Raw genomic sequence first — 72089 nt, 5'->3', positions numbered from 1 at the left:
CTCCAACGCCGATGAGTCTACGACTTCTGTGGCGGGGTTAAGCTTCCCGTCTTCGGATGGCACAAGCTGCTCTGGATCTAGGGCCAGAGCGCTTATAGGCGCAGTCTCCTGGGTATGGTCTGATGATAGATTTAGGTCATGTTCATCGTGGTGGCAGGGAGTGGCTGCCATGGGCTCAAATCCGTCGAAGATCAAGTCTCCACGGATAGCAGTGACATAGTTCAAGCTTCCAATCCTGACCTGACAGCCAGGGGCATAGCTGTTGATCTTCTCTAGATGGCCAAGCGAGTTGGCCCGCAGTGCGAAGCCGCCGAGTATGAAGATCTGGCCAGGGGGAAAGACATCTCCTGGGCAGCGTTGTTGATGATGGATGGAGCCATCGAACCTTCTGATGATGGCACAACGGAACTCTCTATGAAAGCACCAATGTCGGTGTCAAAACCGGCGGATCTCGGGTAGGGGGTCCCGAACTATGCGTCTAAGGTTGATGGTAACAGGAGACAGGGGACACGATGTTTACCCAGGTTCGGGCCCTCTCTATGGAGGTAATACCCTACTTCCTGCTTGATTGATCTTGAGGAATATGAGTATTACAAGAGGTGATCTACCTCGAGATCGTAATGGCTAAAACCCTAAAAGTCTAGCCTATATGATTATGATTATCTCCACAGACTAAACCCTCCGGTTTATATTGACACCAGAGGGGACTAGGGTTATACAAGGTCGGTTATAGAGAAAGGAATCTTCATATCCGAACACCAAACTTGCCATCCATGCCAAGGAGAGTCCCATCCGGACCCGGGTGAGAGTCTTCGGTCTTGTATCTTCATAACCCATCAGTCCGGCCCACGTCCAATAGGCCGAACGCCCGAGGTCCCCTTAGTCCAGGACTCCCTCAGCCCCCCCTTTCCTTCTCCTCTTCCTCTCCCTTCCCTCTCCCCCCGGAAAAGGAAAGGGAGTCCAACTAGGATTGGAAGTCCTGGTTGGATTTCCCCCTTTGGTGTGCCCCCTAGGCCGGCCGCCTCCTCCCCTCCTCCTTTATATACGGGGGCAGGGGGCACCCCAAAGGCACAACAATTGTTTCTCAGCTGTGTGCGGTGCCCCCTCCAAAGTTTACCACCCCGGTCGTATTGTCGTAGTGCTTAGGCGAAGCCCTACGCGGATCACATCACCAACACCGTCGCCACACCGTCGTGCTGACGGAACTCTCCCTCGACCCTCTACTGTATCAAGAGTTCGAGGGACGTCATCATGCTGAATGTGTGCTTAACACGGAGGTGCCATACGTTCGGTACTTGGATCGGTTGGATCGTGAAGACGTTCGAATACATCAACCGTGTTACATAACGATTCCGCTTTCGGTCTACGAGAGTACGTGGACACACTCTCCCCTCTCATTCCTATGCATCTCCTAGATGGATATTGCGTGATCGTAGGATTTTTTTTGAATTACTATGTTCCCTAAAATCTACAGCAAGGTATTTAGTAGCAAAGAAATATGGAAGTAACGGTGACAGTGGCAAAAGTAATAGTAACGGTTTTGTAGCAATTGTAACAGTGACAACGGGAAAGTAACGAAGCAAAGATCAATATGAAACGGGCTCGTAGGCAATGGATCAATGATGGATAATTATGTCGGATGGCATTCATCATGCAACAGTTATAACATAGGGTGACACATAACTAGCTCCAATTCATCAATATAATGTAGGCATGTATTCTGAATATAGTCACATGTGCTTATGGAAAAGAACTTGCATGACATCTTTTGTCCTACCCTCCCATGGCAGTGGGTCCTATTGGAAACTAAGGGATATTAAGGCCTCCTTTTAATAGAGTACCGGACCAAAGCATTAGCACTCAGTGAATACATGAACTCCTCAAACTACGGTCCTCACCGGGAAGTGTCCCGACTATTGTCACTCCGGGGTTGCCGGATCATAACACATAGTAGATGACTATAACTTGCAATATCGGATCAAGAACAGAAATATATTCATGAAAACATAATAGATTCAGATCTAAAATCATGGCACTGGGGCCCTAGTGACAAGCATTAGGCATAGCAAAGTCCTAGCAACATCAATCTTAGAACATAGTGGATACTAGGGATCAAACCCTAACAAAACTAACTCGATTACATGGTAAATCTCACGCAACCCATCACGGTCCAACAAGCCTATGATGGAATTACTCATGCACGGCGGTGAGCATCATGAAATTCGTGATGGAGGATGGTTGATGAAGATGATGTCGATGATTTCCCCTCTCCGGAGCCCAAAACGGACTCCAGATCTACCCTCCCGAGGAAGAACAGGGCTTGGTGGTGGCTCCGTATCGTAAAATGCGATGAATCTTTCTCTCTGATTTTTTCTCCCTAAACGTGAATATATGGAGTTGGAGTCGAGGTTGGTAGAGGTCCAGGGGGCCCACAAGTACTGAGGGTGCGCCCCAGGGGGGTGGGCGCGCCCCACCCTTGTAGACAGGGTGTGGGCCCCCTTCGTTGATTATTTCACCAATATTTTTTATTAATTCCAAAAATCATTTGTGTGAAGTTTCAAGTCTTTCCGAGAACTTTTATTTCCGCACAAATATAACACCATGGCAATTCTGCTGAAAACAACGTCAGTCCAGGTTAGTTCCATTCAAATCATGCAAATTAGAGTCCAAAACAAGGGCAAAAGAGTTAGGAAAAGTAGATACGCTGGAGACGTATCATAGACCTACGGGTCCGTAGGCAGTAGCTAGATGGCTTCCTCTCTCTCTCTTTTGATTCTCAATACAATGGTCTCTTGGAGATCTATTTGATGTAACTCTTTTTTGCGGTGTGTTTGTTGGGATATGATGAACTTTGAGTTTATGATCAAATCTATTTTATCCATGAAAGTTATTTGAGTTTTGATCCCTTATATGCATGATTATTTATAGCCTCGTATTCCTTCTTCGAATCTTTGGTTTAGTTAGGCCAACTAGATCGATTTTTCTTGCCATGGGAAGAGGTGCTTTGTGATGGGTTTGATCATGCGTTGTTCTTTCCCAGTGACAGAAGGGGCAATAATACACGTATTGATCGTTGCTATTAAGGATAACAAGATGGGGTCTATTCCTACATGAATAGATCTTTTCTACATCATGTCATCGTTCTTATTGCATTAGCCCATTTCTCCATGAACTTAATACACTAGATGCTTGCTGGATAGTGGTCGATGTGTGATAACCCACAAGTATAGGGGACCGCAATAGTTTTCGAGGGTAGAGTATTCAACCACAATTTATTGATTCGACACAAGGGGAGCCAAAGAATATTTGCAAGTATTAGCAGCTGAGTTGTCAATTCAACCACACCTGGAGATTAATTATCTGTAGTGAAGTGGTCAGTAGCAAAGTAGTATGATAGTTTTGATAGCAGTAGAAACAACAATAGTAACTGTAACAGTGATAGCAATGATTTTGTAGCATGTGCAACAGTAACAATAGCAGTAGTAACTTAGCAAGAACAACATTAGAGAAATTTGTAGGCATTGGGATCAGGAAATTTGTTTGATGATATTCATCATATAACAGTCATAACCTAGGGAGATACGGCACTAGCTCCAGTTCATAAATATAATGTAGGAATGTATTCCGTAAATAGTCATACATGCTTATGGAAAGAACTTCCATGACATCTTTTGTCCTGCTCTCCTGTGGCAGCAGGGTTCTATTGAAAACTAAGGGATATTAAGGCCTCCTTTTAATAGAGAACGGGAACAAATAATTAACACATAGTGAATACATGAACTCAAACTACGGTCATCACCGGGAAGTGTCCCGACTTTCGTCACTCCGGGGTTGCCAGATCATAACACATAGTAGGTGACTATAACTTGCAAGATCGGATCTAGAACATAGATATAATGGTGATAACATAAACGATACAGATATGAAATCATGGCACCCGGACCCAAAGTGACAAGGATTAAGCATGGCAAAATCATAGCAACATCAATCTCAAAACATAATGGATACTAGGGATCAAGCCCTAACAAAACTAACTCGATTACATGATGAATCTCATCTAACTCCTCATCTACTAGCGAGCCTACGAAGGAATTACTCACTCCCGATGGGGAGCATCATGGAATTGGCAATGGAGAAGGGTTGGTGATGACGAAGATAGAAGACCCCCCTCTCTAGAGCCCCAAACGGACTCCAGATCTGGCCTCCCGGTGAAGAACAGGAGGTGGCGGCGGCTCCATCTCGTGAAACACAATAATTCTTTCTCCCTGATTTTTTCAACGAAAATGTGATTTTATAGTATCAGGGTTGAGGTCTGCGGGGCACCAGGTGGGGACAACCCACCTGGGCGCGCTAGGAGGGGGCGCGCCCTGGTGGGTTGTCCCCACCTGGTTCCGCGTAGACCTCAACCCTGATACCATAAAATCACATTAGGGTTGTGCCCACCCAAGTGCCCCGCTCCGGTGGTTCTTGGCTCCAGAAATTCTCTTTATAAAAATCCTCGCAAAGTTCCGTTCCAATCTGAGAACTTTTACTTCTGCGCAAAAAACAACACCATGGTAGTTCTGCTGAAAACAGCGTTAGTCTAGGTTAGTTTCATTCAAACCATGCAAATTAGAGTCCAAAACAAGAGGAAAAGCTTTAGGAAAAGTAGATACGATGGATATGTATCAATGTATGGAGTAATAGTAGTAGATGCAGGTAGGAGTTGGTCTACTAATCTTGGGCGTGATGCCTATATACTGATCATTGCCTGGATATCGTCATAATTATTTGAGGTTCTATCAATTGCCCAACATATTTGTTTACCCACCGTGTGCTATTTCTTGAGAGAATCCACTAGTGAAATCTACGGCCCCAAGTCTATTCTTTATCATATTTGCTTTTCGATCTATTATTTGCCACTTTTATTTTCAGATTTATTATTCCAAAAACCCAAAAATACTTTGCTGCCTATTTTATTAGCATATTTTATTTCACGTTTATTCAGAATATATTTTATCCAATCTACACAATTTTATCCTGGAAACTTGACAATTTCCTACGCCGTTACCCTTAAGAGGGATTGACAACCCCTCATAAGCATCGGGTTGCAAGTATTTGTTCTTTATGTGCAGGTACCGTTTACATAGTGTTTCTTGGTTCTCCTACTGGATTGATACCATGGTTTCATAACTGAGGGAAATTCCTACCATAGTTGTGCTGCATCATCCCTTCCTCTTTGGGGAAATACTGACATATTTCAAGACGCATCAAAAGGAATTTCTGGGGCCACTGCCGGGGAGGATCAAGTCAAGATAGTCTCCCGACAACTCGCCAGTTTCCGGTGCCGTTGCCAGGGAGACATCATCAACATCTATCAGGTTCCTAATCACAAATCTCATTCCTTGCTATTGACATTATTTTCCATTTGCCTCTCATTTTCATCTCCCCCACTTCACAAAAATTTGTCGTTTTATTCGCCCTCTTTTTCGTTCGCCATTTTCTCGTCAGATCTGTTTTGTGTGCAATATTGCTTGGTTTGTGGTTATGGCTAGGATGGCTACTCCTCCTTTGTCACCTGATTTTGAAGTTTTATAATTCAAGGAGAAAAAAGGAGAATATTTGAAAGCTGCTTGGTATAGGCTAATGGAATCCTATCGCATTTGCAATCTAAAAGGGGATGCAAAGATTTTGCTTCGAAATTTTTATATAGGTTTAGCTTTGCAACATAGGTACTTTTGGATTTTGCTGCTAAAGGGAATTTTATTGTGCTTGATGCTAATACCGCTTATGGGATCCTAGAGGTGATTTTCGGAATTCCACCAACCAAAAAGGGGTTTTCTTTTACCCAAGAAGGAGCTCAAATTTTAGACAAGTTGAGTGATTTGCATAAACATTTGGTTGAGTTACAAAAATATAATGAACCTCTTAAAGATATCAGTGGAAACCTCAATCGCATGAATACTTTGATTACTCTTTGCAATAAGCGTTTGGATATTTTAGATCTCAAAATGGTGTATTTTCCTGAAAATCTTGGGAAGCATAAAGAGCATCCCGGGTTTGAAAAGGCCCTTACGAAAGTTGCAAAGACCAAAGATGAAAAATAGTCGAATCTATGCATTATGCCTAGCTAGGGGCATAAAGCGATAGCTCTTGTTGGGAGGCAACCCAATGAATAAATTTAATTTTTGCCTTTTCTTTCCGTTCTTGAGTGTTTGCACAATTATGCTACTGTTATGATTGTGTTTTTCATGTTTTAATTAGTGTTTGTGCCAAGTGAAGCCTTTGGGGTCATGTTTGGTGATAGTTGATTTGATCTTGTTGAAAAACATAAACGTTTGCGCCCAGTAAAATAATTTTAATAAATCATAGAAGCGTGATAAAATTCTGAAATTTTCAGACAAAATTAATATGCAAATTGCCTATGTTTTCTTAATTTTTCTGAATTTTTGGAGTTAAAGAAGTATACGGCGTTTTTAGATTGCTACATACTATTATGTTTTTGACAGATTTTGTTTTCTTTGCGTTTTGTGCTTATTTTGATAATCTATGGTTTGTATTGAGGGGTATGAGCCATGGTAAAGTTGGAATACAATACGTATGATGCAAAAATAAAATATGAATGGGTTTTCAATAGTACTTAGAGTGGTGATTTGCTTTGTTATATTAACGGATCTCACGAACGTTTTGTTGAGTTTTGTGTGATTGAAGTTTTCAAGTTTTGGTTGAGATCACGATGGATGAAGGAATAAGGAGTAATAAGAGCCTAAGCTTGGGGGATGCCCCATGGTACCCCAAGTTATTATACAAAGGGAATCATGGAACTAAACTTGGGGATGTCCAGGAAGGCATCCCCTCTTTCTTCTAACGACCATCGGTATTTTACTTGGAGCTATATTTTTATTCATCACATAGCATGAGTTTTTCTTGGAGTGTCTTGTATTATATGAGTCTTTGCTTGTTTCTCTTTTTAGTTTGTGTCATCTATCCTTGCTGGACACACCTATTTGATAGAGCCAAAATTATGCTATGATTTGTTAGAATTGCTCTAGTGCTTCACTTAATTGTTTTTGAGCTATGGAATTGCTCTAGTGCTTCACTTATATCTTTTTGAGCATGGTGTGTTTTGTTATTTTAAAGAAATGCTCTCATGCTTCATTTAGATTTATTTGAGAGTTAGTAAATTTTTGAAGAAATTCTCTCATGCTTCACTTATATTATTTTAAGAGAAGAAAAATTTTATGCTCATGTTCTTCACTTAAATTTGTTTGATCTTATCAAAAGCAACATATGAAACTTGTCCCAAAGTGATAGATATTCAAGAGGGATATAATAAAAACTTTCATGAAGATCATTGGACAAAATAAAATTGATTCTTTCTAATAGTTTTGAGATATGATGATAGTGATATGTGAGTCATGTTGATGAGTAATTATGCTTTAGTAAGAATATTGTGTTAAGGTTTGTGATTCCCTATGCAAGCACGAAAGTCAATAGTTATGCAATGAAATTACATCCTACTTGCGGTGCATTATTCGGTGTTAGGTATGCTTACTGCTCGCTTATGTGATTTTTGTTTCTTGGTTGGATGCTTCTCAATCTATTTGCTAGCCTTCACTTATGCTAGGTAAAAATACTACTTGTGCATCCAAAATCTTTAAACCCAATTTTGCCATATGAGTCCACCATACCTACCTATATGTAGTATTCTCGTGCCATTCTAATCAAATTTGTGTGTGCCAACTCTAATTTTCAAAATAAATTTCCTTTTTGTGTGCTCGTACAGCTCATGAAGTGGCAGGGGGTGGCTAATATTTTCCATGCTAGATGTGTTATTCTCAAGATGAGTGTTTATTCACTTGTCATTGCATGAGAGTGCGGCGGTAATAGGGATGCCCAGTCCCGAAATGAAAAAGAAATTTTCTTTATGTTATCAAATAATAAATTCCTTGGAAAGTGTTGGTATGGACGGTACCTATGGATATGGCTAGCTGTGGAATGTGAAAGAATGGTGGAAAGGGAATAAACATTATTTTCTGTTTGGGAACCGCCTATGATATCTAGGATGGAAAGTGTTGTGAATTACTTGGTTGTTTTCGTTGACGGGAAAAGTATGCCTCTCAAAAAAAATTATCTCTCAATTTAATATTTGACCTCTAGCACCTCTACAAATCTCTACTTCCCTATGCGAAAGGCCTTTCTTTTTTTACTTTATGCAATTTTTATTTTTATTTGAGTCTCCATCTTCTCTTATAAAGCACGAACTAAGGGGCACTATGATCGTACTTGAGCATTGGATGTAGCTAATATGCGTGTGTGTTTCGTGAGTGGATCAATGATTGAGCATGATGGGCTAGGGATAACTTTCTTTAGTGTTGATATTTTGAAGACATGGTTTCTTGTTGATATGCTTGAGTATTGAAATCTTCATGTCAAAACTAGACTATTGCTTTGAATCATATAAAATTCCAAATTTCCATGCTACAAAAGAAAATAATATGTGATGAACATGTTAGGCAGCATTCCACATAAAAAATTATGTTTTTATCATTTACCTACTCGAGGACGAGCAGGAATTAAGCTTGGGGATGCTGATACGTCTCCAACGTATCTATATTTTTTTATTGTTCCATGTTGTTATATTATCATTCTTGGATATTTTACAATCATTTTATAGCAACTTTATATCATTTTTGGGACTAACCTATTGACATAGTGCCCAGTGCCAGTTGCTATTTTTTGCTTGTTTTTTACATTGCAGAAAATGAACACCAAACGGAGCTAGTCCAAACGTAGCGAAACTTTTTGGAGATTTTTTCTGGACCATAAGGAACAACATGGGCCAAAGAAGTACCAGAGGGGTGCCCCGAGGGGGGCACAACCCACCTGGGCATGCCTGTGGGCCCAGGCGCACCCTGGTGGGTTGTGCCCACCTCGGTGGCCTCCCGCATCGCCTCTTCGCCCTATAAATACCCAAATATTCCATAAACCCTAGGGGGGTCGACAAAACACAATTCCAGTCGCCGCAAGTTCTAGAACTACGAGATCCAATCTAGACACCATCATGGAGGGGTTCATCATCCTCATTGGTGCCTCTTTGATGATGTGTGAGTACATGGTTCATTGTAGACCGACGGGTCTGTAGGCAATAGCTTTTCTCTCTCTCTCTCTCTCTCTTTATCTTTTGATTCTCAATACAATGGTCTCTTGGTGATCTATTTGATGTAATTCTTTTTTGCAGTGTGTTTGTTGGTATCCGATGAACTTTGAGTTTATGATCAGATCTATTTTATTCACGAAAGTCATTTGAGTTTTGATCTCTTATATGCATGATTATTTATAGCCTCGCATTTCTTCTTCGAATCTTTGGTTTAGTTAGGCCAACTAGATCGATTTTTCTTGCCATGGGAAGATGTGCTTTGTGATGGGTTCGATCGTGCGGTGTTCTTTCCCAGTGACAGAAGGGGCAGCAAGACACGTATTGATCGTTGCTATTAAGGATAACAAGATGGGGTCTATTCCTACATGAATAGATCTTTTCTACATCATGTCATCGTTCTTACTACATTAGTCCGTTTAACTTAATACACTAGATGCATGTTGGATAGCGGTCGATGTGTGGAGTAATAGTAGTAGATGCTGGCAGGAGTCTGTCTACTAACCTTGGATGTGATGCCTATATATTGATCATTGCCTGGATATCATCATAATTATTTGAGGTTCTATCAATTGCCCAATAGTAATTTGTTTACCCATCATGTGCTATTTATTCAGAGAATCCACTAGTGAAATCTACTACCCCCAAGTCTATTCTTTATCATATTTGCTTTCCGATCTATTATTTGCCACTTTTATTTTCAGATCTATTATTTCAGAAACCCAAAAATACTTTGCCGCATACTTTATTTGCATCTTTTATTTCGTATTTATTCGAGATCTATTTTTTCCAATCTACACAATTTTATCTCGTCAACTTGACAATTTCCTATGCCGTTGCCCGTAAGAGGGATTGACAACCCCTCATAAGTGTCGGGTTGCATGTATTTGTTCTTTGTGTGCAGGTACTGTTTACATAGTGTTGCTTGGTTCTCCTACTAGATTGATACCTTGGTTTCTTAACTGAGGGAAATACCTAGCGATGATGTGCCGCATAATCACTTCCTCTTTGTGGAAATACAAATGTAGTTCAAGCCGCATCACTTCCCTGCAGGGGTGCACCAACTTACCCAACACACTTGATTAACTCCGGTTGGACACAGCTTTCCGGGTTATGCCCGGCCTCGCCCGATCGACACGACGTAGTCCTACCTAAGCTCAACAGAGAGGCCAACACACTGGTCTAAATCCTAAGTGTGAAGGGGTCATGTGCAAATCATCCTAAGCACTCTCGCGCGTTGCGAACGCGGCCTGGAGCATACCCACCTCCTTATACAAGAGTAGGCGGTTACCGTCCAATCGGGCGCACGCCGCTCAACTGCTGATGTCTGAGAGCTTTAGGAAGAATCTTATGACGCCGAGTACCCATACTTATTCCCGTGTGGTGGTTAGTGCAAAAAGGCCAGAGGGCTACTCACATCACATATCCAAACCATTAGTGTATTGGGAGCTCGTGGAGACGATCAGTTATCCCGTCGCCCCATCTCGCGTACTTACGACAAGGATCGGGCCCATCCCTCTCCTGGGGCGGTCTCTTCCTACACGGTCGTGCCGCATCATTATCTCGCGGGTACCCTCATGGTCAACCCGTCTTCAATAATACCCGTGTGTAACCCTTGGGTCGACCCGACTTCAACAAAGGACTAAGGTGATGGTCGAGGTATCCGTGTGTCCATAACATCAAGGGGGAATCTTAGGAATCACCCTCGATGGATTCCTACTCGATGTAACCATCAAGGTGACCTTGGAGGAATCCCCCTCGAAGGGTTCACACTTGAGGTGTTGCACGACAGAGTCATCATCGGGAGTGGTGAATGAGGAATCACCCTCTATAGTTCATGGCCGATTGGCTGCACTATGGAGAAATCATTAAGAGTGAGATGCGAGGTATCACCCTGATCACTCGATAGTAGCTCTATAGAGTCGTAGAACTAAGGGGGGTGATGTGTCGGTCTCTGCACCTCGATAACATTGATCGAGTCATTCGGAAGCAAAACATGGCAACACGGAAAAAGGTGCAGGGCCATTGATCAATCACTAACCAATCTGTACTAAGCATATAGGTTAATAGGTAAAGTAACAACATCAGGTTACGAAAGCAAGCTATGCATCAGAATATGTGCTATCGAACAACAGTAGCAAAATCCATTGCAAGCATGAGATAGAAAGAATGGGTGATATAGGAATGACCAAGGGGGTTTTACTTGCCTGGAAGCTCTGCAACAAGTGGCTAAATGTCTGCAACGTAGTTGTACTCGGTGGCGTGAGCGTCAGTCTCGGGGTTTACCAGAGAAGAAGAGGGGGAAGAAACAGTAAATATAAAGCACACAGATGCAACACAAAGCATGACATGGTGATTGATGTTTACTACGCAACTTTATTCTTGTAGACACGTGTTGGGCCTTCAAGCGCATAGTTTTGTAGGACAGTAGAAATTTTCACTCAAGTGGATGACCTAAGGTTTATTAATCCGTAGGAGACGTAGGATGAAGATGGTCTCTCTCAAACAACCCTACAATCAAATACAAGAAATCTCTTGTGTCCCCAACACACCCAATACAATGGCAAATTGTAGGGGTGCACTAGTTCGGCGAAGAGATGGTGATAAAGGTGTAATATGGATGGTAGAAATATAATTTTATAATCTGAATAAATAAAAACAGAAAGGTAGCAAATAGTAAACGGGCACAAAAATGGTATTGCAATGCTTAAAAATAAGGCCTAGGGTCCGTACTTTCACTAGTGCAATCCCTCAATAGTGCTAATATAATTGGATCATATAACCACCCCTCAAAGTGCGATGAAGAATCACTCCAAAGTTCCTATCTAGCAGAGAATATAAGAAGAAATCGTCTGTAGGGTACGAAACCACCTCGAAGCTACTCTTTCAAATCGATCTATCCAAGAGTTCGTAGTAAAATAACACCAAATAATTTCAGATTCATAATACTCAATCCAACACAAAGAACTTCAAAGAGTGCCCCAAGATTTCTAACGAAGAAACAAAAGATGACAACGTGCATCAACCCCTATGCATAGATTAGCCCAATGTCACCGCAGGAATCCACGAGTTGAATGCCAAAACATATATCAAGAGAATCAAATACAATACCATATTGTCACCACGAGTATTCATATGCAAGACATATATCAAGTGCTCTCAAATCCATAAAAGTATTCAATCCAATAAAACAAAATCTCAAGGGGAAAACTCGCCTCACAACAAGATGGAGAGGGGGAAACACCATATGATCCAACTATATTAACAAAGCCTGTGATACATCAAGATCGTGACATCTCAAGAACACGAGAGAGAGAGAGAGAGATTAAACACATAGCTACTGGTACAAACCCTCAGCCCCGAGGGTGGACTGATACATCCATTTTGCATAATGTTTTCTTACTGTTATTTGTAATGTTTTTGTCCATAATAATGCTTTTTGGAGTAATTCTAATGCCTTTTCTCTCATAATATGCAAGGTATACACAAAGAGGGAGAATTCCGGCAGCTGAAAATCTGGACCTGGAAAAGCTACGTCAGGCCACCTATTCTGCACAACTCCAAATGAGTTGAAACTTCATGAATAATTTTTAGGGAATATTTGAGGAATATTGGAGCAAATAAATACCATAGGGGCCCACCAGGTGGGCACGACCCACCTGAGCGCGCCAGAGCCAAAGCGCGCCCTGGTGGGTTGTGCTCACCCAGGCCCACCTCCGGTGGCCATCTTCTGGTATATAAGTCATTTTGACCTACAGAAAATAAGGGGAGGACTTTCGGGATAGAGCGTCACCGTCTCAAGGCGGAACTTTGGCAGGAGCACTTTTGCCCTTCGGCGGAGCGATTCTGCCGGGGGAATTTCCCTCATGGAGGGGGAAATCATCGTCATCATCATCACCAACCACTCTCCCATCTTGGGGAGGGAAATCTCCATAAACATTTTCAACAACACCATCTCCTCTCAAACCCTAGTTCATCTCTTGTGTTCAATCTTGTTACTAGAACTATAGATTGGTGCTCGTGGGTGACTAGTAGTGTTGATTACATCTTGTAGTTGATTACTATATGGTTTATTTGGTGGAAGATTATATGTTCAGATCCAATATGCTACTTAATGCCCCTCTGATCTTGAGCATGATTATCATTTATGAGTAGTTACTTCTGTTTTTGAGGTCACGGGAGAAATCATGTTGCAAGTAATCATGTGAACTTGATATGTGTTCGATATTTTGATAGTATGTATGTTGTGATTCCCTTAGTGGTGTCATGTGAACGTCGACTACATGACACTTCACCATATTTGGGCCTAAGGGAATGCATTGTGGAGTAGCAATTAGATGATGGGTTGTGAGAGTGACAGAAGCTTAAACCCCAGTTTTTGCGCTATTCCATAAGGGACCGATTGGATCCATAATTTTAATGCCATGGTTAGAATTTATTCTTAATACTTTTCTCGTAGTTGTGGATGCTTGCGGGAGGGTTAATCATAAGTAGGAAGTATGTTAAAGTAAGAACAACACCTAAGCACCGGTCCACCCACATATCAAATTATCAATGTACCAAACATGAATTAAGCCAACATGATCAAAGTGACTAGATGGAATTCCCGTGTACCCTCAAGAACGCTTTGCTTATCATAAGAGACCATTTTGGCTTTTCCTTTACCTCAAAAGGGTTGGGCTACCTTGCTGCACTTTTGTTACTACTATCGTTACTTGCTCGTTACAAATTACCTTGCTATCAAACTACTCTGCTACTTACAATTTCAGCACTTGCAGACATTACCATACTGAAAACCACTTGTCATTTTCTTCTGCTCCTTGTTGGGTTCAACACTCTTACTTATCAAAAAGATCTAAATTTGATCCCCTATACTTGTGGGTCATCAAGGCTATTTTCTGGTGCCGTTGCCGGGGAGTGAAGCGCCTTTGGTAAGGAAACATTTATATAGTGTGCTGAAATTTATTGTCACTTGTTACTATGGAAAACAATCCCTTGAGGGGTTTGTTCGGGGTATCTTCACCTCGACTGGAACCACAATTAGCTACCCCTCAACCTGCTGCACCTACTAAAAATATTGAATATGAAACTCCTTTGGGTATGATAGAACAACTGCTAGCTAATCCTTATGCAGGGGATGGAACCGAACATCCTGATATGCACTTGATATATGTAGAACAAATTTGTGGATTGTTCAAGCTTGCAGGTTTACCTGGAGATGAAGTTATGAAGAAGGTTTTCCCTTTATCTTTGAAGGGAAAAGCATTGGCATGGTATAGGCTATGCGATGATATTGGATCTTGGAATTGGAATCGATTGAAATTGGAGTTCCACCAATTTTTTTATCCTATGCATCTAGTTCATCGTGATCGGAATTATATATATAATTTTTGGCCTCGTGAAGGAGAAAGTATCACTCTAGCTTGGGGGAGGCTTAAGTCAATGTTGTATTCATGCCCCAATCATGATCTCTCAAGAGAAATTACTATTTAGAACTTTTATGCTCAGCTTTCTCGTAATGATCAAACCATGCTTGATACTTCTTGTGCTGGTTATTTTATGAAGAAGACTATTGAATTCCGATGGGATATTTTGGAAAGAATTAAACGCAACTCTGAAGATTGGGAACTCTACGAAGGTAAAGAGTCAGGTATTAAACTTAAGTATGATTGTGTTAAATCTTTTATGGATACCGATGCTTTTCAAAAGTTTAGGACTAAATATGGACTTGACTCGGAGATAGTAGCCTCCCTTTGTGAACCATTTTCTATTCATGTTGATCTCCTTAAAGAGAAGTGGTTTAAATACCACCCACCTATTAAAGAAGAAATCAAAGAACTGGTACCAGTTAAAGAAGAAACTGTGCTTTATAATGTTGATCCAGTTGTTCCTTCTACTTATGTTGAGAAACCACCTTTCCGTGTTAGGATAAAGGAACATGCTAAAGTTTCAACTATGGTTAACAAAAGCTATATTAGAACACCTAAACCTGATGAACAAATTAAAGTAGAACCTAGTATTGCTATGGTTAAAGATCTCTTGCAAGAAGATATGGATGGGCATGTTATTTACTTTTGTGAAGAAGCTGATAGAATTGCCAAACCTGATAAAAAGGATAAACATAGACATGTTGTTGGCATGCCTGTCATCTCAGTTGAAATAGGAGACCACCGTTATCATGGTTTATGTGACATAGGTGCTAGTGTGAGTGCTATACCTTACACCTTATACCAAGAAATTATGAATGGCAAAGCATCCACAGAGATAGAAGACATAGATGTTACTATTAAACTTGCTAATAGAGACACTATTTCACCAATTGGGATTGTGAGAGATGTTGAAGTTTTGTGTGGGAAAATAAAATACCCTACTGATTTTCTTGTTCTTGTTTCCCCACAAGATGACTTCTGTCCCATTATATTTGGTAGACCTTTCTTGAACACCGTTAATGCTAAGATAGATTGTGAGAAACAAACTGTCAGTGCTAGTTTTGGTGATGAGCCTCATGAGTTTAATTTTTCCAAGTTTAGTAGAAAGCTTCATGAAAAAGAATTGCCTAGTAAGGATGAATTAATTGGACTTGCTTCTATTGCTGTACCACCTACTGATCCTTTATAACAGTATTTGCTAGACCATGAAAATGATATTCATATGCATGAACGAAATGAAATAGATAAGATTTTCTTTGAACAACGTCCTCTACTTAAACACAATTTTCCTATTGAAACTCTAGGAGGTCCTCCTCCACCTAAAGGTGATCCTGTGTTTGAATTAAAACAATTGCCAGACACTTTGAAATATGCTTACCTTGATGAAAAGAAGATATATCCTGTTATTATTAGTGCTAACCTTTCAGAACATGAAGAAGAAAGATTATTGAAAGTTCTAAGGAAGCACCGAGCTGCTATTGGATATACTCTTGATGATTTAAGGGGCATTAGTCCCACTCTATGTCAGCACAAAATTAATATGGAACCTAGCGCTAAACCCGTTGTTGATCACCAACGTCGGTTAAACCCGAAGATGAAAGAAGTGGTAAGAACGGAAGTATTAAAACTTCTGGAAGCAGGTATAATCTATCCCACAGCTGATATGTAACGCCCCAAGACCGGAGCTTCAGTTGCTTTCCAGGGTTTTCGGGTGTCGTCGTGTGATTTGTTTCGTCCGTTGCATTTCATCTTTGCATCATGTGCATTGCATCATCATGTTTTCAAAACTTGCATTCGTTCGGGTCTCCCCGTTCTTTCCATTGTCTGTTCTGAGCCCATACACACTTGCACGCGCCCGCGGCACGTCCGAAATATTATTTTATAAGTGGCCGTAAAATGTTATCGGATTGGGTTGAAAGTTGGCGTGTGGTCTCATTATAGTGAAGATAGACCGCCTGCCAAGTTTCATCACATTCGGAGTCCGTTTGATAGCCCAACCGTTAAACTATAGCGGCAATATAGCCGGTCTAACGTCAGACGTTTTCGGTCTCCGAAAACAGTCGCCGGGCCTCCCTCTCTTCTCTTCTCTCAGCTCGAGACCCTCTACGCAGCTCACTACCACCGCCAGGTCCAACCTAACCTCTCTCGTCAGCCCGCAGCCCCCCTCGCACGCGTCCGAAAGTTGTCCCGAACCCGACCCGGACAGTCGTTACCGCTGTGTCCGGATCATCCCCAAACATCTACAAAACATCTCTGTTTTGTTTATTGGGCTACCTAACCTATTCATCTCGGACCGTCCGATTTTTATCGGAGGGACCAAATAGTCTAACATGTAATCCTCTACCTATATAACCGGACAAAACCCTAAAATTTAGGAGCCTTGTCCCATCGAGCCGCCGCTAGCCAGTTCCCCTCGGGATCCATTCCCCACCTACCAATAGCCAGATGCCCGATCCAAAAATCCATCGACCGATCCCCACCAACCCCCGCTCCTCCTCAGTCTCCATGCCTGACCAATCAGCCTCTTTCTACCCGATTCCCAGATCGAGCTCGGCTCGATCCCAAGCTCCTCAACATCACCAGGCCAGTTCCCGACGGAGTTGCCCCGTCCCGCGTCTCGCTTCTCTTCTGCTCCTCCTCCCGTTTTCCTTCTTCCCTTGCCTCTCTGTGTAACCTCCCTCTCCCGTCGTTTTCATAGGAGAAGCCCCGTCCCCGCCATGGATTTGACCACCGCCGCCAGAGCGCAACTCCATGGCTTTCCTCGTCACGTCCGCTGCCTGCAGCTGCTGAATCAGGTCTGTCCCCGGCAGATCCGCCTCAAGTTCGCCGCAGCTCCTCCCCGTCATCCTTGCGCTGTCTCCAGGACCACCCAGAGCCCCACCGTCTTCGACCCGAGGCCTCCTGCCTGCCAGACGCGCGTCGCCCCGAGCCCCAGTGCTCCAAGGCCGGTCCGTCTGCAGCGCCCCAGCGCCTCCTCCCCGTCCTTTCTTCCCCAGCTCTCTCTCTCTCTCTCTCTCTCTCATACATCGCTCTCTCTCTCTCTCACACACACAGAAGTTTTTTCTCGTCAGCCATGGGCGCCATGTTCGCAAGCAGCAGTCGCCGCCGTCTTCCCCTACCTCGCCTCGGATCCTACCTGGGACGCCGTCTAGCGCCCGGATCCGCGCCGCTCCGTGGCCCCGTCTCCGGCCCTGCTCGCCGGAGCCGCACCTCCCTGTGCCCACATCTGCCGCCGGCGCTCCTTGCTGCCCCATTTTGTCAGGGAGACGACGAGCACATGGCTCGTCAACACTCCACCCATTGACCCCGCGCCAGAAACGACTCCCCTCGCCTTTGCCGGCCTCTTCCTCTGCACCAGCGGGCCGTGGCCCAAGTGAGCAGCGCCCTTTGTTTTTTCCCTCTGGTTGGGTCCAGCCAGTTTCGGCCCATGCTGTATTTTTTCCCTGAATGATTTTCCTTTTTTCCAGAGAACCCAGTTTTATAGGAAACCCCCTAAACTTCATGCATTTAATAACTCTCAAACCGTGCATCCAAATTAAACAAACTTAATATGAAAGTTGCTTAGAATTTTGTGTAGTTTCATAATATGTATTTTTCATCCATCTCTGAAATGTTTAAAATGATGTTTGTTTAAATTAGTTTAAATAACTTGCTAAAATGCTTTATTTCATAACTAAATAGCCGTAGCTGCGAATTAAATAATCTTTATATGTAAATGGGGTAGAAAAATGCCTAGCTTAACATGGTGGCTTTACTTTGCATGTTTAACAACCCTAAAGTTGTGTTTAGGGCAAAACAGCACCTAATTCATTATTATGCACATGAGGAGTTTCCGGACTTGTTCTTCCTTGTTTCTCTTTTCTAACGGAGTGTTTTCAACTTTGTTCATATCTGTTGTATTCTTTTCTCGAAGTTGTTCAACCTCTCAAGGTTCTTTGGTCTCACTCATTTGTCAAAGAAGCAACTTAGTTTTACCTTTTCTCATTTCTGTTCCGTTTTCCCTTCGGTGCAATTCTAGATCTCGGGACGAGATCCTCTCGTAGTGGTGGAGTGTTGTAACACTCCGAGACCGGAGCTTCAGTCGCTTTCCAGGGTTTCCGGGTTTCATCGTGTGATTTGTTTGGTCTGTTGCATTTCATGTTTGCATCATGTGCATTGCATCATCATGTTTTCAAAACTTGCATTCAGTCGGGTCTCCCCGTTCTTTCCGTTGTCTGTTCTGAGCCCAGACACACTTGCACGCGCCCGCGGCACGTCCGAAATATTATTTTATAAGTGGCCGGAAAATGTTATCGGATTGGGTTGAAAGTTGGCGTGTGGTCTTATTATAGTGTAGATAGACCGCCTGTCAAGTTTCATCGCATTCGGAGTCCGTTTGATAGCCCAATCGTTAAACTATAGAGGCAATATAGCCGGTCTAACGTCGGACATTTTCGATCTCCAAAAACAGTCGCCGGGCCTCCCTCTCTTCTCTTCTCTCAGCTCGAGACCGTCTACGCAGCTCACTACCACCGCCAGGTCCAACCTAACCTCTCTCGTCAGCCTGCAGCCCCCCTCGCGCGCGTCCGAAAGTTGTCCCAAACCCGACCCGGACAGTCGTTACCGCTGTGTCCGGATCATCCCCAAACATCTACAAAACATCTCCATTTTGTTTATTGGGCTACCTAACCTATTCATCTCGGACCGTCCGATTTTTATCGGAGGGACCAAATAGTCTAACATTTAATCCCCTACCTATATAACCGGACAAAACCCTAAAATTTAGGAGCCTTGTCCCATCGAGCCGTCGCTAGCCAGTTCCCCTCGGGATCCATTCCCCACCTACCAACAGCCAGATGCCCGATCCAAAAATCCATCGACCGATCCCCACCAACCCCCGCTCCTCCTCAGTTTCCATGCCCGACCAATCAACCTCTTTCTGCCCGATTCCCAGATCGAGCTCGGCTCGATCCCAAGCTCCTCAACGTCGCCGTCCGACGAGTCACCAGGCCAGTTCCCGACGGAGTTGCCCCGTCCCGCGTCTCCCTTCTCTTCTGCTCCTCCTCCCGTTTTCCTTCTTCCCCTGCCTCTCTGTGTAACCTCCCTCTCCCATCGTTTTCATAGGAGAAGCCCCGTCCCCGCCATGGATTTCAGCACCGCCGCCGAAGCGCAACTCCATGGCCTTCCTCGTCACGTCCGCTGCCTGCAGCTGCTGAATCAGGTCCGTCCCCAGCAGATCCGCCTCAAGTTCGCCGCAGCTCCTCCCCGTCATCCTTGCACTGTCTCCAGGACCAACCGGAGCCCCGCCGTCTTCGACCCGAGGCCTCCTTCCTTCCTGATGCGCGTCGCCCCGAGCCCCAGTGCTCCAAGGCCGGTCCGTCTGCAGCGCCCCAGCGCCTCCTCCCCGTCCTTTCTTCCCCAGCTCTCTCTCTCTCTCTCTCATACATCGCTCTCTCTCTCACACACACACACAAAAGTTTTTTCTCGTCAGCCATGGGCGCCATGTTCGCAAGCAGCAGTCGCCGCCGTCTTCCCCTGCCTCGCCTCGGATCCTACCTGGGACGCCGTCTAGCGCCCGGATCCGCACCGCTCCGCGGCCCCGTCTCCGGCCCTGCTCGCCCGAGCCGCACCTCCCTGTGCCCACATCCTCCGCCGGCGCTCCTTGCTGCCTCGTTTTGTTAGTGAGACGACAAGCACATGGCTCGTCAACACACCACCCGTTGACCCCGCGCCAGAAATGACTCCCCTCGCCTCTGCCGGCCTCTTCCTCTGCACCAGCGGGCCATGGCCCAAGTGAGCAGCGCCCTTTGTTTTTTTCCCTCCGGTTGGGTCCAGCCAGTTTTGGCCCATGCTGTATTTTTTCCCTGAACGATTTTCATTTTTTCCAGAGAACCCAGTTCTATAGGAAACCCCCTAAACTTCATGCATTTAATAACTCTCAAATCGTGCATCCAAATTAAACAAACTTAATACGAAAGTTGCTTAGAATTTTGTGTAGTTTCATAATATGTATTTTTCATCCATGTCTAAAATGTTTAAAATGTTGTTTGTTTAAATTTGTTTAAATAACTTGCTAAAATGCTTTATTTCATAACTAAATAACCGTAGCTCCGAATTAAATAATCTTTATATGTAAATGGGGTAGAAAAATGCCTAGCTTAACATGGTGGCTTTACTTTGCATGTTTAACAACCCTAAAATTGTGTTTAGGGCAAAACAGTACCTAATTCATTATTATGCACATGAGGAGTTTCTGGACTTGTTGTTCGTTGTTTCCGGCCTCATTTAAACTTGCCTAGATAGGTAGTTTTGTTGTGCTTCACCTCTTGCCATGCTAACAACATTTAATCTTGTTGGGTACCTACACGGGAGAGAACTAAATAAGTCATGTGGTGTTTTTGTCAATGTGCAACTCGTTGCATATTGAGCTCCACTTAATTTGTAGAATTGCTTGTGCACTTTGCCATGCCATGCCTCATTAAACTGGACATGCATCATACTTGTTTGCGCATCGTGCCATGCTTATGTGGTGGTTGTTTACTATGTTGTCGGTGTAGAAAAAGAGGGGTACACTTTTTGTACCCATATAACTGTGCACGGGCAGTCTGAGCCGCGGGCACCACCATACTGAGCAAGGCAAGGGAGGTGAGCCAAGGTAAGGCCGAAGCTCGAGAGAAGCAGAACGACGCCAAGACCAAGCCCACAAAGAGCACAGGAGACAAAGCGAACTCCCCCCGGCAAGATCCTTACCGGGAGGCGGTTTTAGCAAACCAGGCAAGACCCTTGCCGTGGCAGCTCGCCCCACACCTACGGAGTGAGTCACCCTTGAGTCCACTGCCCCCATGGGGCAAGGATTCAGGAGACATCCCTGTGGTGGCTTGCAGATCTTTGTGAAGACATTCAAGATCAGATACACCCTTTAGAAGATGATGATCCTTGGCGGGATACCAACCAAGGAGGACCACAAGGCCCCCGGCAAGAGACTTGCCGGGGATGACAGCAGGCGCCACGGCAAGACCCTTGCCGGGGCCCCAGCAAGGCCCTTGCCAAGAGCACCCATAGGGCCACCATCAGGCCCACGCCAGTCAAACCTCCACCATCGTTCGCATGCAGCTACCGACCCAACCAGCTCGGTAGGCACTTGTGTGGCGGCATGCGGATCTTCATGGAGACCCACCACTGCGCCACCTCAGCTGCCTACCTACCTACATGGCACCGCGGGTGCCGCGGGCCAGGGCGCGTGTCGACAGGAGAGGGAGCGGCGACGGACAAGACAGGTCTCTCCCCCATCCCCGATAAAGCAAGGACACCTATGCAGGACACATTAAATGCGCCTTGTCATGTAATGCGAGGGATAACCTCGCATCACTGTACCCTTTCCACCTCCTGTGTGCCACTGTGGCAACCCCTTTCCTATAAAAGGAGGCCCGAGGCGACTAGGAGGAGGATTCGGCTTTTTGGAGCTCCTCACGCCCCATAGCTAGCTCAAGAAGACAGATATACAATCCACCAAAGCAGGAGTAGGGTTTTACGCATCCTCGCAGCCCGAACCTGGATAAACGAACAGTGTGCTATCTGTTTGATCCGCTCTTCTCACGACCCTGCGCCCCGCAACCGTAGTAGGGATTCTTGTGATCCCATAGGTGTCGTTCCCACCGACATCTTTGGCGCGCCAGGTAGGGGAAGCGCGCAGTTGTGAGAATCAGCTTTAGCAGTTAGTTCGACGCTTCTTCATCGTCATGGCGCCCAAGAAGAAGATGACGGTGGTGGTTGGACCGTCGGAAGCCAGACATCCCGTCCCGACGCGGGCGAGCAGCGGACCAGTCACAGAAAGGACCCGGGGCGCCGTTCGCGAACACCAACACCGTCCCAGCAGCCGGAGTTTGGGAGGCGGCGATGTTCATGCACCTGGTACAGGGCCGCACGCCACCAAATCCAAAGATGGAGCCAGGCCCTCCGCGGGTGGCGCGGGGCCTTCCAAGATCGCTGCCACCCCGCCCGAAGGCGATGCGAGGGCCTCCAAGACTCCCACGCTGGCGCCGACGGCGCGCTCCTCTCAAGCAGCGCGTGACGAACGGCGTAATCACGCCGAAGACCCCGGGCGTCGCCGCGGGAAGAGCCCCGAGCGCCACTCCCGGGAGGTACAAGACCTGCTCGCTCGCCGAGGCGCTGGTGAAGATGGCATGCGACGGCGGGGTCGTGATAGAGATCCTTCTGACATGGTCAGAAGTCAAAGCGCGTCGCGATCCGTGCAGGTTTCGCTACCACCAACGCCAGCAGAAGCCCTGGTGCGCGCGTAGTTGCTCCTTGATTTTCCTCCCACTACGGGGAAACTCGATGAATGGAGAGCCACTATCCGAAGCCTGGTTGCGGTGGCCAACAAAGACGAACCGAGTCCGGTGGAGCCCCCGGGTCGATGCTCCGACGGAGTCCCACGCACCAATGGCAGGAAAGCCGGCGGCGCCGCGAACACGGTGCACTTGCCTCCTCCTCGCCCGGTACCGCAGACGCCAGCCCGTCGCGACGTTACGGGCGACGAAATCTCCATAGCGTCGTCCGACCCGCGGACCCACTGTGACCAGCGCCAAGTCCTTCGGGAACGAGAACATGAAGACGCTCGAACCACTATCGAGCGCCGGCGCGGAGCGTGCCACCAGTCAGACAGGCGAGCGGGACCTCCTGTGAACCACCCGGCACCGAAGAGCCCTGGAGGCCTACCTTACGAGGTAGGTTGTCCGGCTTTTACCCGTGAGCTGCGGCAGTTCCAGTGGCCCACTCACCGCACCTTCAAACCTGATGTGGGCGAAAAGTACAGCGGCAAGAGCGACCCGTCCGAGTTCCTCAACATCTACACCATTGCGATGCAAGCTACCGGAGCCCACGACGATAAGGTGCTTGCGAATTACTTTCCGTTGGCTCTTAAACCCAATGCCATGTCATGGTTGATGCACTTGCCGGTAGACTCTATTTCCTCCTGGTCGGATTTGTGCCATGAGTTTGTGGGTGCCTTTACTGGAGGCCACCAAGCCCATGGCCAAGCGAGCGACCTGCACGTCATTCCCCAGAAGGGAGGCGAGAGTCTTCGCAAGTATATACAGAGGTTCAGCCGGATACATTACAATATCCCTGATGTTCACCCTGCCGCCATCATCAGCGCGTTCCATCAGAACGTGCGTAACCGCAAGGTGCGCGAAGAGCTGGCAATGAACAAGGTGAAAGATGTAGCAGAACTCTATGTTCTTGCTGACAGATGTGGCCGGGCTGAAGAGGGAAGGAAGTACCCCGGCGAAGACGCCGGCGTGGGAACCGACTCCTCAGATGAAGATACTGCCGCCCCGACGAAGAAGGGTCGGCGTCGCAACAGGAAGCGCAAAGGTAAAGCTGTGCTTGCCGTCAAGGGATCTGGTGACACCGGCTCCACCAAGAAAACCAAGGCAGATGACCCCGGCAAGGAAATTGCCGGATGTGTCGCCTGCTGGGCCTTGGCGGTTGCCAAGAAGCCAGGAAACTCCGACAAGCGATACTGCAAGATCCATCGCACCAAAGGCCATGCTCTCCAGGACTACCGACAGGAGAAGGGCCAAGACGGTGCTGAGGGGTCCCGCAAGAAGCGTGACGGCCAGGCGGGCTGTCGCGGCAAGGATAAACAACAGGAGAGGCCCGCCCGGGGCCGTGACAAAAAGCCAGAAGACGACGATCACAAAGAGGACGACGAATCTGGCGACCAAGAGTTTCAGAAAGCTACAGAGGCCATGTGCGTCGACGGCGGCGCCTCGCTGCATACTTCTCACCGCCAGCTTAAACAGTGGGCGCGAGAGATTACAGCGGCAGAGCCATCGTTTGATGCCCAAAGGCCGCTGAAGTGGTCCAGCACACCTATCATTTTTGACACTGAGGATCACCCTGATCGCACTACTGCGGTCGGGTGCTTGCCATTGTTGGTTTCACCAACAATACGCAACCTCAAGGTGACAAAGATGCTAGTCGATGGCGGGGCCGGTCTGAACTTGATCTCGCCTGCCGTGATCGAGAAACTGCAGATTCCTGATGGAGACCTTGAAGAGACGGGCACGTTTCAGGGGGTCAACCCGAGAAGAAGCCAACCTAAGGGAAAGGTCACGTTGCCCGTGACTTTTGGAAGCGATCTGAACTACCGGACAGAGAGGATCGTGTTTGATGGTGCCAAGATCCCCTTGCCCTACAACGGGATCCTTGGCCGCCCAGCGCTGGCCAAGTTCATAGCGGCGTCACACTACGCCTACAACACCCTGAAGATGCCAGGACCTGTGACGATCATCACCATCCCCTCCGATAAGAAAGATGCGCTGATTTGCGCTGACCAATTATACCAGCAAGCAGTTGCAGCAGCTGCCGCCACTAGGGCACTTGCTCCTGCCGCTGGGACCTCGGGAGGGAAGAAGAAGAAGAAGACCAGTGAGACCTCGGACACCCAGTCCGGCAAGCGCACCTCTTCGGAGTGTAGCTCTCCCGTCGAGGACGTGCCAGAGAGCTCCACCAGCGGAAACAAGAAGCCCAGGGCCATACTGCCGGGAACCAAGAAGGTTTCTGTCAATGAGGACGACACGGGAGGGGTTTTCACCATAAGCTCCACCCTCGAAGACAAATAGGAAGACGCGCTCATCACCTTCCTGCGGGTGAATGTCGATGTGTTTGCATGGCAAGCTTCCGACATCCCCGGCGTTCCTAGGGAGGTGATTGAGCACCACCTTGCTGTCTGTCCTCATGCGCGGCCCGTCAAGCAGAAGGTCAGAAAGCAAGCTTTGGAATGACAAGAGTTCATCACAAAGGAGATCCGGAAACTAGAAGCAGCGGGTTTGGTAAGAGGAGTGCTCCATCCAACGTGGTTGGCCAATCCGGTCGTAGTGCGCAAGGCTAATGGGAAGTGGAGGCTGTGTATTGATTACACAGATATCAATAAGGCTTGTCCCAAGGACCCCTTCCCGTTGCCGCGCATCGACCAGATTGTTGACTCCACAGCTGAGTGTGATCTGTTGTCATTCCTTGATGCCTACTCCGGCTACCACCAGATCTTCATGACAAGAGAAGACGAAGAGAAAACAACATTCATCACTCCATGTGGTATGTATTGTTTCATGCGGATGCCTTTCGGGCTAAAGAGTGCTGGTTCGACGTTTGCAAGGGCGGTCCAGATTGGTTTTGAACCCCAGCTCCATAGAAATATGGAAGCTTATATGGATGACATAGTGGTCAAAACCAAGGACAGGGCAACCCTCATACCGGATTTGCAAGAAACATTTGCAAACCTGCACAAGATCAATCTTAAGCTGAACCCTGAGAAGTGTGTCTTTGGCGTCCGGTCCGGCAAGCTTCTCGGGTTCTTTGTGTCACAGCGTGGGATAGAGGCCAATCCGGACAAGATCAAAGCTATAGAGCAGATTGAAGCACCCAAGCGAATCAAGGATGTGCGTCGGCTTGCTGGTTGCGTCGCCGCCATGGGCAGATTCATTTCCAAGTCTGCCGAGCGCGCCCTTCCCTTTTTCAAGATCTGAAAAAGGCGGGCCCGATGGAGTGGACGCCAGAAGCCGAAGCAGCGTTGCAAGATTTGAAGAAGTACCTCTCCTCCGCGCCAATACTAGTTGCGCCTAGGCCACGGGAGCCGTTGCTGCTATACCTGGCGGCAACGAACCAGGTGGTCAGCGCCGCACTAGTGGAGTAGAGAGAGGTTGACGACGAGGTAATGGCAGCGACAGAGCCCGACACCACCAATGCAGAGACGACACAGCCAGTTGAAGTGCCGCCGATGAAGAAAATGATGCAGCACCCGGTCTACTTTGTTAGTTCCCTCTTGCAGGGAGCTAGATCAAGGTACTCCGGCGTGTAGAAACTGCTCTTCGGCCTTCTTATGGCCTCGAAGGAGCTGCGTCACTACTTCCAGGCATACGAGATCACTGTTGTCACTCGCCTCCCTCTGCAACGGATATTGCACAATCCAGATGCAACGGGAAGAATTGTGGAATGGGCACTGGAGCTGTCCAGCTTTGGCCTCAAGTTTGAAAGTACTTCGATGATTCAGAGCCGAGTCCTGGCAGAGTTCATTGCAGAATGGACCGCAACACTTGACGAAGAAGCCCAAGAGACTGCTCTCCCCGGCAAGGAGGCAAATTGCAGTTGGATCATGTACTTTGATGGAGCTTTCTCCTTACGCAGCGCCGGGGCTGGCGTACTGCTTGTCGCGCCCACCGGAGAGCACCTCAAGTACGTGATCCAGATGCACTTCCCCAGGGAGGTGTCAACAAACAATACGGCAGAGTACGAAGGGCTGCTTGCCGGTCTTAGGATTGCGGCAGACCTCGGAATCAAGAAGCTCATCGTCAGGGGCGACTCGCAACTCGTCATCAAGCAAGTCAACAAGGACTACCAGAGCCCATTGATGAAGGCCTACGTCGATGAAGTGAGAAAGCTGGAAGAGCGTTTCGACGGTATACAGGCTGAATACATTCCCCGAGCGGAGAACGATATCGCTGATTACCTGTCAAAACGCGCTGCCCTCAAGCTACCTGTGGAACCAGGTACCTTTGTGCTCCAGCTAACTCATCCATCCGTTGATCCATCAACAGAGCAGAACGAGAGGAGGAAATCAGGACCCGGCAAGTACTTTCCTGCCGAGCTCCCCGGAGCCGCCGGCAAGGATGTTGCCGGGGACACTGAGCCCGCCACGGGACGACTAGCTCCGGCGAAGCGTCGAGCTCTTACCGTCGAGACAGCCACTCCTATAGCGGAGGAAATGCCTTTAGTCCTCGCCGTCGAGCCCCAGGCTCCAGCGTGGGCACAGCATACCGTCCGATTCCTCCAAATAGGGGAACTTCCTGAAGAGCAGGAAGAAGCGGAAAACGTAGCCTATTGCTCTACCATGTACCAGTTCGTCGATGACGTCCTGTACAGAAAGAGGCCGAACGATGTGAAATTGAAGTGTATCCCTCGGGAGGAAGGACAGGAGCTGTTGGTGGAGATACACGGAGGCATATGTGGATCCCACATCGGGTCAAGGGCCCTTGCCGACAAGGCATTTCGGCAAGGTTTCTTCTGGCCCACCGCCCTCCAGGATGCGACGACACTAGTCACCAGGTGTGAAGCGTGTCAGTTCCATTCAAAGAAGCTTCATCAGCCAGCTCAAGCCCTTCAAACCATTCCTCTCTCCTGGCCCTTCTCAGTCTGGGGGCTCGACATACTGGGCCCTTTCCCCCGCGCTGTTGGGGGCTTTGAGTACTTGTACATTGCAATCGACAAGTTCACAAAGTGGCCGAAGGTGGAGGCAGTGAGGAAGGTCACAGCTCAGTCGGCCGTCAAGTTCTTCAAGGGACTAGTGTGCCGTTTTGGTGTACCCAACAGGGTCATCACCGACAACGGCACATAGTTCACAAGCCGCACCTTCATGCATTATATCCAAGACCTCGGCAGCAAAGTCTGTTTCGCTTCCGTTGCTCACCCATGAAGCAATGGTCAAGCTGAGAGGGCAAACGCTGAAGTACTGCGAGGCTTAAGGACCAAGACCTTTGACAGGCTGCACAAGAGTGGAAGGCGCTGGGTTGATGAGTTGCCGACGGTTCTTTGGTCGATCAGGACGACGCCAAATCGAGCCACCAGCCAGACACCCTTTGCCCTAGTATACGGGGCAGAAGCAGTTCTCCCCACTGAACTCATGTGCGGGTCACCTCGAGTGCTCGCTTATGATGAGCTTGAGCAAGAGCAACTGCAGCAAGATGACGCAATGCTCCTTGAGGAAGATCGTCTTCGGGCGGCTGTGAGAGCAGCATGCTACCAACAAGCCTTGCGCCGCTACCATAGCTGCAAGGTTCATGCCCGAAGCCTTGAGGAAGGTGACCTTGTCCTTCGGCGCGTTCAATCGACCAAGAATTCCAACAAGTTGACGCCAAAGTGGGAAGGCCCTTATCGGGTAATACGAGTCACCAGGCCCGGCGCAGTCCGCCTGGAGACCGAAGATGCCGTTCCAGTGAGTAACTCCTGGAACATTGAGCATCTTCGCAAGTTTTACCCGTGAGGCGCGGCTTGCCGGGCCCCCCGGCAAGCCACCTTTTGTACAAGCATTGCCGATGATGCATGTAACCCTTTGTACAAAGCTAGGCGCATACCCTGAGCACAAGTAAGTGAAGCACTGGCGCCCTAAGTTATAGCATGCATGCTAGGTCGAGTCTCGTCCTTGGTTAGGGTTGATAGTGCTTAGCGGCGACTAACCCCTAGCTTAGAGGTCGAGTGTGCGTCTCTTTGTCTTACTTTTGTCTTCTTTGGTTCATAGGACACACGGATATCCGTGCCGAACCACTTGGGGAGGAAAAGAAGATGAACAGACCAGCATCTAGCCCCCGGCAAGCCAGCATAGCCGGGGGCTGCAAGAGCAAAGATTCACCCACGGCGAACCAGAGTTGCCGGGGGCTGCATCTTTAGATAAGTTCTTCATCCCTTATCATGCATTCCATTATGGACTGAGGTATGTGAAACCTCGTTTTCCCCTAAGCTACCATGCTCCCATAACTCTAGGCCCTAGGGCTCGTTCCTGGGGCCAAGTTTGGTCGTAGTCGCGGCAGCGAAAGGATGAAACAAGGAGCCAGAACCCGCCTCATCCCTGCCTCCGCCAAAGGCGTGAGGAAGGTCGAGCGAAGTGGGGAGACGGGAAGGCCTGTTGCCGGGCAAGGAAATGTTTATCTTAAAGATATCAAGGATTTACTCCTTGTCATGGGTTCTACCCACAAACAAATGACCCGACAAGCATCCCTTTTTCATTAAAAACATTCCACTTAGGTACAGTCCATAGGGAATGAAAAACATGAATGATGGGATTACAAGTTTTAAATTCAACTAAGGCACGAAGGCTTACAAACTAAAAAGAGATAAGGTGCCCGTAATCCCTTTCTTGTCCCTCTCCTCAGGAGGCAGGTCAAGGAGGCGAAAAGGGCAAAAGGGGCGCCTAGGCGAGCTACGGGTGGCAGAAGACACCAAGAGAACATCTCAGTGGCCGTCCGAAGGCTGGATGGTGATGGCGACGCTGGAAGCAGAGCTCGAAGACAAGGCGGCAGGACGTCAGCACGCGTTGAAGGTGTCGGTGCCCGCGTACTCCGACTTGACGGCCTTGCCGCCTGCCCTCTTCCTCTTCCGCAGCCTCCCAACGCCAGCCGCCCAAGGAGATGACCCCGGGAAGTTCAGGGAGCCGGCGACGCGGATGATGGGGTCGCCGGTGCTGCACGGAGCGGCACCCGACGCCTAGTCGGACCCGTCATCCTGCCGCCTACTACCCTCGTCGTTGCTTCCGCTGTCCTCCTCGTCACTCCCGCCCGAGGAGGAGTCTTCACTATCAGAAGAGCTCTCCACGCAGCACCTTGCACGGGTCCCAAAGCACCCGAAGACCTTGACGGAGAGAAGGCCACCCTCCATCAGCTTAAAATGGAGAGTGAGCCCCTCCGTCAAGCAGTGGATATGGGCAAACGTCTTCCATCCCCGACGGAGATACATCAAGTGAGGGGCGGGGAAATCGACGCGGGCCTGCATGCCACTGATCGCGCAGCCCCTCATGTGTAGCCACAACAACTCCGGTGGATCCAGCTCCATCTCCCGCGCGAATGGAGTCAGGAGACGAAGGCGACGGCGAGGTGGCCAGCGTAGCCTGACGAAGAACTCGCAAGGGTCATCCCCAACGTGGCCCTCCGCGGGGGGAGGAACTGCTGGCGAAGGCGAGGCCGGCGCGCCGCCCCGTCCTCCTCTTCCCCGAGCGCCTCGGCCTCGCCCACGGCCTCGCCCCCTCCCCCTTCCCCTCGCGGCTGGCTCTGCCACCGCGGGTGCAGGAGAAGGAGGGACGCATTGTCGAGCAGCGACCCTCGCCGCCACCATTGAAGGACCAGGATTCCCTCTCTCCATGGTGGATGGAAGGGGGGAGCAGAAGCTGAAGGACCGAGGCGACGGGTGAGGAGACCTCTCCCCACCCCGTGATCGTGGGGAGTGGACGCCTTGAAGACCACGCCTCGGCCCCGTTCAGTAAATGGGCCGCGCCTCCACGCCTCCCTCCGTTTATGGGGAAGGCACGAATCGCCCCCTTTACTACGACATGACGCATGCATGCAGAGCTCAGCCCCATGCATGCCGCCCACGTCACACGCGCCTCCCCACGCCGCGCCACGCGCAGGAAGCATGGGAAGCGCAGTGCGCGAAGAGACTCACCACGGTAAAAACCGCCCCACCTGCCCGCGCACCGTTTTTGGGCCTAGCCCAACGACGCGATTGCGCTTACATGTGGCCCAGGCCCGGGGGCGCCTGTCGGTGTACAAAAAGAGGGGTACACTTTTTGTACCCCTATAACTGTGCACGGGCAGTCTGAGCCGCGGGCACCACCACACTGAGCAAGGCAAGGGAGGTAAGCCAAGGTAAGGCCGAAGCTCGAGAGAAGTAGAACGACGCCAAGACCAAGCCCACGAAGAGCAAAGGAGACGAAGCGAACTCCCCCCCGGCAAGATCCTTACCGGGAGGCGGTTTTAGCAAACCCGGCAAGACCCTTGTCATGGCAGCTCGCCCCACACCTACGGAGTGAGTCACCCTTGAGTCCACTGCCCCCATGGGGCAAGGATTCGGGAGACATCCCCGTGGTGGCTTGCAGATCTTTGTGAAGACAATCAAGATCAGATACACCCTTTAGAAGATGATGATCCTTGGCCGGATCCCAGCCTAGGAGGACCACAAGGCCCCCGGCAAGAGCCTTGCCGGGGATGACAGCAGGCGCCACGGCAAGACCCTTGCCAGGGCCCCGGCAAGGCCCTTGCCAAGAACACCCGTAGGGCCACCATCAGGCCCACGCCAGACAAACCTCCACCGTCGTTCGCATGCAGCTACCGCCCAACCAGCCGGGCAGGCACCTGCGTGGCAGCATGCGGATCTTCGTGGAGACCCACCACTGCGCCACCTCAGCTGCCTGCCTGCCTACATGGCACCGCGGGCGCTGCAGGCCAGGGCGCGTGTCGACACGAGAGGGAGCAGCGACGGACAAGACAGGTCTCTCCCTCGTCCCCGATAAAGCAAGGACACCTAAGCAGGACACATTAAATGCGCCTTGTCATGTAATGTGAGGGATAACCTCGCATCACTCTACCCTTTCCACCTCCTGTGTGCCACTATGGCAAACCCTTTCCTATAAAAGGAGGCCCGAGGCGACCAGGAGGAGGATTCGGCTTTTTGGAGCACCTCACGCCCCATAGCTAGCTCAAGAACACATATATACAATCCACCAAAGCAGGAGTAGGGTTTTACGCATCCTCGCGGCCCGAACCTGGATAAACGAACCGTGTGCTATCTGTTTGATCCGCTCTTCTCACGACCCCGCGCCCCGCAATCGTAGTAGGGATTCTTGTGATCCCATAGGTGTCATTCCCACCGACATATGTTGTTTGCTTCCGTTTCCGGTGTACTTCTTCTCGGTAATCTGGTAACGTCGTGTTGTGAGGATTCATTCGACTTCGTCTGTTTGTCTTCTTCATCGACTCGTTCTTCTTCCTTGCGGGATTTCAGGCAAGATGACCATACCCTCGAAATCACTTCTATCTTTGCTTGCTAGTTGCTCGCTCTTTTGCTATGCCTATGCTGCGATACCTACCACTTGCTTATCATGCCTCCCATATTGTTGAACCAAGCCTCTAACCCACCTTGTCCTAGCAAACTGTTGTTTGGCTATGTTACCGCTTTGCTTAGCCCCTCTTATAGCATTGTTAGTTGCAGGTGAAGATTGAAGTTTGTTCCTTGTTGGAGCATGGAGATGTTGTTCCTTGTTGGAACATGTTTACTTGTTGGGATATCACAATATCTCTTATTTAATTAATGCATCTATATACTTGGTAAAGGCTGGAAGGCTTGGCCTTATGCCTGGTGTTTTGTTCCACTCTTGCCGCCCTAGTTTCCATCATATCGGTGTTATGTTCCCGGATTTTGCGTTCCTTACGCGGTTGGGTTATAATGGGAACCCCTTGACAGTTCGCCTTGAATAAAACTCCTCCAGCAATGCCCAACATTGGTTTTACCATTCGCCACCTAGACTTTTCTTTCCCTTGGGTTCTGCAGACTCAAGGGTCATCTTTATTTAACCCCCCCCCCCCCCGGGCCAGTCCTCCTCTGAGTGTTGGTCCGACCGAGTAGACTGCGGGGCCACATCAGGGCAACTTGATGGTTGGTTTTACTCGTAGGATGTCTCATCTGAGTGTGCCCTGAGAACGAGATATGTGTAGCTCCTATCGGCATTTGTCGGCACATTCGGGCGGTGTTGCTGGACTTGTTTTACCATTGTCGAAATGTCTTGTAACCGGGATTCCGAGTCTGATCGGGCCTTCCCGCTAGAAGGAATATCCCTCGTTGACCGTGAGAGCTTGTGATGGGCTAAGTTGGGACACCCCTGCAGGGTTTTGAACTTTTGATAGCCGTGCCCGCGGTTATGGGCAGATGGGAATTTGTTAATGTTCGGTTGTAGAAAACCTGAAGTTGACCTTAATTAAAATGCATCAGCCGCGTGTGTAACCATGATGGTCTCTTCTCGGCGGAGTCCGGGAAGTGAACACGGTGTTGGAGTTATGCTTGACGTAGGTTGTTCTAGGATCACTTCTTGATCGTAGTTTTATCGACCGTGCCTTGCCTTCTCTTCTCACTCTCATTTGCGTATGTTTAGCCACCATATATGCTAGTTGTTTGCTGCAGCTCCACCTCATACCTTTACCTTCATATAAGCTTAAATAGTCTTGATCGCGAGGGTGTGAGATTGCTGAGTCCTTGTGACTCACAGTTACTTCCAAAACTAGTTTGCAGGTGCCATTGTACCGTGAAGGGGACGCAACCAAGCTCAAGGAGGAGCTCAATGAAGATCTTGTCCTTTGTGTTGTTCCGTTTCCTATTGATCAGTAGAGGAGCCCAGTTGGGGTCGATCGGGGATCTGTGTAGCATTTGGGGTAGTCTTCTTTTACTTTGGTTCCATAGTCAGACCTTGATTGTATCTGGATGATGTAATGCTTTATTCATGTTTTTGTGTGAAGTGGCGATTGTAAGCCAACTATGTATCTCTTTTCCCTTATGTATTACATGGTTGTGTGAAGATTACCTCACTTGCGACATTGCTTTCAATGCGGTTATGCCTCTAAGCCGTGCTTCGACACGTGGGAGATATAGCCGCATCGAGGGAGTTACATGATAGCAGATGGGTAAGTCTTGTTCATTGTGTCCCTAAGAAAGGAGGTATAACTGTTGTTCCTAATGACAAGAATGAACTTATTCCACAAAGAATTGTTATAGGTTATAGAATGGTAATTGATTTTACAAAATTAAACAAAGCAACTAGAAAAGAACATTACCCTCTCCCTTTTATTGATCAAATGCTTGAGAGATTATCTAAGCACGCACACTTTTGCTTCCTTAATGGATATTCTGGTTTTTCACAAATACCTGTTTCTCAACCTGATCAAGAAAAGACCACTTTTACTTGTCCCTTTGGAACCTATGCTTATAGACGTATGCCTTTCAGTTTATGCAACGCACCTGCTAAGTCTTTTGATGATTGTTTAAGCAATCTTGATCGAGTTTTGCAGAGATGTGAACAAACAAATCTTGTCTTGAATTGGGAGAAGTGCCACTTTATGGTTAATGAAGGCATTGTCTTGGGTCATAAAATTTCTGAAAGAGGTATTGAAGTGGACAAAGCAAAGGTTGATGCAATTGATAAAATGCCATGTCCAAAAGATATAAAAGGTATTTGTAGTTTCTTAGGTCATGTTGGTTTCTATAGGAGATTTATCAAAGACTTCTCTAAAATTTCTAGGCCTCTTACGAATCTTTTGCAAAAGGATATTCCTTTTGTTTTTGACGATGATTGTTTAGAAGCCTTTGAAACACTCAAGAAAGCCTTAATTTCTGCACCTATTGTTCAACCACCTGATTGGAATTTGCCTTTTGAAATTATGTGTGATGCTAGTGATTACGATATTGGTGCTGTTCAAGGACAAAGAGTTGATAAGAAACTGAATGTTATTCATTATGCTAGTAAAGCTCTAGACAATGCTCAAACAAATTATGCTACTACAGAAAAATAATTCTTAGCAGTGGTGTTTGCTTGTGATAAATTTAGACCTTATATTGTTGATTCCAAAGTAACTCTTCACACAGACCATGCTGCTATTAAATATCTTATGGAAAAAAAAGATGCTAAACCTAGACTTATTCAATGGGTTCTCTTGTTACAAGAATTTGATTTACATATCATTGATAGAAAAGGAGCTGAGAACCCCGTAGCTGATAATTCATCTAGGCTAGAAAATGTGCTTGATGACCCACTACCTATTGATGCTAGTTTTCCTGATGAGAAGTTAGCTGCAATAAATGTTGCTCACAGTACTCCTTGGTATGCTGATTATGCTAATTACATTGTTGCTAAATATTTACTGATGTCGCTTAAAGCTCCGTCGTTATTTCCCCAAAGAGGAAGGGATGATGCAGCACAACGGTGGTAGGTATTTCCATCGGATATGAAACCAAGGTCATCGAACCAGTAGGAGAACCAAGCAACACAACATAAACAACCCCTCCACACAGATAATAAATCCTCGCAACCCGACATGTTAAAGGGGTTGTCAATCCCTTTCGGGTAACGGTGCCAGAAATTGGTGCATGACGGGAGAAAGTTGTAATAGATTGGATAAATAGATCTCAAATAAAATAAAGTGCAGCAAAGTATTTTGGGTTTTTTGGATTAATAGATCTGAAAATAAAAGCAAATAAGATTGCAAAGGCAAATAATAGAGAAAGAAGACCCGGGGGCCGTAGGTTTCACTAGTGGCTCCTGTCGAGAAAAATAGTAAATGGTGGGTGAACAAATTCCTGTTGGGCAATTGATAGAACTCCAAATAATTATGATGATATCCAGGCAATGATCATTACATAGGCATCGCGTCCAAGATTAGTAGACCGTCTCCTACCTGCATCTACTACTATTACTCCACACATCGACCACTATCCAACATGCATCTAGTGTATTAAGTTCATGGAAAAACATAGTAATGCAGTAAGAACAATGACATGATGTAGACAAGATCTATATATGTAGATATAGACCCCATCGTTTAATCCTTAGTAGCAACGATACATACGTGTCGGTTACCCTTCTGTCACTGGGATCAAGCACCGTAAGATCGAACCCACTACTGGGCACCTCTTCCCATTGCAAGATAAATAGATCAAGTTGGCCAAACAAAACCCATATACCGGAGAAGAAATATGAGGCTATAAGAGATCATGCATAAAAGAGATCAAAGAAACTCAAATACTTTCATGGATATAAAAAGATAGATCTGACCATAAACTCAAAGTTCATTGATCCCAACAAACACACCACAAAAGAGTTACATCATATGGAACTCCAAGAGACCATTGTATTGAGAATCAAGAGAGAGAGATATGAAGCCATCTAGCTACTAACTACGGACCCGAAGGTCTACAAAGAACTACTCACACATCATCGGAGAGGCACCAATGAACGTGGTGAACCTCATCCGAGATGGTGTCTAGATTGGATCTAGTGGTTCTGGACTCTGCGGCGGCTGGATGAATATTTCGACGACTCCCCTAGGGTTCTAGGATATTTGGGCTATTTATAGAGCAAAGAGGTGGTCCGGGGGGCACCCGAGGTGGGCACAACCCACCAGGGTGCGCCTGGGCCTCCTGGCACGCCCTCGTTGGTTGTCCCCTCCTCAGGACTCCCCCCAGGTGCAACCACGGCCCAATATCTTCTATCTGGTCCATAAAAAATCTCTGTAAAGTTTCGTGGCATTTGGACTCCGTCTGATATTGATTTTCTGCGATATAAAAAACACGAAAAAACAGGAACTGGCACTTGGCACTATGTCAATAGGTTAGCACCAAAAATGATATAAAATGACTATAAAATGATTATAAAACATCCAAGATTGATAATATAACATCATGGAACAATCAAAAATTATAGATACGTTGGAGACTTATCAGCATCCCCAAGCTTAAATCCTACTCGTCCTCGAGTAGGTAAGTGATAAAAACAGAATTTTTGATGTGCAATGCTGCCTATCATGTCATATCATATTCTTTTCTTTATAGCATGGACAATTGGACTTTTATGTGACTCAAAGCAATAGTCTAGTTTTGACATACTATTTAGATACTCAAGCATATCAACAAGCAACCAAGTCTTTCAAAATATCAATGCTAAAATAAGTTATCCCTAGCCCATCGTGCTCAAACATTGATCCATTCATGAAACACACTCGAATATTAGCTACACCCAATACTTAAGTATGATCATATTGCCTCCTAGTTTGTGCATTTTATAAGAGAAGATGGAGACTCAAAATAAAATTGCATAAAGTAAAAGAAAGGCCCTTCGCAAAGGGAAGTAGGGATTTGTAGAGGTGCCAGAGCTCAGAGCGAAAAATTAGAGACAAAAACATTTTGAGAGGTGTATCCATCCCACCAACGAAAATGACTTAGAGTTCCCAACACTTTCCATGTTAGATATGCCATAGGCGGTTCCCAAACGGAAATAAAGTTTATTCCTTTTCCACCATTCTTTCACTTTCCATGGCTAACCGTATCCATGGGTTCCCTCCATACCAACACTTTCCAAGGAATTTATTATTGGACAACATAAAGTAATTCATTTTTTTGCATTTCGGGACTGTGCATCCCTAAGACCGTTGCCTTACTCTTGTGCAATGACAAGTGAATAGACACTAATCTTGAGAATAACACATCCAGCATGGAAAAAATTATCCACCCCTCGCCGCTCCACGAGCGAAACAAACACGCAAAAGAGAAGTTTATTTTGAAAATTTAGAGATGGCACATGCATATTTACTTAGAACGGCGAAAGAATACCACATATATGTAGATATAGTGGACTCATGTGGCAAAACTGGTTCAAATGATTTTGGATGCACAAGTAGAGATCATACTTGGTGCAAAATGAAGGCTAGCAAAAGATTGGGAAGCGACCAACCAAGAAATGAATAATCTCATAAGCAAGCATTAAGCATAAATAACACCGAATAATGCACCATAAGTAGGATATAATTTCATTGCATGACTATTGACTTTCGTGCATGCATAGCGAATCACAAACCTTAACACCAACATTCCTACTAAAGCATAATTACTCGTCAAGGTGACTCACATATCACATCATCATATCTCAAAACTATTACTAAGAATCAAGTTTATTTTGTCCAATGATCTTCATGAAAGTTTTTATTATATCCTTCTTGGATATCTATCACTTTGGGACTAATTTTCATGTGTTTCTTTTCATAAGCTCAAACAAATTTAAGTGAAGATCAAGAGCATAATTTTTCTTCATTCTCTCAAAATAATTTAAGTGAAGCAAGAGAGAACTTCTTCACAATTTTACTAACTCCCAAATAAATCAAAGTGAAGCAAGAGAGCATTTCTTCAAAAATACTAAGCACACCGTGCTCAAAAAGATATAAGTGAAGCACTAGAGCAAGTCCATTGCTCATAAAAATTTAAGTGAAGCATAGAGAGCATTTCTAACAAGTAATGACATAATTTTGGCTCTCTCAAATAAGTGTGTCTAGCTAGGATTGATGACTTAAAACACAAAATAATACAAGAAAAGACCCATATCATACAAGACGCTCCAAGAAAAACACATATTATGTGATGAATAAAAATATAGTTTCGAGTAAAATACCGATAGTTGTTGGAAGAAAGTGGGGATGCCACTCGGGGGCATCCCCAAGCTTTGTTGGTTGCTCATTTTTGGAAAATAGCTTGGGATGCCGGGGCATCCCCAAGCTTAGGCTCTCCCATCCTTCCTTCATCCATCGTAAGATAACCCAAAACTTGAAAACTTCAATGACACAAAACTCAACAAAACCTTCATGAGATCCGTTAGTGTAAGAGTAATAAATCACTACTATAAGTGCTATATCAAACCAATTCTTATTTTGTTCATGCATTATATCTACTGTATTCCAACTTTTCTATGGCAAAAACTCATCAAAACAACCATAGAGCCATCAAAATAAGCACATAATACAAAGAAAACATAATCTGTCAAAACAGAACAGTGTGTAGCAATGTGACTATTTCGAGTACTTCCATGACTCCAAAAACTCTAAAATATTAGGACGACCGGAGAAATTTGTATATTGATCTACTGCAATTGGAATGGGTATTTTATCGCTCTTTGGTAAAAATTATAATTGTTTTCTTGAGCACAAAACTTTCTGTTTTTTCAGCAAGATCAAACAACTATCACCCAAGAAGATCCTAAAGGCTTTACTTGGCACAAACACTAATTAAAACACAAAAAACACAACATAACAGTAGCATAATTTTGCTAACACTCGAGAACATTAAACAAAAAGCAAAAATAAATTTTATTCATTGGGTTGCCTCCCAATAAGCATTATAGTTTTATGCCCTTAGATAGGCATAAAGCAAGCATCTAAATTTTGTCATCTTTGGTTCGAGATACATAAGATGCCCTCATGTTTGTCATATGGTGGCCTAATTCTTGTTCTAGGAAAGTGTTCCATTCCCTTCCTCAATGGAAATTGGAACTTAATATTGCCTTCTTTCATATGAATCACGGCACCGATAGTGCGTAAAAACGGTCTACCAAGAATAATTGGACAAGACGGATTGCAATCAATATCAAGAACAATAAAATCTGTGGGCACATAATTCCTATTTTCAAGAATAATAACATCATTAATTATTCCCATAGGCTTTTTAATAATAGAATCCGCCAAGTGCAAATTCATAGAACACGATTCAAGATCGGTAAGACCAAGCACATCACATAAAGATTTCAGAATTGTAGAAACACTAGCACCCAAGTCACACAAAGCAAAACACTCATAATTTTTAATATTAACTTTGATAGTATATTCCCATTCATCATGCAATTTTCTAGGAATTGAAACTTCTAATTCCAATTTTTCTTCAAGAGCTTTCGTCATAGCATCAACAATATGTTTAGTAAAAGCTTTATTTTTTTCATAGGCATGGGGTGAATTTATCATGGATTGCAACAAAGAAATACAATCAATCAAAGAGCAATTATCATAATTAAAGTCTTTGTAATACAAAAGAGTGGGCACATCACTAGCTAAAGTTTTGACCTCTCCAAACCCACATTCATCATTTTTCTCAACAAGATTTCCACCCTCCGAAATATTGGGATGCCTTCTACCTAAAGTTGACTCTTCTCCAGTCCCTTTTTCATCAATATTAACTTCACTAAACAAGGAATCAATAGAGGAAACACCAATCATTTTAAGATCTTCATCACTTTTATCTTCTAACGAGATTGGTTTAGCAGCCATTTGATTTACTAAGGTAGCTTGTGCATCGGATATTTTTCCTAGCAAAATTTCAGCAAAAGCATACTTAGATTAGAGATTGCAAAATTCTCTACTAATATCATCAAGTTGTTTTCTGATAGCATCTAGCACAACGGAGTTCTCCTTAAGTTCTTTAGTAAAATACTTATTATGCTCAAATTGTGTAGTCATATATTCCTTAGTACTCTTCTCAATTTCAAGAAAACTATTTGGGAAAGGAACATCATAATATTTTATTTGAGGCATCATGACTACGCAAACAAGAAGGCAAACAAAATACATCCGACAAGAAAACGGCGAACAGAAAAAGAGAGGCGAATAAAACGACAAATTTTTGTGAAGTGGGGGAGAGGAAAACGAGAGGAAAATGGAAAATAATGTAAATTGCAAGGAGATGAGATTTGTGATTAGGAACCTGGTATATGTTGAAAATCCTCCCTGGCAATGGCGCCAGAAATTCCTTTTGATGTCGCTTCAAGCTACGTCGGTATTTCCCCAAAGAGGAAGGGATGATGTAGCACAATGGCGGTAGGTATTTCCTTCAGATATGAAACCAAGGTTATCGAACCAGTAGGAGAACCAAGCAACACAATGTAAACAGCCCCTGCACACAGATAACAAATCCTCGCAACCCAACATGTTAAAGGGGTTGTCAATCCCTTTTAGGTAACGGTGCCAGAAATTGGTGCGTGACGGGAGAAAGTTGTAATAGATTGGATAAATAGATCTCAAATAAAATAAAGTGCAGCAAAGTATTTTTGGGTTTTTGGATTAATAGATCTGAAAATAAAAGCAAATAAAAATATATCGCAAAGGCAAATAATAGAAAAAGAAGACCCGGGGGCCGTAGGTTTCACTAGTTGCTTCTCTCGAGAAAAATAGAAAACGGTGGGTGAACAAATTACTGTTGGGAAATTGATGGAACTCCAAATAATTATGACGATATCCAGGCAATGATCATTACATAGGCATCACATCCAGGATTAGTAGACCGACTCCTGCCTGCATCTACTACTATTACTCCACACATCGACTGCTATCCAGCATGCATCTAGTGTATTAAGTTCTTGGAAAAACGGAGTAATGCAATAAGAACAATGACATGATGTAGACAAGATCTATCTATGTAGATATAGACCCCATCGTTTTATCCTTAGTAGCAATGATACATATGTGTCGATTCCCCTTCTCTCACTGGGATCAAACACTGTAAGATCGAACCCACTACCAGGCACCTCTTCCCATTGCAAGAAAAATAGATCAAGTTGGCCAAACAAAACCCAAATATCGGAGAAGAAATATGAGGCTATAAGAGATCATGCATAAAAGAGATCAAAGAAACTCAAATAATTTCATGGATATAAAAAGATAGATCTCATCATAAACTCAAAGTTCATCGATCCCAACAAACACACTGCAAAAGAGTTACATCACATGGATCTCCAAGAGACCATTGTATTGAGAATTAAGAGAGAGAGAGAGAGATGAAGCCATCTAGATACTAACTATGGACCCGAAGGTCTACAAAGAACTACTCACGCATCATCGGAGAGGCACCAATGGAGGTGGTGAACCCCATCCGAGATGGTGTCTAGATTGGATCTGGTGGTTCTGGACTCTACGGCGGCTGGATGAATATTTCAACGACTCCCCTAGGGTTCTGGGATTTTGGGGGTATTTATAGAGAAAAGTGGCGGTCCGGGGGCACCCAAGGTGGGCACAACCCACCAGCGCGCGCCCTGGTGTGTTGTCCCCATCTCATGACTCCCCCTAGGTGCAACCAGGGCCCAATATCTTCTATCTGGTCCATAAAAAATCTCTGTAAAGTTTTGTGGCATTTGGACTCCGTCTGATATTGATTTCCCGCGATGTAAAAAACACGAAAAAACAGGAACTGGCACTTGGCACTATGTCAAATAGGTTAGTACCAAAAATGATATAAAATGATTACAAAAGATCCAAGATTGATAATATAACAACATGGAACAATAAAAAATTATAGATACGTTGGAGATGTATCATTTACCACCTAGCTTTATTTACCAACAAAAGAAAAAAAATCTTATATGATTTAAGACATTACTTTAGGGATGACCCACATCTTTATAAAGGAGTAGATGGTATTATTAGACGTTGTGTACCTGAGCATGAACATGGACAAATCCTACGTAAATGTCACTCTGAAGCTTATGGAGGGCATCATGCTAGAGATAGAACTGCTCACAAGGTATTGTAATCTGGATTTTATTGGCCTACTCTCTTCAAGGATGCCCGTATGTTCGTCTTATCTTGTGATGAATGTCAAAGAATAGGCAATATCGGTAAGCGTCAAGAAATGCCTATGAATTATTCACTTGCTGTTGAGCCATTTGATGTTTGGGGATTTGATTACATGGGACCTTTTCCTTCCTCTAATGGGTATACACATATTTTGGTTACTGTTGATTATGTTACTAAATGGGTAGAAGCTATTCCAACTAGTAGTGTTGATCACAACACCTCCATTTAAATTCTTAAGGAAGTTATTTTTCCAAGGTTTGGAGTCCCTAGATATTTAATGACTGATGGCGGTTCACACTTTATTCATGGTGCTTTCCGTAAAATTCTTGCCAAGTATGATGTTAACCATAGAATTGCATCACCTTATCATCCTAAGTCTAGTGGTCAAGTTGAACATAGCAATAGACAAATAAAATTAATTTTGCAAAAGACTGTCAATAGGTCCTGGAAGAATTGGTCTAAGAAATTAGATGATGCACTTTGCGCTTATAGAACATCATATAAAAATCCTATGGGTATGTCTCCATATAAAATGGTTTATGGAAAAGCTTGCCATTTGCCTCTTGAGTTAGAACATAAAGCATATTGGGCCATCAAAGAGCTCAATTATGATTTCAAACTTGGTGGTGAAAAGAGGTTATTTGATATTAGCTCATTAGATGAATGGAGAACCCAAGCTTATGAAAATGCAAAATTATTCAAATAAAAAGTTAAAAGATGGCATGCAAAAGTGTAACAGCCTGGATTTTGGCCCTTTTCTTTTTCTTTTTGATTTATTGGTTTTTGCTCTGTTTTTCTTTTTGGAGTGGTTCTGTGGCCTTGTCACCTGGGAAATCATCTCCATTTCCCCTCCCAAGTGGCTCATCATCCTAAAAACTTTGCCAAGATCATGTCACTCCACTACTTGACCAAACCCTAATTTCTTTTTCTCAGGAATATTCCTTTTTCTATTAAAGGAATAATCCTATCTGCCCTAGGTTGTGAAGCAACCTATATTTATGTCTATCCAAAAATCCCCAAATAATTCTTATAAATTGTTTAGCTCATATCTTCATCAAATATGGTAAAATATTTCATTGGACATATTTTACATCATGATCAATAAATTTATTTCCTATTCTGTCCTAAATGGCACATTGTGAAGCAAGTGCTATTTATATTTGTCCATTTGCCCCCAAGATTTTTGGGCATGATATATCATCCAAATAATTACCCTATGCCAAAATTCAACTTTATTTGCCTAGCCAAACTTCCACAGTGATTTTTCAAAGTTCTTGTCTGAGGGAAGGCTTTGTGAAGGAGGTGATAGCTAGGTTTATCCAAGTGAGTTGAAATTTGGCATGCCTCTTAGTGTGCTCATATCATTTCTCTCCTCCAGAATTCATCCCCACCAAATCATCTATGTGAGCACAACATCAAATCTTCGATTCTGTCAATATTTTCAGGTTGTGAAGCAAGTATATTTTATATTGCTTCATTTTTCCTGAAAATTTACCAGAGCATTATCCTACCCAAATAACTTCTCTCTACCAAACTTGGCACCATTTCATTGATCCAATATTTCTCTTGAATTTTTGCAAGTTTCTAGACAAAGGGAATAACTGTGAAGGAAGTACCATTTTGGTAAAACCAATTGGTATGAAATTTTTATAGCACCTTTATCTGGCCAAATCACTAAGCCCTGCCATGTTTTATATAAAGTTCTTACTCCATGTGAGTGCATCATCCAAATCTTGATTCTGGACACATAATGTGAGTTACAAAGCAACTATATTAGTATGTGCTCCATTATGCCTAAAAACCTCCAGGTTCATAGTCCTTCCTTAGTTAATCACCCCAGACAAACTCTTTGGCGCCAGTAAAATCCCTGTTGATTAGGGGTGGGCATAAAAACCGACGAACCGAAGACCAAACCGATGCCGAAACCGAATAAACCGAATTTTCGGTTTTTTGTACTGCCACAGAAAAATTCGGTTTTGATGTTCACTAACCGAACACTATTTGTTCAGTTCGGTTTTAATCCCTGTTAACCGAAGAAAAACCGAATAGACGTGAGCTAGCCTATAAAGCAGTGCAAAGTCAGCCAGAAACTAGCGCCCGTGTCGCTAGCGCCAAGAAACTAGCGCGCTGCAGCCTGCGCGTGTGATAGGAAGTGGGCCCTAATCCAACGCATGCAAAATTATGGAAGGCCCAGCTCCACGTGAGCTTTTTTGTGAAGTCTATGCCTGTGCGTACGAGCATGCAACAGCCAGCGGGGGGACGTCTCATTACATTAGTCCCACCTTGCCCAGCTGAGGAGTTGAGGGTGGGATTTTGGGCTATATAGTAGGCTGCCGCTCCTGGAGTTTGATCGCAATTAAGTTGATGTGGTCATTATGGTATAAACCGAAGACCGAACCGAATTGGTTGGTTAACCGAATTTTCGGTTAGCTGACCATATTCGGTTTATAAGTTTCCTAACCGGATTTCAAAAAACACCGAACGGTAGAAACCGAACTTTTAGTTTATACCGAACGCCCACCCCTACTGTTGATCACCAGTGTTCACCCAAGTTTACTACAGTAAACTTCAGAGGGTGATTTCCAGTTAACCATATCACTTTTAACCGAGCTACCACCGCGGTTGTAACCTACCCTGGATGAACTTACCACTAAACAACATGTCCAAGTCCCTCTCCCCACTACAAGCCAGTGCACGCGGTGACCGTGTTAATGGCAAGCATGTGCGCGTGCTATGCTGCCGTTGGCCGCGCCCAGGGTGGATTCTTGCTTGGGCCCCTCCTCTGCTCGGCGTCTCAGCAAGCACGAGCATGTTTAATAGATTTACCATGTCATCGCCGTCCTCCTAGACCTCTCCCCTCTCAGTAAAACCCCTCATTAACGTTCACCGACGCTCGCCGCCGAATGCCCACGAGAGCACAATGGTGGTTTGGCTCTGTTCGTTGCCGTCGCCTTCCTCCCTGTGTCCCTATTGGCCGCCTCCGTCCCGTGAGCATGCCCGCTGCTCCTCCCCGTCGTCTAGTCCCGAGCTCATGCATGCGCTCACATGTCCGCGGCGCCGGCCACGCGTCCGCGGCGACGACAGCGCGGCACACCTCTCTCCCGCCTATATAAGGCCACCCTGTCCCCGTTTCTCCTCACCACTGGCCTCCCCTGTCTCCTAGAAGCCTCCCAGACCACTCGCAGAGCTCGAGCGACTCCCTTTCCCTCCCTATGGCCGCTGTGCCCGCATCGGCCTCGTCCTAAATTTGCTCAACGCCGAGCTCATCCACCCCTCACACCAGCACCCTCGTCTTCCCCATGCACCTGCGAGTCTCCTCAACCCCACGCCTTGCCGCCGGAGCAGACACATCGCCATACCCGCATCTGCCTGAACCGCCGTCCGCCGGAGTTCATGTCGTCGTCGCCTCGGTCCTTTCTGGAGCCCGTGACCTCCACCTTCGGGTGCGGCTCCTCCTACTGAGCTCGTCCATAGGTCGAGCGAGGCGAGGGATGGCCGGAGCCGGCCGGATGAGCCCCCGCGCCGGCGACCTCCCTCTGCTCCACGGGCACGAGCGAGGTAGATGAAGACGACGACCCCCTGCCAGCTGGCCGCGGGCCCCGTGCGTCAGCCCCTTAGCCGTTGACCCCACCATCGCCACGTCACTTAAGTGGAGGTGGAAACAACAGAGTACGTTTTCCCCGACCGAAAGCGTATTCACTTCTTCTTCAGGTGTAAATGCGTTTTCCTCTCCGGAAAGCATATTTCCTCAAAACCCGCTTCTGCCTTATACACTCAAGGACTTGTTTGTGATGATATTTTTGCAGAAAAGTCCCTGATCTTCATCAGCTCATATCTTTTTTACCCACAACTCCAAATCAGGTCATTCCACAGCCCACGTCTTCATTTCGTCGAGCCCGTTCTGATGGAATCATTTTCACCATGTTTTCACATTCTGAAAATGACCATTTTGCCCTTGCGCTTAATCAGCCCCTCTAGGAGAGAACGTTTTCCGGCGATTCTTTCCGCGAGCTTCTCGCACTTCTTCTCGGTGATTTCTTCCACCCCAGGCAAGCCACACCCTCCATTTGCATGATTGCAATGCAGTGACATGGTTTATTTATTTAAACTTGTTTAAAATATTGTTCTAGCTACTTGTGATTTGTTCATGGCATATTTTGGAGTATTGTTTTGATCTTGCTATTGCCATGATATTTCTTGGAGTTCTAGGACTTACATTTTGATGAGTATGTGGATGACATGTGCCTTTGGATTCTTAGTGGATATTATGATTATTTTCATGATGGTATCTGGTATTATTTTGAAGTATTACTTTGGATATCATGTTGCCTTTGGATTATTAGTGGCTAGAGTTATTTTCATCATGATGCTAGATGATATTATGTTTTGGAGTATGATGTTGGAGGTGATGCTTGCATGTGGATCATAGTTGGATAATTAGTTATTGACATTTGAGTAGTAGTTTTATCGTTATTGGATTCATCATGATAGTAGTGTTATGTTGTCCTTGGAGTATTTTGGTATGATGATATTATGCTCAGATTATTTGTTAGATATTGCTATGACTTGGATTACAGTTTGATAGTTGATATCGGAGTAGCAGTTATCGCAGTTATATTTTTGGTGATAAATTCCGTCATTAAGTTGGTCAGGTGCCACCGAACCGGGCTTTTCCAGTGCAACCACATTTGCCTTTATGGGAAGGCCCTAATGCGGTCTATTGCCATGCCTCTCGCCAGTGCCTCCAACGTGGTTATGGGCACGCGCTACCCTGATCAGGTAGGCGTACATGAACCTTGTGAGCCCGAGTTGTTTTGCGCGCTTTGTCCCTGTTTGGGACCGTTTTTGCCACGACGGTGGCCGTAAGATCTTTGGTAGGATGGGCCACCTAGGACTGAACCCCAAACGGGTGTTGGTCGGAGTGGCCGGGAGAGTGTCATGGCAGTAGATCCGTTTTGTCGGAACACCGTTGGTGCACCCGAATGGGAGTGCAAGGCCATGTGAGGGAGTCCTGGATTAGGGGGTGTTCGGATAGCCGAACTATACCTTCCGCCGGACTCCCGGGCTATGAAGATACAAGATTGAAGACTCCGTCCCACTTCCGGAAGGGACTTTCCTTGGCATGGAAGGCAAGCTTGAAGATACAAGATTGAAGACTTTGTCTCGTGTCCGGATGGGACTCTACTTGGCGTGGAAGGCAAGCTAGGCAATACGGATATGGATATTTCCTCCTTTGTAACCGACCTTGTGTAACCCTAACCCTCTTCGGTGTCTATATAAACCAAAGGGTTTTAGTCCGTAGGACAACAACCATAACATACAATCATACCATAGGCTAGCTTCTAGGGTTCAGCCTCTCTGATCTTGTGGTAGATCTACTCTTGTACTACCCATATCATCAATATTAATCAAGCAGGACGTAGGGTTTTACCTCCATCAAGAGGGCCCGAACCTGGGTAAAACTTCGTGTCCCCTGCCTCCTGTTACCATCCGGCCTAGACGCACAGTTCAGGACCCCCTACCCGAGATCCGCCGGTTTTGACACCGACATTGGTGCTTTCATTGAGAGTTCCTCTGTGCCATCGCCGTCAGGCCCGATGGCTCCTACGATCATCAATGGGGATGTAGTCCAGGGTGAGACCTTCCTCCCCGGCAGATCTTCGTCTTTGGCGGCTTCGCACTGCGGGCCGATTCACTTGGCCATCTAGAGCAGATCGAAAGCTACGCCCCTGGCCGTCGGGTCAGATTCGGAAGTTTAAACTACACAGCCGACATTCGCGGGGACTTGATCTTCGACGGACTCGAACCACTGCCGAGCGTGCCGCACTGTCACGACGAGCATGATCTAGCTCTGCCACCAAGCAGTGCCCTGGAGGCCGCACCCGTGTCGGCTCCGACCCCTAGTTCGGAGCTGGCCGCGCCGATCGAGGACGGGCGGTTGGACGCCGCCTCGGGGGCTGAGATCCCAATGGAGATCGAGCCGAACACCAGCCCCGCACTCCGCGAGACTCATGACTCCGAGGAGCCGGACTCCTCTCCGGACTCCGAACCCCCCGCGCCCCTGCCAATCGGATCCGATTGGGCGCCGGTCATGGAGTTTACTACCGCGGACATCTTTCAGCACTCGCCCTTCGGTGATATTCTCAAGACACTGGAGTCTCTCTCTCTATCAGGAGAGCCCTGGCCGGACTACGGTCAGCAAGGTTGGGATTCGGACGATGGAGAAGTTCAAAGCCCACCCAGCACCCACTTGGTAGCCACTATCGACGATTTAACCGACATGCTCGACTTCGACTCCGACGACATTGACGGTATGGACGCTGATGAAGGAGACGATAAAGAACCAACGCCTATTGAGCCCTGGAGTGCCACCTCGTCATACGACGTATACATGGTGGACGCACCAAAAGATGACGACGAGGAGCTGAGGGACGCACCGAAGGATTGTTTCCTCAAAAAGCAGTCAAAGCGGCGACGCAAGCGCCGCCCCAAAACCCGCCTCGACAGAAATAGCGATCACACAGACCCAGCGCTGGAGCAGGGCGAACCGCTGCTGAACAACGGCAATCCGGATAATCAAACTGAACAAACAAATCTTATCAGGGATAATGGTCCGGACGACATAACGCCGGACAGGCACCCGGAGCAGCAGAATGCCCGTAAAAGGCTCATTGCCACCGCGAGGAGCCTTAAAAAGCAGAAGCAAAGGCTAAAGGCCGCGCAAGACAAGCTCCAATTCAGATGGAGCAAGATACTCAACACCGTAGCAAGGTACAGCGACAATCGCCCCTCCAAGAGCTGCCCAAAGCGGAAGCTGCTACCCGAATTCGATGAGGAGGGCTCAGACCCCCCACAACCAAATATCAAAGCAGCCACCCGGTCGGATAAACGACCCCTCTACCACCGCAGAACGGCATGCAATGCCGCTCACAATACAACACGCAACCCATGCGAGGGCTCACACCCAAAGGACGGTGCAACAAGATCCATCTATGGACCACGCAAGCGCGCCCCAGCATACAATGCAACACAACAAACATCCGAACAACGCGGCACACCCAGCTACAGGGGTGCCACACACCCCCTATGTTTCACCGATGAGGTGCTGGACCACGAATACCCAGAGGGATTCAAGCCCGTAAACATAGGAGCATACGACGGAACAACAGACCCTGGGGTCTGGATTGAGGACTATATCCTCCATATACATATGGCTTGAGGGGATAATCTCCATGCCATTAAGTAATTACCCCTCAAACTCAAAGGGCCAGCTCGTCACTGGCTCAAAGGCCTCCCCAAAAGCTCCATTGGAAGTTGGGAAGAGCTCGAAGACGCCTTTCGGGCAAACTTTCAAGGGACGTATGTCCGACCTCCGGATGCGGACGACCTGAGTCACATAACTCAACAGCCCGGAGAGTCAGCCCGAAAGCTTTGGAATAGGTTTCTTACTAAAAAGAACCAGATTGTCGACTGTCCGGACGCCGAAGCCTTAGCGGCTTTCAAGCATAGCGTCCGCGACGAATGGCTCGCCAGACACCTCGGCCAAAACAAGCCAAGAACGATGGCCGCACTAACAAACCTCATGACCCGCTTTTGCGCGGTTGAGGACAGCTGGCTAGCCAGATGCAGCACCACCTACCCCAGTACATCTGAAGTTAGAGATGGAAACAGGAAATCACGGCGCAACAACAATAACAAACGCCGGAATAAAGAAGACAGCACGAAGGGCACGGTAGTAAACGCTGGATTCAAAGTCCCTCGGTCAAACCAAAAGCCGCCCTCCGAAGGCACCAGGGATGAACTGTCCAGCCTCAACAAAATCCTGGACCAAGTATGTCAGATCCATAGTAACCCTAGCAAACCTGCTAATCATACCCATAGAGAATGTTGGGTCTTCCAGCAGTCCGGCAAGCTTAACGCCATACACAAGGGGGAGGATACACCAAGTGAAGACGAGGACGACCCTCCCAAGCAAGACAAGGGGGGACAAAAGAAATTTCCACCCGAAGTCAAAACAGTAAATGTGTTACACGTGATCAAGAGAAAAAACAATGCGGCACTCCCTCAAAAATATACCCAAGTGCGTGTCACCGCGAAGTCCCGCCACTGGTCGTCCCAACCGATCACCTTCAACCATCGCGATTACGCGTCAAGTACCCGGCATGCAGGATGGGCTGCCCTGGTATTAGACCCAGTAATTGGCGAATACCACTTCACACGAGTCTTGATGGATGGCGACAGTAGCCTAAACCTAATATATCAAGATACAATCCGTGGGATGGGGTTAGACCCAACACAAATTCGCCATAGCAATACTACCTTTAAAGGAGTAACGCCAGGCCCAGGGGCTTGTTGTACGGGCTCCCTCCTACTACAAGTTATATTCGGCTCCCCCGATAACTTCCGTCGCGAGCATTTAACTTTCCACGTCGCTCCGTTTAAAAGTGGCTATCAAGCACTAATCGGACGCGAAGCTTTCGCTCGCTTTAATGCAATACCACACTACGCCTCCCTAACACTCAAGATGCCCGGTCCTCGTGGCATCATTTCAGTGCACGGAAGTATCAAGCGATCTCTGCGCGCCGAAGAGAGTGAGGCTGCCTTGGCAGCCGCACAATAAAGGCGCCCGGACCAGCAAAAGCATCCAATAGGTCGTCAAGACCTCAGTCACAACTAATCAAGTCTGACGCCTCTACTCATATCGAATAAACAGTCACACCCCTATCTTTCAAAAGTACAAGGGGCTCAACGCACGCAGACGAGTGGCAATTTCTTCTTATCTTGAATTATACATGGTTTCTTTAGAAAACTATCCTTTTGCATGACAACCTTTTCACCTAAATTCCTCTCTTTTACAGTTGATCATCATGCTACACCCGTCCAGGATATGGCACAACGGAGACACAGGCGCAGACGTGCAGCAGGGACCCGACCCAATGATTCTTTTTAGATTAAGACCCTGCGTAAACCTTTTTTACTGTCTCTTGTTGATACATATCCACTGTTGAGTAGGATGCTGACGTCTTGGCATGTGGCCATGCCAGAACAATGCACGTACCTGGACACAAGGGGCTTCTTACAAAGGCCATTCTTCAGGCCCGGTTTATACCACAAAGACCGAATACCTTAGGGAGTGTTCGGCGTCGCGAGTTTGGCTCTATATGCATCAGCTCCTAATCATTGTCTTTGGTCAAATGTTGGGTTTGCCCGGCTCCTACATTTTGGTGCCTTACGTTCCGCTTTACCGGCTAAGGTAGCACCAGGAGAACTACTGTGATTGTGCCCTGGTTTATCCGGACGAGCACCTCAGTAGAGAAAGCCGAAAACTACCTGTCATGATCTAGCGTGAGACTGGTCAACCACTCGATGACTCATGGGAATGTTAGAATTCCTCTGCTTTAACGAAGGGCCGCTTTCCGGCCAGGCATATACGCACCCCGGGATCGGGAGAGTGTGGAGCCACCAGGGGCTATCTAGTAGCCCCACTGTCAAACTCCTGTGGCTAAGTGAAAGTGTTAAAGCATTATAGTCCGGTAGCCTCGATCGCTCCGCTATCACCTCCTTAATAGGACCAAGACATTGGGTTAAGTGTGAACACGTGTTTCTACGAACACCTCCGCATTATATGTGTGGGGGTTGAAGCCGACGACTGCAATCTTTCAGGTTATACTCATGTATACATAAACGGCCGCCCAAGAGGCATCACATTACTTTCAGGCAAAAGTATAAAAGTAGCCTCATAAAAATTTATAAAAGCATTTCGCTTACAATGAGATTACATGTCACTCAAACATAATATTTTTTGAGCAATGGGTCTCTCTCAAACGAGCACCCTCAAGTACTTCCTCAAAGTAGTGCTCAGCAGCCGTTCGACCTATGGTCGAATCCTGCGCTGCAATAGTGGTAGCATCCATATCTACCCAGTACGCTTTAGCACGGGCAAAGGCCATCCGTGCGCCTTCTATGCATGCCGACCTCCTCATCGCATTTATGCGCGGCACCACATCGAGGACCTGCTGCACCAAGATGAAATAGCTGCTCGGTTTTGACCTTCTAGGCCATAGCTGATCCACAACAGACCTCATGGAGGGTCCGGACAACCTATTCAGTTCGGCCCATTCGGCTAATTGGTCCGTCAACGAAAGCGGACGCTCGGGAGAAAGGAATTGCTTCCAAAACAGCTGGTCTACTTTGCAGTCCGTATGACTCTGGAAGTACTTGGCTGCATCGGCAGCGCTCGCCGCCAAATCCATATACGCATCCTCCGAACTCCACAGCCAATCCAGAGGGGCATACCATGGATCTTCGTACTTCCTCTGCGGCATAAAGGACTTCCCGGCTACAATATCCCCGGCTTGCCGCAGCTCCTCCTTCTTCTCCCTCATAGCAGAGCAGAGGTCTTTCCCGTTATAGCAGTCTTCTCAAGGTCCGATGCCTTCGCCTGGTTTTCCTTTTCAAGAGCCCGGCAATGGTCTACGGCGGCTTTTAATTCTACGGCCATATTGGCCATCTTCTTCTGGCTCTCGCCATGTGAGGCCTTCTCGGCTCGCAACTCTTGGGCCGCCTTCAAAGCAGCCGCATTACCCAATCTTGCTTGTTCCTTGTCTCGGGCAAGTTCCGCCCGCAAGGCTTCAACAGTGGCAGCTCCATCTGCAGTCATAACATGTTAAAAACACTGGCATCATACTCTTCCTATTTGGCGTTTACCAGACAAGGATACTTACCCCGCGCCTCATCAATCCTTCTGTTAACAAGCTCGATGTCGGCATCTGCCGCATCCAACCGCCGTTCTAAACGGGCAAACTGGCTCGTCCGTCTGGCCACCGGAGCTTCCATCTCCTGCACATAAAGGCAGTATGGTTATTACATGGGAATATGATCCTCCGTTCATCATCGTTTCCGACGACAACCAGAGTCTCAGGGGATACTATATACACAGGGCACACCTAGCATGTGCAGGACTATTACACATTCCTTTTTTACGTACCTCAAAGCCTGTCAGTAGACTCATAAAAGCTTCATGCAATCCGCTTTCGGCGGACGATATCCTCTCCATCACCATATTCATCAACACACGGTGATCGTCTGAGATGGCCGCTCGCCCCAACAACTCCCTCAGAACGTCCGATCGCACACTAGACCGCGCCGGACTCTTTTGTCCACTCTCTTCGGGAGCCGGACACGGGAAGCCTCGGGGATCAATAGGATCACCTTCTGGCCTCTCTGAACTCGGAGAGGCCCTCCGCGACGACACTTCAGGGTCGCCCACTTCCGGAGCGGAGGACTCCAGAGGAGGCGTCTCGCTCTCCATCATCTCTGGAAGAAGATCCCCTAAAGACGAGCTCATTTGAGAGGGGCTCAGGCCCGAACTGCACAAATGTATGCGATGGTTATTTTCTCAGAAGAAAAGGATGGCATGTCTGTACTATTAAAGTTTTCGGGTCACTTACGACTCCCGGGAGAATTGATCCCCCCGCGGACTTTGTGCGGCAGCAGCGCCCCCCAAGGTAGGGCCCCCGGCGGAAGATTTCTTCTCCCGTTTGGAAGCTTCGGCTTCCGAATTCCCGGGCGCGGTGCTTTTCCTCTTCCGGTCGTCTTCCTTCACGGAGACGCTCGCTCCCTCGGTTAGAATAGGCAGCGTTGGGGGCCCGCATCCGCCCGTATTATCCTCCACAGTGTCTTCCTTCAAGGGATCCGGGCAAGGTGCGGCCTGGAACATCTTTTCCAATACCGGATTCTCCAAACCCTCAGGGAGGGGGGCCGAACACCGAATCAACTTCGCCTTTGCTAGCTAGTCCTGGTCGAAAAAGCAAACTCTTAGAAATAACTTCGTAACGAAGGAGAGATAATATGTTCGGCCGGAAGATTCCTTACCTGTTCGGCGGCGCAGTTACTATTTAGGCCCACGTCCTCGGTGAATTCCGGACACTCTACTTGAGGTCCGAAGAATAACTTATACATATCCTCGTGCGTTAGGCCGAGAAAATTTTGAATGGCACGCTGTGGAGACCCCGACTCATAAGTCGAGATCACCGAATGCACGTGTACAGGGATCCCAGAGATCAATGCTCACTGAACACACAGAAGCTGAATAACAAGAGTCTTACATCCATACATACCGTCTTACACAAATTATGACCATTATGGTCAAGTCTTACATTGATAAAGCCTTAAGGGTTGAACATCAAATGAAACACAAGCAGCGGAAACCTTCATCGATAAGTAGAACCCATGCCATCTGCCTTAACCCTACAGGCATTCTGACAGGGAAACGTCCTAGTTCGCATGTTCGTCTCCAAAGAACTCTTCTTCGAACTCCTGTTCTTCCATGCCTGGCCAATTAAATAACCAGTGGCAAGCCAATGAGTACTTTGAATGTACTCGCAAGCAACCCATGTTTTGGTTCAAGGTACAAAAATGCATGATATAGGTAAATTTTTGCGGAAAGCTAGTTTTGAGTGCAATGACATGTTCAACAACTTGTAGGACATGCATCAGCAGAATTCAATTAACCATGAGGATAGGTTACAGATATCAACATAAATAGAGTGGGCATCAACCCAACTCAATCACGTCAAGTCCTTTGACTTGACCCAAAGTAGTTCTTCCCACTTATCCAAACACACACATTGGTTTGTAAACATGTGGACGTAGTTTAAGCAGCACCGCCCAACTGTCCTTGACCATGGACATGGCTATTCGAATAGTTTTACATTCTGCAGAGGTTGCACACTTTACCCACAAGATCCGGGGAACTTCCGTGTCATCCACGACCAGCGGTACCTCAAGTACCTGGGGTAAGCACCCGATCACTATCTTTCCCTAGACGACACTAACAAGGAGTCCACTCGTTGTTCCGTATCCTCACGATATACATCATACGAGACTCACTCGAGATCGTAACATCCGAGAGGGGACACAACGGTGTATCCGGTGCCCTGTGAAAACAGTCATGGCCGCCCTACTTGGCACGACCCCGTCCCGAGAGAGTGCACCAACAACTCTCCCGTCACTAGTAATGTGGGCTCCAAGCTAGTATCGGCCTAGGTAATCAATAATGTCCTTTCCCATATAAGGGTAGAGTGGTTGCGCATGTAAGGTTGGGACAGTCGACAAATCTTAAATCTAATCTATTTTCGAAAAAAACACACACCCTTGCCTCGGTACACCACTTCGTCATCAAGTGGTTACCCATCTCATTATCTCCCTCGGGCATAAGTGTCACCTGACGGGGTTTTCTAAAAGTCCTTTTGAAAATACTTTGTCTCCATCACCATGCATATACCCGCCCCTTTTGCGTAGTACTACTTAGCATCCTATCTACTCCCACCGACATAACCCTCATAAGAAGGTAGGGTCATGCACAATGCAAGTATCAACAAGGAGGAAATGAAAGCAACCCACCAATGTGGCTACCATCTCATCATGATTCCGACGCAACAATAGTAAAGTGCTATATGAAATGCATAAAAAGGGTTTCATAAACATGGTCAAAGGGCTGCTTGCCTGGCTCAACAAAGTCCTCTGGGTCTTCAAAGTCTTCTGGTCCAACTCCTTCGTCAGCAACGCAATCTATCGTCGCAAAATAATAACGAGAAAATAAGGCAATAATAAAACAGAAAAACCAAAGTGCTCAGAAAAATGTCAACTCATTTTTGTTAAATACTAGGTTGAAAACTCAGAAGGGGAAAATTCCTAGTTTTGGATTTGGAGTAGCAGAATAGGAGAAATAGGTTTTCAAAGGTTTATTTAAATGCTTAAAATCACATTTAAATATTTACAGTGAAGAGAAGGTTGTTGGATTTGAATGAAAGTTGCACCATTAAATAGGTTGCAATACTTTAGGAATTTAGGAATTGGAATTAATTTATTTGGACATATATTTTATCCTGTGTAATATTTGCAAGTTTCCAGAAAAAGAAAAGGAGAAACAACACTGTGCAACTGGGCCAGAAGGCCCACAGTGCAGCAGTCCCAGATGGGTTTCAGCCCACGCCAGGCTGCCACGTTGAAGGCGTAAAGGCAAAATACGCCTTCAGCCGACGCATCGAACCGGTACGCGCGCGCGTGCGTTTTAAACCTGACGGGTGGATCCCACCCGTCAGGGCTTGAGGCTGACGGACAGGGCCCACAGCCGTCGTCGTCTACCTCCGTCCAGAGGCGACGGCGAGCTCGCCGGCGGCGATATAGGGAACGGGAGGATGTGTGGGTGGTACCGTTGTGCTCAGGGAGGATCCGCCGTTCGGATGGAGGTGGAGTTGGTCGCCGAGGTGGCCTGGTTCGCCGGCGACGAGGTCTTGCGGCGGAGGAGCTTCGGGTGGTGGTCGTTCTGATCGACTCCGGCTGCAAACGAGGCGGGGGAGAGAGGGGAAATGATCAGTGGGAGGAGGCAGTTTCAGATCGGGGCAGAGGAGGAGCGGGGGAGGCATGTACCTCGCGAACTCCGGCGAACCGAAGCGGCGGAGCTCGAGCTCGATCTCGAGCTCGGGCAGTTATAGAGAGGAACTGGGGGCGCATGGGGATGTTTTGGTGGTGCAGAGAGCGAGTGGTGAGGAGAGGAGGGCTCGGGGAGGCCTTTAAATAGGCGAACGGCGGGGTGCCGTGGACTCGTGCGTCGGCGGGCTCCTGCTCATTGCTGCAGAGCTCGGGGGAAGAGGGCATGGTGTCTGGGGTGTTCCTGGACGTCGACTACATCGAGAGAGATAGAGAGAGGGAGTGGGGAGAGGTCAGAGGCGCGCGCGTGTGAGCCGCGCCATTGGCGCGCTCGGGCGGCCGGTGTTTGCTAGCGTGGAGGCGCGGTGAGGAGGAGAGAGGAGGGGGGCGACCGTGTAGCATGCTGCGGACGCCGAGGCACATCGGCAGGTGCGCGGGGGAGGCCCGAGGTGGTCGGAAGCGTCGGGCAGAGGGTGGCTACAGTACGGGAACGCACTGTAGCATGCTCCAGAGCGCCCAAATGGCTGGCATGGCATTTTCTATGCCTTGTGGGCGCGGCGAACCGTGTCCAGTAGCTCAAGGGTGGAGTGAAGAAGTAGGCAGAGGCATTGGATGCTCTAGACGGCCAGTAGGAGAGGAGAGAGGTAGAAGAAGAGGGAGAAATGGGCTGTCCAGAGAGAGAAAGAGGTGGTTTCACCCATCCAATAATGGAGCTGTGGATTTTCCATTGTTACTGGAGGTGAAAGGGGACTAGGAGGGGCTGTGGTAAAAAGTTGAGCTCAAGGAGAATAGTTTTAGTGGTCAAAATGGTGATTTTTGAAATGTGGCAGAAGGTGTTTGATAAAGGTTTTGGCAAGAAAATGATTTCCAATTGCCATGAGACTCCACAGGGTGAAATGACACATATAATTAGGGCCTCTCACCAATTTGGAGCTTATTTGGGCAAAGTTGCCAATGCAACTTTTGTAAACCCTAGAAATGATCAGAAATAGACTTGTGTAGATATAGTTGAGCATAACACTTCTCCTTGATGCACTACTTGGTGTAGTGGCCTCATTTGGTCATGTGAACATGCTCACAAAAGTTGGGGTTAAGGGGAGAAAGTTGGTAGTACAAACTTGCTCAAATTAGGTTCTGAACAGAAAGGGTTATGGGGCATTTTGGTGGACCAAAATGACCTTGATTGAAGTGAGGCTTTGCAAGATCATCACAATATGCATTTGTGACTTGCTAGATTTTTCTTGGATTTTTATGGAAATATTTCTTGTAGAAATATTTCAAATCCTTGAAATGGGCAGAAATGGTTTTGGGAGGTTTTTTCCAATATTTTGAACATGACCATGTGTTGAAACTCTTATATATGGGAAATATATGCCCACTGAGTTTCCCTGCTTTTTGTCAAATATTTTTAAAATAATAAAATAATTTTTCCCTATTAAAGACCATTTCTGGCCTTTAGAAAAAGCTTTTAAATAAAATATGAAATTAACTTTTAAAATTATATTTTTGGGGTTTATGGGAATCCTATATCTAATAGGTTTCAAATATACCTTTTGAAATATTTTTCATACCCCAAATCAGGTACTTGCAGTGCAAACCTCAATCCAGGGATTTTTGGAAAACTAATTTTTGAAAATACTATTTAGCCAAATTATTTTTGTAAGAAAATACTATATTGTACTATAGACATGGAATGATCATTGGGCAGAAGTTTGGGGCAAGGAGATGAAGTACAGAAGGTGGAGTAGTTGACTTTAAAGAGCACTTGAAAAATCACAGAGAGAAAACCAACTCCAAAATAAGAGCAAAATAATGCAAAAGTTTTTGGTGGCCCAACTTTTCTTGCTTTATTAATGCAAATGACATGTTACAAAATGCAGGGTGTGGCACACACGGACCCTTGGGATTGAACTCCCACAAGCGAAGGGGCCGATGTTTGTAAGGCTAGACTTGACGGACCAGCATAACTTGTATTACCGCGACCAAACTGAGATCTTCGTCGAAGAGATCTCAAATGCGGCTTTGTAATAAGGGCACGTCCTTGGCTGGACCCCAGCTCAGTCCTCTCCTGATCCATGACATCAGTCGTGGCGGAGGGCCCGAGCGAAAAACGGGGGCGGCTGCCCACTTGGCGCTTCTAGGAGTCGTGATGTAGAACCACTCCTGTTGCCACAATGCAGACACCTCTGGGCTGGAACCTTTGGGCCACGGAGCTCCTGCCATATTGCGTATTAAGGCGCCTCCACACTCTGCATGACCCCTCGATCATCTTCGGCTTTACTTCAAAGGTCTTGAGCCATAAACCAAAGTGGGGGGTAACCCGGAGGAAGCCCTCGCATACGACAACAAAAGTCGTGATATGCAGGAAGGAGTTCGGAGCTAGATCATGGAAGTCTAGCTCGTAATAAAAAATCAAGCCCCTGACGAAAGGATCCAGTGCAACACCTAGACCTCGGAGGAAGTGGGGGACGAACACGACGCACTCGTTGGGTTTGGGAGAGGGGACGGCCTGCCCCCGGGGAGGCAGCCGATGCGATATTTCGGCGGTCAGATACCTGGCCTCTCTCAACTTTTTGATGTCCTCTTCCGAGACGGTGGAGGGCATCCATCAGCCTTGAAGGCTGGATCTGGACACGATTGAAGGTTCAGAGCACCTGACCTAAGCTTCGGGCGTTTGAGCTTGAGGTGGGGGAAGGATTCGATTGAGCACGGGAGGGAAAAGTAGAAGCTTTGCCCCTTTATAAAGAAGGGTGGATATCAAGCGTCCTCCCCGTGTCCGTTTGGACTTGCCTATGATCTAGGAGTCCTAGAAGCGGTTGGGTTACCCACGCCCGTGTTGATGAGAATCCCGTGATAAGGGGACACGATCTCTGCATTAACAAGACGTGCCAAGGAAACCACCTCGCATGACACGCTGAGGCGGGTAATTGAACGACTCGGATAAAGGCTTGGTCGTGGCGTGTCGCACCATGGTATACGTCAGCAGATTAGATTTGTGGTAATATTATTATTCTCTCTATAGCAATATGTGGAAACTTATTTTACAGAGTCGGACACTATCTTTGTGTTCAAAATCTTCTATGAAGTACTTGGAGGAGGAACCCGCCTTGCAATGCCGAAGACAATTTGCGCGCCGGACCCGTCATCATTGAAGCCTAGTTCAGGGGCTACTGAGGGAGTCCTGGATTAGGGGGTGTTCGGATAGCTGAACTATACCTTCCGCCAGACTCCCGGGCTATGAAGATACATGATTGAAGACTCCGTCCCGCATCCGGAAGGGACTTTCCTTGGCGTGGAAGGCAAGCTTGAAGATACGGATGATCAGATCTCCTACCATTATAACCGACTCTATGTAACCCTAACCCTCTCCGGTGTCTATATAAACCGGAGGGTTTTAGTCCGTAGGACAACATACACATCAACAATCATACCATAGGCTAGCTTCTAGGGTTTAGCCTCTCTGATCTCGTGGTAGATCAACTCTTGTAATACCCATATCATTAATATTAATCAAGCAGGACGTAGGGTTTTACCTCCATCGAGAGGGCCCGAACCTAGGTAAAGCTTCGTGTCCCCTGCCTCCTATTACCATCCGGCCTAGACGCACAGTTCAGGACCCCCTACCCGAGATCCGCCGATTTTGACACCGACACCACGGGTTCCGTGGTGTGGGTAAAGTGTGCTACCTCTGCAGAGTGTATTTAAATCTATCGATAGCCGCGTCCTCGATCATGGGCATGGGTTCGTACTAGGTCACAACGTTCGATCAACACTCACATGACGGAATGACTTATAGGTGATATATTTATATGTTGATATGTTGAGCAGTAAAGATTGGCAGGATGTTGATGATGATGTTGGAGACCAAGTGTTGGTCATGGTAGTGATCTCCTAAAGGATCACGGTTGATTCCAAGTGTTGGTCGTGGTAGTGATCGCCGGAATGATCACCGTTTGGTTTGGATGACGAGGTGATCGAGATGGTATATTGCTTGGTCGGTTAGCCAAGAGAGAAATGGTTATGGAGATCTGAGATGGTGATTTGTCAGTATTGTATGAGTTTCATACCATGTGTAGTAGTTGTTTCATCATGATAGTTGTTAATTTAATTAACCTGTTAAATGCTATGTTATTGTCTTGCCTTGATGTTTATGGTTGTTGTGAGCTTGCAGGTACATTCAATGTACTGACCTGGCGTGTCATGCCAGATTGCAGGTGATGCCATGATTGCTTGATTGCTTCTCGATGGTTGCCGTGCGTGCGAGCTAGATCGTGTCTCGGCCAGAGTCCCTGCGGAGTGGAGTTCACCACCTTCGTCGTTGTTCCGCTGCTAGAAGTATTCCGCTGCTGCGAGTTGTTCTGCTGCTAGCATAGAGCAAGTGTAGTATCGCAGGCGTAGAGTCTCCGTGCTGATGAGCTTCTTTGTAACATCAGACCCTTGTATTATTATTCTTGTAATAAGAGATGATTTGTTCTATGTCAAGTAGTGCCATATTCTAGAGACTTCTCCTCGATCTCTGGGCTGGAATACGGGGCATTCCGTTTTCTCTGAGCCGGGGTGCCACAAAAAGAATCCAAGAGCGTGAGTTTAAAGTTGGAGAATATGTTCTTTTGTACAACTCTCGTTTCAGAATCTTTGCAGGAAAAATCCTCTCAAAATGGGAAGGCCCCTATGTTATCGAGGAGGTTTATCAGTCTAGATCCACCAAAATAAATAATTCCAAAGGTACTAACCTGAAGGTTGTCAATGTGCAACGAATAAAACATTATATCTCAGATATGCCCATTAATGTTGAAAGCAATGTCATCCAAACTTTGACACCCGAAGAACACATAAAAGAGTCCTTCCGGAACACTCCAGAATCGTGAAAATAAGGAGGTACGTGATACAGTAAGCAAACAGACTCCAAAAAATCCGTAAAAATATTTTTTGTCAGTTTTGGAATATTTAGAAATTTTGTAAATAAAGAAACTTCCAGGAAGCGTCCCCTGGTGGGCACAAGACACCAGAGCGCGCCAGGCGCGCCCAGGTGGGTTGTGCCAAGCTGGGACACCTTCCGGACTCCGTTTTTCTTCCGTTTGCTTGTCCCCCAAGAAAAAAATCTATATATACTTCCCGAACCTGTTGATCATCGTATCACGAAGAAATCCTCTGTTCTCTTTTCTTGCTGTTTTTCTGCCAGATCTTATCTACCATGGCCACCTCAACCTCCTCCAAGGACAAGTTCTTCTAGAACGTCATCAACCATATCTGCGGGTGGTTGTGCAGCACCCTCAGACCATCCAGGTGCATGAGGGGGTGCTTCACCTTCGCAATGTGCCATGTCCCAAGGGGACGGGAACCGTTGAGGCTAGGCTTGAAGCTATGGAGCAATATGTCTTCCGATGCAAGGGGATGGTGGAGCGTGGGCTCAATGCCAATCACCTAATGATCACGGAGCTCTCTCATGATCTCAAGGTGGATGGCAAGCCCATGAAGGACATCGTCTTCACCCTCAACAAGCAAATCAACTTCCTCCAAAGCCAGATCTATGATCTCCAAAACCAAGTCTTTGAATATGAGGCGAGGTTTAAAGGTATGAGTTTGGCTGCTAGTTGCAGGACCCATGAGACTCACTCCTCCTCTTATGATGGTGGACCACCGGCATGGAAATCCGAGGACAAGATCTCATCACCACCATCTTCTTCTTCACCACCAAAGGAGAACTGAGTATCAGGTATGGGCACTCCCCTTGGCTTCCTCCAAGCTTGGGGGAGGTGCCCCAGTATCGTATCATCCCACTATCTTCTTGCCTTTACTTATTTTAGTTTGATCTTTTGCTTTATATGAATAAAATTGAGTTTGATCCTTTCTTCTTTGAAAGTTTTCTTAGTAATCTATCCTTGTAATCATGTGCAAGTTATACAATAAAGTTTAGTTTGAGTATTTGCTTTCTTTACTTTCTTGTTGCAAATAAAAATAAAAAGAGAAAGGAATTAAAAGAAAGAAAGGAAACAAATGAAGAAAAGATCATATATTAATCTTATGGTAGGTGATGACACCACATAAGAAAAAGTATAAGTAGAAAATTTTATTAGAGATTGATAAACATAGCATTAGTCAATGATACAACTCATGAAAGAATTAATAAGGGAAGAGAAGATTCACATATAAATATACTATCCTAGAAATCTCTTGTGATTGTGAGCCCTCCTCAAAATATTATATGCCAAAATTGTTGACATTGGACAAGGAAGACAACTTAATGGTTTATGTTTGTTTATATTCACATAGAAGTCATATTGTCATAGATCCTTTAACATGTGGTGCTTGCCCCTATCTTTGCTAGCCAAAAATTCCGCACTAAGTAGAGATACTACTTGTGCATCCAAAAACCCTTAAACCCAAATCTTATTTTCAAGTGTCCACCATACCTACCTAGGGATTGGGCAAGATCCCTCAAGTAAGTTGTCATCGGTGCAAAAAGGCAATAAAAATTGCTTCTAAAAGTGTGAGATCATTTAGTGTAAGAGAAAATTGAGTGTTGCACGAACTTGTGATGGTGAATAATAAAAGCGACAGGCTGCATAATAAAGGTCGATATCACATGGGGCAATGTAACATGATGTTCTTTTGCACTAAGGGGTTGAGCATATAAACAAATAAGAGCATGGCAACCTCTGCTTCCCTATGCAAAGGGCCTATCTTTTACTTTTATGTATTTACTTTTATGCAAAGAGTCAAAGTTTTCCTTCTATCCCCTTTTATTTTTCTCCTTTGGCAAGCATCATGTGGTGAGGAAAGATCTAGGCACATATGTCTAGTTGAATATAGATAGCATGAGCTATTATTGTTGACATCACCCTTGAGGTGAATATGTTGGGAGGTGAAACTATAAGCCCCTATCTTTCTTTGTGTCCGGTTGAAATGTTTTGCTCATGTGTACACGGAGAGTGTTAGCAATCATAGAAGACTATATGATGGTTGAGTATGTGGACTTGACTAAAGGCTTCGATACATGACCCTTCCTGAAAAGATGATGAATTGTAGTTGCAAAGTTGACTGAGAACATAGTTTGTTGGTTTCTAATAGAGTTTTTTCTTTATACTTCAATTGTGTGATGAATTGTCACTTATTCATGAGAAGTCTATGATAAAAGTCCTATGATAAAAGTCTTATGTTTAATTTTGTTGTTGTTATAATAATCTACATGATGCTTATATGTCCATATTTTGTTTTTACCGACACCTCTCTCTGTAAGCATGTGGACATGTTTTTCGATTGTGGTTTTCGCTTGAGGACAAGCGAGGTCTAAGCTTGGGGGAGTTGATACGTCCATTTTGCATCATGTTTTCTTACTGTTATTTATAATGTTTTTATCCATAATAATGATTTCTGGAGTAATTCTAATGCATTTTCTCTCATAATATGCAAGGTATACACAAAGAGGGAGAATTCCGGCAGCTGGAAATCTAGACCTGGAAAAGCTATGCCAGGCCTGCACAACTCCAAATGAGCTGAAACTTCACAGAGAATTTTTATGGAATATTTTAGGAATATTGGAGCAAATAACTACCAGAGGTGGCCCACCCAGTGGGCACAACTCACCTGGGCGTGCCAGGGAGCCCAGGCGTGCCCTGGTGGGTTGTGCTCACCCAGGCTCACCTCCAGTGCCCATCTTCTGGTATATAAGTCATTTTTACTTAGAGAAAATAAGGGGAGTACTTTTGGCATGGAGCGCCGCCATTTCAAGGCGGAACTTGGGCAAGAGCACTTTTGCCCTTCGACAGAGCGATTCCGCCGGGGGAATTTCCCTGCCGGAGGGGGAAATCATCATCATCATCATCACCAACAACTCTCCCATCCCGGGGAGGGAAATTTTCATCAACATCTTCAATAGCACCATCTCCTCTCAAACCCTAGTTCATCTCTTGTGTTCAATCATGTTACCGGAACTGTAGATTGGTGCTTGTGGGTGACTAGTAGTGGTGATTACATCTTGTAGTTGATTACTATATGGTTTATTTGGTGGAAGATTATATGTTCAGATCCAATATGATATTTAATACCCATCTAATCTTGAGCATGATTATCATTTGTGAGTAGTTACTTTTTTTAGCTCGCGGGAGAAATCATGTTGCAAGTAATCATGTGAACTTGATATGTGTTCGATATTTGGATAGTATGTATGTTGTGATTCCCTTAGTGGTGTCATGTGAACATCGACTACATGACACTTCACCATATTTGGGCCTAAGGGAATGCATTGTGGAGTAGAAATTAGATGATGGGTTGCGAGAGTGACAGAAGCTTAAACCCTAGTTTATGCGCTAATCCTTAAGGGACTGATTGGATCCAAAATTTAATGCTATGGTTAGAATTTATTCTTAATACTTTTCTCATAGTCGCGCATGCTTGAGGGAGGGTTAATCATAAGCAGGAGGTTCGTTCAAGTAAGAACAACACCTAAGCACCGGTCCACCCACATATCAAATTATCAAAGTACCGAACACGATTTAAGCCAACATGATGAAAGTGACTAGATAAATTCCCGTGTACCCTCAAGAACGCTTTGCTTATCATAAGAGACCGTTTTGGCCTGTCCTTTGCCTCAAAAGGATTGGGATACCTTGCTGCACTTTTGTTGCTACTATCGTTACTTGCTCATTACAAATTACCTTGATATCAATCTACTCTGCTACTTACAATTTTAGCACTTGCAGACATTACCTTACTGAAAACCACCTGTCATTTCCTTCTGCTCCTCGTTGGGTTCGACACTCTCACTTATCGAAAAGAGCTACAATTGATCCCCTATACTTGTGGGTCACATGGACTTCTCCCAGCTCATCATGGTGGCCGCCGGGATGATGAAGATGGCCACCGGAGATGATTCCCCCCTCCGGCAGCGTGCCGGAATGGGATCTAGATTGGTTTTCGGTGGCTACAGAGGCTTGCGGCGGCGGAACTTCTGATCTAGGTTAACCCCGAGGGTTTTTGGAATATTTGGGAATTTATAGGGTAAAGAGGGGGTGCAGGAGGCCACCGAGGTGGGCACAACCCACCTGGGTGCGCCTGGGCCCCTAGGCATGCCCTGGTAGGTTGTGCCCCCCCCCTGCGAGGCACCCCCCTGGTGCCGCTCTGGCCCATTGGTGGTCTTCTATTCCATAAAAAATCCACAAAAAGTTTCATGGTGTTTGGACTCCATTTGATACTGATTTCCTGCGATGTTAAAAACATGCAAAAATACAGCAACTGGCACTTGGCACTACGTCAATATGTGAGTCCCAAAAAATGATATAAAATGACTATAAAAATGATTATAAAACATCCAAGAATGATAATATAACAGCATGGAACAATCCAAGATTATAGATACGTTGGAGACGTATCAGCATCCCCAAGCTTAATTCCTGCTCGTCCTCGAGTAGGTAAACGATAAAAATAGAATTTTTGATGTCAAATGTTGCCTAACATGTCATCTCATATTATTTTATTTGTAGCATGGACATTTGGACTTTTATATTGTTCAAAGCAATAGTCTAGTTTTGACATGAGACTTAAATACCCAAGCATATCAACAAGCAACCATGTCTTTCAAAATATCAACGCTAAAATAAGTTATCCCTAGCCCATCATGCTCAATCATTGATACATTCATGAAACACACTCGCATATTAGCTACACCCAATGCTCTAGTATGATCATAGTGCATCCTAGTTGGTGCTTTATAAGAGAAGTTGGAGACTCAAATTAAAAATAAAAATTGCATAGAGTAAAAGAAAGGCCCTTCGCAGAGGGAAGTAGGGATTTGTAGAGGTGCCAGATCTCAAAGCAAAAATTGAGAGATAAAAACATTTTGAGAGGCATACTTTTCCCACCAACGAAAACGACTTAGAGCTCCCAACACTTTCCATGCTTGATATATCATAGGCGGTTCCCAAACAGAAAATAAAGTTTATTCCTTGCCCCACCATACTTTCACTTTCCATGGCTAACTGTATCCATGGGTGCCCTCCATACCAACACTTTCCAAGGAATTTATTATTTGACAACATATAGTAAATTCATTTTTTCATTTCGGGACTGGGCATCCCTAATACCTTTGCCTTACTCTCGTGCAATGACAAGTGAATAAACACTCATCCTGAGAATAACACATCTAGCATGGAAAATATTGGCCACCCCTCACCGCCTCACGAGCGGTACGAGCACACTAAAGAGAAATTTATTTTGAAAATTAGAGATGGCACATACAAATTTGCTTAGAACGGCAAAACAATACCGCATATAGGTAGGTATAGTGGACTCATGTGGCAAAACTGGTTTAAAGGATTTTGGATGCACAAGTGGTGATCATACTTAGTGCAAGATGAAGGCTAGCAAAAGATTGAGAAGCGACCAACCAAGAAACGAATAATCTCATAAGCGAGCATTGAGCATAATTAACACCGAATAATGCACCACAAGTAGGATATAATTTCATTGCACCACTATTGACTTTCGTGCTTGCATAGGGAATCACAAACCTTAACACAAATATTCTTAATAAAGCACAATTACTCATCAACATGACTCACATATCACATCATCCTATCTCAAAACTATTACAAGGAATCAAGTTTATTTTGTCCAATGATCTTCATGAAAGTTTTTATTATATCCTTCTTGGATATCTATCACTTTGGGACTAAATTTCATGTGTTGCTTTTATTAAGCTCAAACAAATATAAGTGAAGATCATGAGCATAATATTTATTTTTCTCAAATTAATTTAAGTGAAGCAAGAGATAATTTCTTCAAAAATACTAAAGCACACCGTTCTGAAAAAGATATAAGTGAAGCAGTAGAGCAATTCCATAGAAAAGAGCTTCGTTGACAGGATGTGAATGCCCCTTACTTAGCCTCCCTGGCAATTATTTGAGGACTCTATTTTATTTAAAAACTTAAAGATCTAAGTACTTTATTAAGAAAGCAAGCAAGGATAGCAAAGATCATGTGAAGAAGCAAAAACTTAGGCTCAACCGATACTAACCGATAATTGTTGAAGACAAAAGTTGGGATGCCTACAGGGGAATCCCCAAGCTTAGATGCTTGAGACTTCTTGAAATATTATCTTGCGGTGCCTTGGGCATTGCCAAGCTTGAGCTTTTGTGTCCCCTTAATTCCTCTCATATCACGGTTTTCCTAAATCTCAAAAGCTTCATCCACTCAAAACTCATCAAGAACTCGTGAGATAAGTTAGTATAAACCAATGCAAATACCTTATCATTCTCTACTGTAACAAATCATTAAAATTATTATTCAAAATTGCATACTAAAACCCTCTGCATATTTAATACTCATATCCTCAAATAGGATCATTAAACAAGCAAACATATGCAAACATAAAAACAATCTGCCAAAACAGTACAGTCTGTAAAGAATGCAAGAGTATCAATACTTATTAAACTCCAAAGATTATGAAAAATTACCACACTGTAGATAATTTATCAGAGCTTATTTTACAAAAAAAATCAACATTTTATCACATTCTTACTTTCTAGGGAATTTTTGCAACAACGGTAAACTTTCTGTTTTCAAATAGCAACATCTATACTTGCAAAATAAGCATGGGAAAGGCTACTATTGCCACTTTTATTAAAATAAAAGATGCAAAACATTATTATAAATAATAGCAATAAAATCTAACAAAATAAATTGACGCTCCAAGCAAAACACATATCATGTGATGAATGAAAACATAGCTCTAAGTGAGGTTACCTATAATGTTGGAGACGAAAGAGGGGATGCCTTCCGGGGCATTCCCAAGCTTAGTTGCTTGGATATTCCTTGAATACTACCTTCGGGTGCCTTGGTAATCCCCAAGCTTAGGGTCTTGTCACTCCTTATTCTCCTCATATCGACCTCTCACCCAAAACTTGAAAACTTCAATCACACAAAACTTAATGGAACTTCGTGAGATAGGTTAGTATGATAAAGAGCAAACCAATTCACTTTGGTATTGTCAAAGACAAGATTCATAATTGTTTCCACACAATTCATACTGTAGCATGTCATTTCCATAATTTATATTGAGCAATATAAGCCATAGAAACTAGAAAACAAGCAAACTATGCATTGAAAACAGAATCTGTCAAGAACAGAACAATCTGTAGTAATCTGTACTCCAACCATACTTCTGCTACTCTGAAAATACTGAAAAATAGGAAAACCTAGGTAATTTGTCTATTAATCTTCTGCAAAAATAATCACTATTTTATCATGCTTCTGTAAAAAATGAGAATTATTTTCCGGAGCGCAAAAGTTTCTATTTTTCAGCAAGATCAAATCAACTATCACCATAGACCATCCCAAAGGCTTTACTTGGCACTTTATTAAAATGAAAGCTATAAAACATGATTACTACAGTAGCTTAATCATGTGAACACACAAAAACAGTAGGTATAAATGTTGGGTTGTCTCCCAACAAGTGCTTTTCTTTAATGCCTTTTAGCTAGGCATGATGATTTCAATGATGCTCGCATAAAAGATAAGAAATGAAACATAACAAGAGCATCATGAAACACATGGAAAATACATTTAAGCCTAACCCACTTCCTATGCCTAGGGATTTTGTGAGCAAACAATTCATGGGAGCAAGAATCAACTAGCATAGGAAGGCAAAGCAAACATAACTTCAAGATTTTCAACTCATGGAGAGGAAACTTGATATTGTTGAAATATGTGGAAGCATATATTCCTCTCTCATAATAATTTTCAGTAGCATCATGAATGAACTCAACAATATAACTATCACATAAAGCATTCTTTTCATGATCCACAAGCATAGAAATTTTATTACTCTCCACATAAGAAAATTTATTCTCATCAATAGTAGTGGGAGCAAACTCAATAAAATAACTATCATGTGATTGGAAATTAAAATCATAATGACAAGTTTCATGGTTATCATTATTCTTCATAGCATACATGTCATCACCATAATCATCGTAGATAGCAACTTTGTCTTCATAATCAATTGAAACCTCTTTGGAAATAGTGGATTCATCACTAAATAAAGTAACGACCTCTCCAAATCCACTTTCATAATTATTATAATAAGATTCAACACCCTCCAAAATAGTGGGATCATTAGTACCTAGAGTTGACACTCTTCCAAACCCACTTTCGTCAATATAATCATCACAAATAGGAGGCATGCAATCATTATAACAAATTTGCACATCAAATCTCGGGGGACTAAAAATATCATCTTCATCAAACATAGCATCCCCAAGCTTATGACTTTGCATATCATTAGCATCATGGATATTCAAAGAATTCAAACTAACAATATTGCAATCATGCTCATCATTCAAATATTTTGTGCCAAACATTTTATTGACTTCTTCTTCTTCTTCTAACAATTGAGCACAATTTTCCGAACCATCATTTTCAAGAAAGATATTATAAAGATGATCAATAATATGATGCAACCTCAATTCCATATTTTTTGTAATTTTATTTTTATAAACCAAATTAGTGATAAACAAGAAACTAAAAGATTCAATTGCAAGATCTAAAGATATACCTTCATGCACTCACCTCCCTAGCAACGGCGCCACAAAAGAGCTTGATGTCTACTACGCAACTTTATTCTTGTTTGGGCCTCCAAGCGCATAGTTTTGTAGGACAATAGCATTTTCCCTCAAGTGGATGACCTAAGGGTATCAATCCGTGGGAGGTGTAGGCTGAAGATGGTCTCTCTCAAACAACCCTGCAATCAAATACAAGAAATCTCTTGTGTCCCCAACACACCCAATACAATGGCAAATTGTATAGGTGCACTAGTTCAGCGAATGGTGATAAAAGTGTAATATTGATGGCATAAATATATTTTTATAATCTGAAGAAATAAAAACAGCAAGGTAGCAAATAGTAAACAGGCACAAAATGGTATTGCAATGCTTAAAAATGAGGCCCAGGGTCCGTACTTTCACTAGTGCAATCTCTCAACAGTGCTAATATAATTGGATCATATAACCACCCCTCAAAGTGCGCTGAAGAATCACTCCAAAGTTCCTATCTAGCGGGGAACATAAGAAGAAATTGTTTGTAGGGTACGAAACCACCTCGAAACTATTCTTTCCGATCGATCTATCCAAGAGTTCGTACTAAAATAACACCAAATAATTTCAGATTCATAATACTCAATCCAACACAAAGAACTTCAAAGAGTGCCCCAAGATTTCTACCGGAGAAACAGAAGACGAGAACATGCATCAACCCCTATGCATAGATTACCCCAATGTCGCCGCGGGAATTCGCGAGTTGAATGCCAAAACATATATCAAGAGAATCAATACAACACCCCATTGTCACCACGAGTATTCATATGCAAGACATATATCAAGTGCAATCAAATCCATAAAAGTTTTCAATCCGATAAAACAAAATCTCAAAGGGAAAACTCAATTCACAACAAGATGGAGAGGGAAAAACACCATATGATCCGACTATATTAACAAAGTGCGCGATACATAAAGATCATGACATCTCAAGAACACGAGAGAGAGAGAGAGAGAGAGAGAGAGAGAGAGAGAGAGATTAGACACATAGCTACTGGTACAAACCCTCACCCCCGAGGGTGGACTACTCCCTCCTCATCGTGGTGGCCGCCGGGATGATGAAGATGGCCACCGGAGATGAATCCCCCCTCTGGCAGGGTGCCGGAATGGGGTCTAGATTGGTTTTTGGTGGCTACAGAGGCCTGTGGTGGCGAAACTTCTGATCTAGGTTAACCCTGAGGGTTTTCGGAATATTTAGGAATTTATAGGGTAAAGAGGGGTGCGGGAGGCCACCGAAGTGGGCACAACCCACCTGGGCATTGTGCCCCTCCTCGGGGCACCCTCGAGGTGCTGCTCTGGCCCATTGGTGGTCTTCTGGTCCATAAAAAATCCACAAAAAGTTTCATGGTGTTTGGACTCCGTTTGATATTGAGTTCTTGTGATGTAAAAAAACATGCAAAAGGACAACAACGGGCACTTGGCACTATGTCAATAGGTTAGTTCCAAAAAATGATATAAAATGACTATAAAATGATTATAAAACATCCAAGAATGATAATATAACAGCATGGAACAATCAAAAATTATAGATACATTGGAGACGTATCAGTGATATGCTATGCTAGGGATGACCTAATGCAGTGCTAAGTGTTACAGACTGAGCGACAAAATATCCAGAAACATTTTCCCAGCTCCAGGCATTTATCAGTTAGACGATCCGGAGGGGAAGGTTCCATGTTTGCTATGATGGGGGCATGTGATGGGTATATGCATGGTGTATTAGGATATGTCTTATTTTTCTGATCATTATTCATATATAAATTATCTCACTATTGCAGGATGCCGCTAACGCGACACTACGATCAGAGACCCTTCGACGAAACTGTGTGTGATGCCA

The sequence above is a fragment of the Triticum aestivum genome, chromosome 7A (assembly GCF_018294505.1).
Source record: "Triticum aestivum cultivar Chinese Spring chromosome 7A, IWGSC CS RefSeq v2.1, whole genome shotgun sequence".
In the NCBI taxonomy this organism is placed as follows: Eukaryota; Viridiplantae; Streptophyta; class Magnoliopsida; order Poales; family Poaceae; genus Triticum; species Triticum aestivum.
Note: the sequence above shows the minus strand (reverse complement) of the source record.